The 60,948-nt window shown below is 38.9% G+C and overlaps 1 protein-coding gene across 2 annotated transcripts; it reads left to right on the top strand.

Annotated features, from left to right (window-relative positions):
- Positions 1-15,845: 15,845 nt before the first annotated feature.
- LOC149799181 (uncharacterized) lies at positions 15,846-55,226 on the top strand. Of its 2 annotated transcripts, none has more exons than XM_089958400.1 (5): positions 15,846-15,995; positions 39,692-39,807; positions 42,905-42,965; positions 47,433-47,533; positions 50,955-55,226. In XM_089958400.1, the coding sequence occupies exons 1-5, from the start codon at positions 15,963-15,965 to the stop codon at positions 51,109-51,111; spliced, it is 468 nt and encodes a 155-aa protein (XP_089814526.1). In that variant the 5' UTR covers positions 15,846-15,962; the 3' UTR covers positions 51,112-55,226. The 2 variants fall into 2 exon arrangements, with proteins under 2 accessions (XP_089814526.1, XP_089814527.1); XM_089958401.1 differs by having other exon boundaries at positions 39,692-39,811; positions 42,909-42,965.
- Positions 55,227-60,948: the final 5,722 nt, after the last annotated feature.

Raw genomic sequence — 60,948 nt, 5'->3', positions numbered from 1 at the left:
CTACTATCCACACAAACGTACGCTGACTCATACAAACACAATATCTATTATGCACACACAAGTACGGGAACTCATAAAACCCCCAAATATACTGTCCACACAACAAACGTACGTGAACTCATACAAACACAATATCGACCATCCACACAAACATACGCGAACTACTACTACTACTACACACACACAGAGGCATCAGGAAAGGAGCGAGTGTTTATAATCACAATACTCCTCATACAGACCAACTGGCAATTTGAATAGTCTGTTTTATAGAGAACTGGGTAGCCCTGAGAAAGGCTGTTTTTTTTTTTAAAACTTCAGATGCACCAGCTTAATTCTGTTACATCCCAGGCCGCGCACCACCGTTTGCTTCAATCCTGCTTCCAATTGATGCGTGTTGTTGGGAGAGCAGAGGGAGGTTGATTTGCTTCACTATCCCATTCTTCCGTTTGAGGGATAGTGAAGAAATGTTGTTGTTGTTCCCTTTGTCTTCTGTACCACACTCGGGGATGATCTGGTCTCCTTGCCTCTTGTGGAATCTGTACTGGTTGTTGTGGTTGTGGCTGTGGCTGTGGCTGTGGTTGACGTTTCTGTGGTTGTGCTGCTAATGGTTGTGGAGGCGTCCTGACCTCAGAATGCACCTCACAAAGATCTCAACATGAAGCGAGGCAGGATACATCTCTTATTTTCCTTCTCCTCTTCTTTCCTTTTCTACTCTTCGTCTTCCTCTATCCTGGCACTTCTGCTATGGCCTCCATAGCCAGCTCATATAAAAGGCGCCTGGCATACTCCAGGTGTATCTGAAGTTACAAGAGTTTGGAATCAACTTTGGGTAGCCAGACTGACGAACATTTTCGCTCTATATTGTAAAGCGCGGACGTGAAGGAAAACATCCCCCGTATACCAAAACTTACAAGACTCCTGTCATTATCCATAACATAAAAAAGAAACACTCATTCACTTTTTACCTACAGTTATTAACTACAAACACAAACTCACAGACTATTTGACAAGCTACGGAAAGGAAGTGCAGATAGAGACAATTCTGTTTTTTGGGACATAAAACAAAGAAACGAAGTGCATATAGACACACTTCTATTTTGTTAAAGTACAGACAAATACAAATGCACACATTTTTGGCAATTCAACTAGTATGCCTTTTCTAGAGCATAGGGTTAGCCCTGAACATTTGCTGTTTTTTGTGGACGCGGATTATGGCAATCTTTATCGTCTAAGATTGTATCCCCGCCTGGCGACATACTTTCCCACAGGATAAGGTCTGCTTCATCGGAAAGAGAAGGAGAACTCTTTATTGTCTACACGGCAGTCGACAAAACTTCTGTCTGGTTCCTGCTGTTGTTGCTGCTCTCTCTGCTTATGAAGTATGTCCTTCTTCGTCGATTCTTCTTTCTCCTCCTTTATTTCCTATATGAAGGCTTCTTCTATCAGCTCTTCGGCCACTTTTAGCAACCTGACATTCTCTATCTCTTTATGTTTGGGTATCATGCTTTACCTACCACGATGCAAATGTACGTAGGCTTCGTTTAGTTTAGTTAAATTAAAAGGCATCTTCATAGGTGGACGAGTCAACAATGGATGGTGAGACTGGAGACTGCCTTGCTTTATATGGTTCACGCGCGGACGCAATAGAAAACACCATAAGATTTTTGTTCGGTCGGAACACTACGATTTTTGATTTTAGGGTAAGGGATAGAGAAAAGTCAAAGAACATGTATAATGATAAAAATTGAAAAAACAATATTTTTGGTTCAAACAACTAAAGACAACAATTACCAATGAAACAAACAAATAAACTATTTTCGACAACGTTTGACACCCTTGTGAAGTGAAGTGAGATTTCCACTGATGGAAGTCATTGGGCCATTGATGGACACTACGTTTCCTAGCTAAAGATAAAAGATAGCCGTAATGGTCACAAAACCATCGATCTGCATTGTCATCGTTTCAAGAAGAGTTACGACCAAAATACGTCACTAAATGTTACTGAGATTATCCAAGACTGCGTTGATAAAGAAAATGCCCACAATATTGCCCACACACCATGGAATCTCTACCTTGCAATTTCCTCTCATAAAGCCGATGATGTCGTCTTCCAAAGGTGGTAATCCATACGAATCAATGTACTCCACACAAACCTCTTTAAGGAACTAGACATCTACCTAGTGGGTTCCTGGGAGATGACTGTCGTTGGTGTTCATGACATAAGCTTGATGGCCATGAAGTTTGTGATGAAGCAGTTCGTCTTTTGCACATATCAACGGATTGCAAGAAACTATGTACGAACTATTATTCAAAAGGTAATAAAGTTCTCAGGTATCCATTTTTTGTTTTGTTTTCTTTCTTCTTGCTTTTTCACAGGTATTGATAAATCATCAAATCAATCCTGAGTTTTTGTTTAAAAATCTCTGACAAGTAACCGGTTCTTCGCTTCGTCTCCCCGTTCCGAGCCAAGTGAGCTTCGATGTGATGAAACTCAGGAGCAATCAATGGAGGATAGGAATGACCACGCAAGTCTTTATGCCATTGATGCAACACTGCTTCTTCTGAGATGTGACCCAAGTGTCGTCGAGATACTCGTCCAGTGTTTCTTCTTGACTCACCATCAGACATTTATAGTGTTGAAGTTGACTGGGATGATCTTTTTGACATCAGTATCAATCTTTCTTGATCAATTCCGTATTTTTTCTGCCAGGTGATTGGCAAAACAAGAGACTAAATGTTGTACTTGTTCTGGCCATCTGGGCATGACCACCACACCCTCTTCGTCTTTGTATTTCGGTTCTGTTTCCACGTTATCCTTCCTTTCCATTTTCACAGAATCTTCACCATTCAGAGACGGATCATGATCTTCAATAGTTTGTAATAGTCTAGAATGATTTTTCTTAAACTGGTGATTTATATCCTATTATCGAATTCGGCATACAGGATGACGTTCACCGTCTCAGGTAAAACTTTAGCAAATTGAAGTTCCACACGAATCTGTCACGATTTTATAAGGTGGAAATGACCCTTGTCGCTGCCTTGATCTGGAGTGAAATCAAAAGCCCACAAAGCATTGCCTCCTGCATAATCCTCGTACGTAATGCAGTGATTGGTGTTGGTCCCTTACTGTCCGGTGGCTTCGTACAGGGATAGGTACAACCTCAAGTAATTCATCTTGGCACCACAGTCAGGTTCGAAGGGTATGGTTCACAAGGTTTTGCCAACGCAACTGACTTCCATCTTGGACACGTCGTAGTGCTGAAACTCGAAAGGATTTTGATTGTGGACTCCGTTGCTGCATTGCTAACGATACCAACGATTAATTGTTTGGGTAACTGTCCTTGGAACAGATGATCATCGATCTTGCATTGGTGTCCAGTGGATATGGTGAAAGTTTTCACTTTCACGCGGCGTATCGGATACTTGACGATCGTTCTGCTCAAAGTGTGACTGATGCGGTTTCTCACTTTAGGTAACACTTCCACGCGTCGCGCGTACGGTCTTTTTTCGTCGTATGTAGGTTTTGTAATCGGCAGCACCAGCCATCAAATGGAAAGCGGTACTGTTGAGATTCTGTCTCAGACGGACATCCACGCCTTTCAGCAAATACTTCTCTTGTAACTACATGTCCAGATGCAAGCGGTCCAACAGGTCTAAACTTTTGACACGCGTCAAATCCATTATTGGTGCAATTTTTATCTGCCACGTCATCGAAATTGCACGCTGTATCAAGTTTCCCTACCACGCAACATCCGGTGGGTGTTTTTGGCTTCTTTTCCTTACGTCAAGAGATTTTCTAGGTACGCTTGATAAGGGTAAGTATCTATGCTGCTGCTGACCAGTTTGTTATTCAAGTACAAATCCACTTTGCTGAAAAAGGAATGCATGAAATGTTTGACGACAGCTACTGTCTCATCCGCATTTAGATCTCTACCATCTTTATCGTTCAATTTGTCTTTCAAATACTAGTAACTACTGTTCAGATCCATGTAACCTTCGGGATGTCATTTGATTTCAAATTCGATAGGAGCTGAGGCCGTCAAAGAGGAGACGGTATAAAATTCGACCCATTGGGATGCTTGCATCGTCATCATAGTGGCGGCATGGAAAACAGATCCAGTTTGGACTTGAGACAGGCGCAACACTTTCGGTGCATCATTTCTTTCTGTCTTCCTTTCTTTATCTCTGTGATATTTTTAACAATAAATAAACCTCGAAAACTCGAGCAGTACTTCTTTTCTTAGTCTTTCCAGTTTTATGAGTGTGACGTTCTCTGGACGGGTACCTTCGTCGTCTCTTTCTGACTTGTCCTTCCTGTGGCGTCAGGGAAGCAGGAATGCCTGTCTCAGCAGTTTCCATGGCATTTATAGGAGATTCTCGCCGACCCAAAATTTCTTTACACGCCTTAAACAAGACCTTTTTGCCTGCTCTCAAGAAAGCGTCTTTTATGGTTTTGTTTATCAATGATGACAATTTAGAGAAATTCTTTGCCGTACGTCAACGCGGGAACTTTCAAGGCGTGCAATCCTCGTGTCACCCTCGTTTTAAAACGGGGGCCACCGAACGAAAGACCGATTTAAACATATCTCCTAAACCATGTCATCGTTGTCGAGCGACTCCTCGGTACACTGGATACATGACATACAAACTCGTTAGACAATCGTTTTCGAAAATGGAGTTTCACCCTGACCTTTACTTAAAGAATTAAATATTTTGTCCCAGATCTCCTTTAATAGCAATGTTGACAGTGTCGAAATACGACTTATTGACGGGCAAATAATGAGGATATACAAATTTGTGGTGAACATGATATGTGTCTGCATCTTCCTCGTCAGTGTCCGTGGTAGAATCCACTTTGATCGGACTGACACTCAGGAATGGTACGGAGGTGTGTCCCACCACGTTGTACTCTACCACATCGGACTATACAAACATCAAATTAAGTCCCTTGTTAAGTTCTACAGGGGATCCCAAAGCCATGCAACAATCCATACTGCTGTTGATCTTTTGGCTCAGATCCTGTGCTACCATCTGTGGATGTCCACCCAAATGTTCAAATAAACTACCATAAGACCTGATGGAGAACGTTTTGGTATCCTGAAATCTCATCTTCAGGCGACGAGTCACCTTATGGTACTCAATCTTAACACTTTTTTTGTTCTGTTCAGGGCTTTTTCAAACGCTGCTTCGAACCTGTCAGCAATTGTGTTGGCTAAATGTTCACCGCTAAATAATAGCCTGCCGCAATTTTCACAGTATATATGCTTAATAATGGACTGTTTGCTGAATTTGTGTCGCCTGAAAACCCGATTTTATTCACTTCTTGTTGCACGTGCTCGTTTAGGATTTCGACGTGAAAAGTCGTTTGATTTTCAGTGATGCTTCGGATTTTTTTAGGGTAAATGAAGTCTACCAAAGCCACTTCTCAATGGGCTTCGTGATCCAGCTGGAAAGCCAGAGGTAATTTTACCGTGAAACAGCACAAAGTGTTTTTGAGAAACACCTCCATAGAATTGTCACTAGGTAACGTTAAGTAAAATTGGTTGTTGTTATTCATAATTCTAGAGTTCTGCTGTCCGAGGGGCCACAGGAAGTAAGAGTATTGTCTAAAAGGGGATTATTTTGCTAGTTGTGTTGACTGCTGGGAGGGTGACTGACGTTGGACACAATGCTCCCGTTTTTCCCGTTATAGGAGTATTTTAGGGAAGGATTGGGTAGAAGGAAACCGATGCATATGCTCAGTAAAATGGTCCACAATTGTCTATCTCCTTGTTGCAAACTCAGATTATCAATGACAGCACCGATGACACAAAACACCAAAAATATTTGGCAGAAAAGACGATTTGCGTTTTATGCACACATTCTCGATACCACACCCACAAGGGTTGCTTTTGTAGATCTTGCAGAGAAGAACTGGGTGAAGGAGTGGTCACGGTTGTAGTGGCAGCTGAATTTGAGTTGAAGGGCATGATGGTCACTTCTTTTTTTATAGTCTTTGACTTGCGAAGCGTCGACCCAAGAATCAAAACTGGGATGGAATCATTTCCAACGTACTTCGTCTTCTTTTTTGGTCACGCGGTTGTAACTCCGGCAAGTAGCACGTTCCTTTTAACAATTCCCATTCATGTCTTCCAATTTATAGACGGCGGGATGATGGCCACGCACTCGCACAGTGACACGAAACAATTCAGCGGTCCATTTGGGCAAGTAACCTTTGTCGAAAGTGCGTTTGGTTTTGCCAATGCGCACTCAGTCTCCTGCTACCAACATTCCACCTTTCTTGGGGACAGTAACCGTCGGGGACGTACCGAACACGCTCTTAAAATGGTGACTTCATTGTCGGGAGGCACTTTTTCTTTTTTTGGGCCGGGGGGGGGGGGAGGGCGGCACATCCGATGCTCCGATGGTAAGATTGGTTGTACTCTTGGACCAGGTGCGGTAAGACGTCGATGTACTTGAGAGAGTGTTGATGAGAAATTATTTCGACATGCGTCCTTTCAAGGTGCGTTGAAAACGTTCCATGATGCTGGCTTTGGTTTCAGGATTCTCGGTGGCAATACATGAATGTCACGTTTCTTTAATTCTTTTTGGAAAGCTTGCTTCAGAAATTCGTTGCCATTGTCGGTTTGCCATCGAAGAGGGTGACGACCACTTTGTTCAACACCAGTTTTAAGGCTCGCACTAACTCATTGCTAGAGTTGGAAGTCGATGGCACGACCCAGGTAATTTTGGAAAAGACGTCGATGACATAATACTAATATTTATAGCCAAATGAGAGATATCGGCTAAATCGGCTTTCCATAGATGAACGATGCCCTTCACTCGGGTGCGAGTTAGGAAACCATTCGTGGTTTAGGTTTGTCTAAGGTGTACGTGGCTCGTTCTTGTAACCTTAACCATCGTTACACTTGAGATAAACGGAGACTTTTCAGTCGATACAGCACGATACAATTTCTGAACTCCAATGTCTGACCAATATAACACCGTCATCTGAATCAGTCCTTTTAAAACATTCAGGTATTAGTGGTTTAAACATCGTGACGTAATGGATGCAATTGTTCTTTGAGTTGAACTTGTAGTTTGACCAACTCTAGGTAAATGCGTTATGTAAATTCTACAGGCAATCGACGAATGTTCTCTTTTAAAGTTTCCATGATCATGTCAGTCATTATTTATACCCATGTTGGGGTCACTTCTAATTGTCGTTATTTTATTTTAAATCTTTTCTAGAGCGAATGTAATGAAGATAGTGAGTAATTTCTGGCTACTGCCATTAAGGTTAACGGTCAAGAATGGTAAAAAAATCGTTCTAAAGCGGAATAATCGGTTGAACGAAGATTTGATCAAAAAATATGACGAGTTTCATGTTGTCAGGTTCCTCTTGCGAATTTCTCGATACAAACGTTCCTCAGTCACCAAATGAGATTTTGCTCTGGTATATACTGCAAAACTTCCTTGCAAATATTCTCTTGCAATTCGGTTGGAAATCCTTGAATATTATTTTTTAAATGTGGTATGGTAATAGTGGTAGTAGTAATCATAGCAAAGTTCCCATGATGTCATACTGAATGGCTGAGGTCACAGCGTACGGCATCCCTGCAAGTGCAAGGTAGAGCATCGCACTCCACTTGAGAATCCGCACATTTGAATGATGTCTGTTTAAACGTATTCTTCTTTCTTGCTTGATGTTGGTAGTTACAATGAACTATCGGACTTGGACGTTTTCCCTTTTAAGATGCTGAACTATATCGACGCGACCGTACGGTAAAGTGAAGTGATTGGGAATCCGCACTCGCTTTTGGTACACAAGTTGATAGACTTTTTCTAAAGGCCGACTGACAGTTTAGTGTGTGGCTAAACGTACAATATTGTGCGGTTCGTAGGTGATCACTCTAACATGTCGATCCCGTCCAGAATGCAAAGCTTCTTTCAATACCCCAAAGGTCACAACTCGACTGGTGAGATTATTGAGAGTCAATATTTTCACTTTACACTCGGGTGCACTTCTTGTTTGTCCCGGTATCCGTAGCCGTAATTGTTAGGTCAAACTCTAGCAAAACTTAGGATCGTGTCGTCGGGGTGCTCGTCCGTCCAGGCTCCTAAACGATCTCCTTCGATTTTAGGGTAACAGTGACCCAGCCGATTGATGTAGATGTATCTGTCCGTGTCAACATTAAGCACACTATCTCCTAACAGTTCTAAAACTTCGTACAATGTTAAGCGAGCATGGGCTGTCACGTAGGCCGCAATGATACCATTTGCAAATTCTTCGGCTTTAGAAAGTCCAGTTCTTCTTCGTAATTGACCAGGATCAAGTCTTCACGAAGGATGTCCACGTGATTCATGTACTTGGTTTTGTCGTGAATCATCTGGAAGTAGCTGGAAGGATCGGACAAATACTCTGTCTTGGGTAAACACGGTCGTTGTGCCATTTTGCACCACAGATAATGCAACATCACTTTGGCAAACGATCGCCTTCCTTCGATTTTCTCGATATGTTCTAAAGCGATGCCTTCCTACTTCCAGTATTTCTCGTTTAATTTCATTTCGTCTTGGGCAACCAGGAAATATAGCCGATGGCTTCTTGTTTCAGTTTCAAAAAGGCATCCATGTAGTAAGCGAAAATGCTTTTCTGAGTCTCATTGCCCTTGTGGTATTTTTGTGTCTTGGGAACGTGGTAAATTTCGTACACTTCTAACAATTGCCATCCGAAGTCCAGAGCTTTAAACAATATCACGCTGACCTACGTGCCTGTCAAGGCGCTTTTGTTCCTGGGTGTGGTTACATGGCTGGTCTTGGTGCGCGTTTCGGCACAATTACAGCATAAGGGAATCATCAGTTTTCCAAACCAATTTTGAGGTAAAACTGGATTTTAGAAGTCCGTGGGAGGCAAGACTTTACATTTAATCAATCCTTCGTATTGTCGAATGTTGTGTAGGTCAGTGTGTTCCGTCAGCAATTGCGGGTGCTCAGCGCGAAAGCGACAATATTTGCACAAGTAAGGATACAGCGAACACACTTCCAAGTATTTGATTTCTTCTCCTTTCTCTTCACCGGCGTGGTACAGAAAGCATTCGTCCGCCCTCCGTACAAACTGTCACACGGGTTCACAGGGTCCACCAACTTGTAACTTTCCACGGTGCGTTGAAACATGAGATCTGTAATCAAACTGTGATCGTACTTGTGTTCCCACCACTTGTTATCCTTTCTGTTCTAATTTCGAGTGCCGCTGACAAATGGCCTGGTACAAGTCTTTCATGGTTCGTTGTAAAAACTGATTTTTAGTGCCACGTTGAGGGTAGCAGAAGGGACATCCGTGAAATAATCATCTGTTAAACTCTTACACGATCTTGGGGTTTTCTAAGTCCCAACCATCCATCGAATATGTTTCGATGGTCTTTTGTGCATCCAACGTGGCCAGTATGTAGGATCCATTTGTCTTCTTTGTCGCACAAGTAACGCAGCCAGCATAGGGTTTTGACCGTGTAATGACGTTTGACAAAGTTCGTCGTTTGAGGGTTTATGACAGCCAGAGTGTTTTTGGACACGAATCGTTAGCGGTGCACGGAGGAACACGCTTTGGCAATGGTGCGTGCTTCTTTCAAAGGAGCGATCCGTCCGTGCTCTATGAATAATTCTCGAATTTTCCATATCAAGGCCGTAAAATGTCCACGTGGGAACTTCAATACCTTAACATTTCTTCCTGAAAGTCGAAGGGATCCGAGACGTGAGAGTGGTACCAAGCGTAGAAAGCTTCTCGTTGTTCGGTTCGCATGTTTTCGGGGTCGTATTAGTGAGTCTCAGGCAAATGGGGTGGTACGGCGTGTTGATTGTCATTGGTATTAAAAAGTGCGGTAATAGCCTTAGGTCAATTCTGTCATTCCAATAGTTTTAGGCATTCGACTCAAAGATATGGCCAAGTAACTCACTGAATCTTTAAACTGCACTTGTCCCACTTGCATGGAAACAATTTTGGCTCCATTCAAAGTCACTTTCTGATGTTCGGTTCTTTGTTCCGTATACTATTTGAGAAGAAACTGTTAATCGTATCCCGAGAAATTGTGAGCCATCACCGTTGCACAGCGATGACAATCTCCATAACATTTGATGTCCTCTTGGCTCCATGTCTCGTCGGTGGGGTCTAGGATCCATTCGGCGTAATCAGTCACCGTGTTCGGTCCCCGAAAGATTATTTTTCACGTCCTCAAAGAATCTTGCTACAGTGAGGGAAATACCTCAAAGAATCTTGCTACAGTGAGGGAAATGACTAAATATATGAATTTGAATGCAAGTCTCTTGCTTGCATTCGAAATCGAAAAACATGAAATTGCTTTTCCTCTGGCCATCGTCTTCCTCTTGATGTTTGGAATGGTAATTTTAAATGAACCATTCGTGTTCCAAGTCTATAATTTGGCGACAAATGTGACATCATTTCTTTCCTGAACATACGTGTGCCTTGGCTCTATTGGTACGTATGCCTTGTCCACAAGTAGAGCACAATCCCAGCAGTTGACAAGCACTTTTCTTGTGCGAACCTTGCGTCTTTAGATGTTATTAACAGGCTTGATTATCAAATGTTCGCTGACAAGCAGGACAATGGATTAGTTCTTGTCCTTAGCCCAAACAGGGTTTAGATGCCAAGCATACCTCACATTTCGATCCACAGTGTTTGTGTTGCTTTCGATTGTTATAGCCATAGTTATATTTCTCACAGTAATAACTGTTTTCGATGAATGCCGCGATACTGGTAATGGCATCGAAATGTTCATCGTCATAATAGACGTGAATGTATTTTCTTTCATTGAAATCTTTGCCTCGAAACAACATTGAGGATGCACTATCAAGTTGTGGCGTGGAGCGAAGACGTTTAGCAATATTTGCATTTCAGTAATTCCGCAGGGTGTGTTATTAGATAGGCCCGCTTGCTTTAACAAGAGTTCTACGTCTCTTTGTTGTTTGGCTCGGTTTGATTTTTGAATAGTTCGCCAGGCTCTTTTCCATTCTGAAGTGTCGTTCTTGTCGGAATGCCTTCGTCCCATCAAGAGTGCACGGGCTAAACATGCCCTGTCCTATGGGTTGTTAATTAGGACGAGGCTCTTTTTGGTGCTGCTAAGGTCGTCAAGCAAAAACACCTTTTTTTTTGCGCCCAGTCCCTTGGTGAAGAGACACTTGGGTTATGATCAATGTCGCTTTTCTTCCAGTGATTTTAAACTTGTCGTTGGAGTCTTGCACGTGTTGATTGTTGTCGATGACATTGGAATGTGTCAATTCTGATAGGATGATAAACTCGATCCAAACGGGTGATTTCAAACTGGCGTGATGAATGGAAAGTCTCAAGCGATCGTCTTCTTTGGGTTCACATTGTTGTTTCAGTGTGCTTAACAAAGAATCCCACACCTTGGTGATAAACCCCTCTCCTTTCTCCAACGGTACGTCGGACTTACCGTGTACGTGTAAGCCGTAGTTCTAATTCTTCTAGAGGAGCGCTTTTAAGTCTCTCGAATGTGGTAGTACTTGTGATTGTTTACTGGTGGTGAACTTTGGTTGGGTGTGGAGTCTCTGGGCCTGGATTCTGTCTTACTCATCTCATATTCAAAATCACTGACATGAATTCGAGCCAAGACTTCAGCTACCGTGCGAGGCGATAAATCACGTTTCTGCCTCATACTATTTTCTCCTTTCTCCACGAAATGAGCAGATCGTTTCACCTTGACTGCATAAAGTCAAATTACTACATTTTAGACGTCATGGGACCCAATATCCATGGCAAACCAGTGTATTCCTTATAATGGGTCAGTGTCTTCCCTCCCATTGTTCATTCCACTCTCAAACCGAACATACCGACGGAAGAGCACACACAGATCAAACTTCTGATAAGAGCTTTGCGAGGTATCATAAGAAAATTTTCTTCATACAGGCCGACGAACTAATCACCCTACTTACTTTCGAGATAATAGTCAAGCTACTTGCTATATCAGTAAAAAGAAAGGGCATTGGTCTACATTGTGTCCAGACTGTCAAAAAAGCAAGATAGGTGTCAGAAGAGACAAATGTCAAGATACCTGTTCTGATTATCATGAGAAAGGACATTGGTCTTCAGAATGCCCTAACAAAATACAGGTGCAAGAGGAAGAGAGGGGTTCAGAACAGGAAGAAGAGGTACCCTCCCAAAAGGAAGAATCCATACACGTATAGAAAAGGAAAAAGAGAAGAAAAGAAGACGAGGGGAAGAAGAGGAGGAAAAACCTGTAAAAGTGACGAAATTAAAAAAGTGAGAGAGTGAATATAGACACAGAAGAAGTCTATAAACCTTTTAAAGTGTTGTGTTGTGAATCGGTTTTCTAAATTTGTACCAGAATAGACCAGACAGAAAACGTATGTGCCTCTCGGTTTTGAGTGTTTAGAATATGGACCTAAACTCATGCACTCACACACATACATCATGGGCAGAAAAGGGATTTTGAGTTTTAAGCTTAAGTTTTAATCTTAGGATTAGAAGACAGAATCCGTACTGTGACTGAATTTCGTAACGCATATTGGGATTGGTGAAAAAAACTCAATCCGTTTCGATCCGCTCTTCCACGATAACTAATAGCGGTTCACTTCATTCCCTTCATCTGTTCTCGTCACAAGATGTAGACTAGCGTTGAATCATTTACCGTCGTATTGTCAATGCTGTTCCGTATGGACGTACCGATGTATGTCAGATCATCATGGACAATCATCCGGAGCACCGATATGAGCATTTGGAAAAGTAGAATCTATGTTGAGAGACAAGGCTGTCTGAGGAGAATCCTCATCTACGGTCCAGAAGTCAGAAGAAGTTTGTCGAACAGTAGTCCTATGCGATGCCCTCTATGTTAACGGAATGGTTTTAACAAAACACCAAGGGCCTTTTTCAGGGCCACTCCACTGTCTCAAAAATATATTTATTCACTAGCCTAAAAAAGTTTAGTCGATTTTATATTTTAGGTTTGCCTACAAAATATTTATTCTCTTGACTAAGATTTAATTTAGTCGATTTTATAGTTTAGGTGTGCTCGATTGATGTTCATCAATTTAGGTATGTGTTATATATGTCTATGTCTCTGCCTCTTCCATTCCTATTAAACCAAACCTTCCCTTGTCCTTATACGGTCCTAACCTTCCCTTGTCCTTATACGGTCCCAACCTTCCCTTGTCCTTATACGGTCCCAACCTTCCCTTGTCCTTATACGGTCCCAACCTTCCCTTGTCCTTATACGGTCCCAACCTTCCCTTGTCCTTATACGGTCCCAATCTTCCCTTGTCCTTATACAGTCCTAACCTTCCCTTGTCCTTATACGGTCCCAACCTTCCCTTGTCCTTATACGGTCCTAACCTTCCCTTGTCCTTATACGGTCCCAACCTTCCCTTGTCCTTATACGGTCCCAATCTTCCCTTGTCCTTATACGGTCCCAACCTTCCCTTGTCCTTATACGGTCCCAATCTTCCCTTGTTCTTATACGGTCCCAATCTTCCCTTGTCCTTATACGGTCCCAATCTTCCCTTGTCCTTATACGGTCCCAATCTTCCCTTGTCCTTATACGGTCCCAATCTTCCCTTGTCCTTATACGGTCCCAACCTTCCCTTGTCCTTATACGGTCCCAACCTTCCCTTGTCCTTATACGGTCCCAATATTCCCTTGTCCTTATACGGTCCCAACCTTCCCTTGTCCTTATACGGTCCCAATCTTCCCTTGTCCTTATACGGTCCCAACCTTCCCTTGTCCTTATACGGTCCCAATCTTCCCTTGTCCTTATACGGTCCCAACCTTCCCTTGTCCTTATACGGTCCCAATCTTCCCTTGTCCTTATACGGTCCCAGTCTTTCCTTGTCCTTATACGGTCCCAACCTTCCCTTGTCCTTATACGGTCCCAACCTTCCCTTGTCCTTATACGGTCTCAATCTTCCCTTGTCCTTATACGGTCCCAACCTTCCCTTGTCCTTATACGGTCCCAACCTTCCCTTGTCCTTATACGGTCCCAATCTTCCCTTGTCCTTATACGGTCCCAACCTTCCCTTGTCCTTATACGGTCCCAATCTTCCCTTGTCCTTATACGGTCCCAGTCTTCCCTTGTCCTTATACGGTCCCAACCTTCCCTTGTCCTTATACGGTCCCAACCTTCCCTTGTCCTTATACGGTCCCAATCTTCCCTTGTCCTTATACGGTCCCAACCTTCCCTTGTCCTTATACGGTCCCAACCTTCCCTTGTCCTTATACGGTCCCAATCTTCCCTTGTCCTTATACGGTCCCAATCTTCCCTTGTCCTTATACGGTCCCAATCTTCCCTTGTCCTTATACGGTCCCAATCTTCCCTTGTCCTTATACGGTCCCAATATTTCCCATGTTAAATTCCCAAACGTGCCCAGTAGGTCTGAAAATCTTGAATGTGAACGTGCACAGGGTGTGCTGTAAAGGCTTGTCCGTAAACATTCCCAAGGAGGGTCTGTAATGTGTTTTCCCATTGTCCTTAAACAGCCCCCATTCACTACTTTTATGGGTCAGTTTTCATAATGAGGTAACTTTTGCTCCAAGTTTGGAATAATCTGGAAGCATTGATACAGTGATGCTATTTTGGCCGCACATTCGCTTAATCTTAATCAGGGTAATAAAAGACAATCACTAGTTGCCTCTCATGTAGAGGATAATGAGGTCTTATGTTTGTTTAGGACAGATATTAGGGAAACTGATGAGGAGAAAAAAAAAAGAAACTTGGTACTTCTTGGAGAATGGATTCTTTATGATAAATGGAAGACACCTAGGATACACACTGAGTATGAGTGGTCATTAAGATATCAAGTTGTTGTTCCTAGGTCTTATCGACAGAAAATTCTTAGTATTGGCCATGAAACGCCGTTGTCTTGTAATTTAGGAGTCAATAAAACTTATCACAAGAACTTACATTTTTTTTGGGGGGGGGGGGAGGGGGAGAAACTTCAAAGTGATGCTGAATTTCCTTAATAGGAGCAACGTATGTCTTTTCCATCGAGTCGTTTCTCTGATGCAAATGTTTTAGGGTCATGCCCTGTACAATACACGTGCAATACAGTAATTAAACCGATTAAGTGAAAACAAAATGTATGAAAATTTGTTTTCCAAACGATCCTGAAAGAAAGTAAACTTAATTTTCGGTATGGATTAAATATTTTCATCATGCCCAATATTAGCATTCACTATGAAGTTGACCAGAAGTATAGGGATGGTCAGTCTGCCAAAGTGTACAAGGTTCGATGCAACGAATACATTTTGCATAAAAGTGGCCATTCAGAATCAGTAAGGTACCTACATTGTACATGAGAAAAAGTGTAGAATGTCTTATTTACGGTTGTGTGAGTGACTAAATATACGCAGTTAATATAAAAAAGTAAAATGTCACCATAACCATAGAGTTGTCAGAGTTTGCCGTGCGATAATTAGCTACTTTGCGTTATTCGAGTTGTGAGAGTTTGACGTGCGATAATTAGCTACTTTGCGTTATTTGGATTGTGAGAGTTTGACCTGCGAGAATTAGCTACTTTGCGTTATTTGAAGGAGTGTTACCACTAGTTTCCTCCAGAATCTAATGGCCGTGGTAAATATAAAGACCCAGCCCCAATTATGTACCCGTATTTTTGCTGTACAGTATATCTCCTATAACGACAAATGCCTACTTCATTATTTAGGAGACCTTCATTTTTTTTCTCGAATGTGTGAATAAAAACGGATTATGTAATAAATACAAAACCACATATGTGTTTTTTTCCGAGTTGGGGGAAGGAACTTTTCTGATACTAGGAAATAACGTGTCCCAGATTGACGGGCCTTTATTTGCATTCTTGTGCAATGTTTAACTAGTTATTTCCGCCAGCTCGAACAAAACAGATTCGTATTTCTGTCTTTGTGTATCTCATCTAACAAGTGCAACACTGGAGTAAACTCTCAGAATATTATTGTATTTACAATGGATGGGGTTTTATTTCTGCATATTTTACGGGTAAGTGCCACAGTTAATGGTTTCTCTTTAGACAAATTTGTCAGTCAAAGCAGCAAAAGGAGAGACCCTACAATACAAACTGAATGTTTACGGTCCTAGTGAGAAACAGGCGGATTGTTCCTCACGCTGAACGTAATTAGAGACATTATGATATATTTTTTAAAATATTGCCCGTATATAGGTAACAGTGGGTTTCGGAACCATCCCAATGACCATCTCACAGTTCATTATCTGTGCACGTTACCTAACAGGAAATAATGTTTAACACTAGTACAGAGAGAGAGAGAGAGAGAGAGAGAGAGAGAGAGAGAGAGAGAGAGAGAGTAAAGCCAGAAAGGAAGGTGGGAAGGTGTATTTGTTGTAACCATTTACACACACACATACACACACACGCATATATATATATATATATATATATATATATATATATATATATATATATATATATATATATATATATATATATATATACATACATACATTCATGTGCATGATACCGCTAGATTCAACATTCACTTACTGCAAGTTTTGCACAGTGTTATGTATATTTAATTTGCATTGTATGTTGTTTGTTTTTTTAATTTCATTTTTATTCTATTGCAATGCAATATATAATGTTGGTCTCATCCGTGTCCAAACGGAAATCATTTATTCCTTTTGGGATTTTTTCTGTAAACGACCAATACATAGGTAAGATAGTCTCTATTTAGGATCATTATTAATAGAAATAAATATGTTTATTTGGGTCTGGGTCTAGGTTATTGGGATTTCCCTACAGTTTGCATAGTGAACCTGATATTGTAAAGGTTCCATATTGTAATTTTAGCAATAAGCTGTCTAATAATGACTATCGTTTTATTTTGTAAAGACTAAGAACGTTCTGGAAGGTTAGTTTTCATAAGGTTATGTTTTGTTTTGTACAAAATGTTAGCTGTGACCTGATATCAGACAGCGGACTATATAATCTTGAAATTGGAAATATTATTTATTCGTGCTTAAGATTAAGCAGATTTAAATTCTATTATTGTGATGTTGAGTAGTTCGTTTTTATAGGAATTTATTTCTTCAATTTATATAATTATGTAATTATTTTCTTAGGAAATGCAGAGAACTTATATAACAAATAATATTCTTGGATAGAGACATAAATGCAGTGATTGATTTCTCTGGAAATACAAAGTACTCATAAAAAATATTCTGGACAGAGACACTCACTAGGATATATAGTGAAATCAGAACCTTAATTATATTACTGTATTTCAACAAAAGACTGTTGCTGCAAGAGCTCAATACAGATATGCACATAAACACCTTCAACGTTCACATTAATTTGAATTTTTAATAAAGTTTATTCAGAATTTTAAATTATTAGGACTTGTGTCTGCAATTCGATGATTATTTTGGGATTTGATTTCCAATACCCCCAAATTATTTTGTTTCATTTTCACCTTGTATTCTCGAGAAATAAATTATTTGTTGCAGTTGTCAAAGCTTTTGCTTTTAACTCTTTTCTGTTACTTATTTGATGAGCATAGACTCTTAACAACAGTAAATATTTTCTTAACTCATTGACCAATATTTGCATGATGTTATGCGTTTAAATGATTTTTCCCATTATTATCAATCTTCTAATAAAATAAATTCATAAATTAGGACAAAACTAGTTGCTTAACAATTTACCGCATGAACACCCTTGAAATTACTAAAGTTTATAACGTGTATTTATAAGTTCTGCATTTTCGTTTCTAACATACCCAAACAGCAAAACTAATGAGGTCATATCACTATCAGTTCGCGCATGCTTAATTTCATACATGGATATGTCTGAGGTTAAATAAAATTGTAGTTGTGATTTGCAAACATTTCAGTTGCAACAAAAGTGGATTAGCCACTGTATCTTTTAGCAACTCTAAAATAAAATTGCGCATATGATTACGCTTGTTCCTTATCAACCCAATGAAACTAGGAAGTAATGACTCAGTTTTGGAACAGTTCCAAAATATAACATAAAGTCTCTAAGAAGTCATTAGAAAAATAGCACACGCTTTTAAGGACTTTTCCACATTTCTTTTAAAAAGGCATTATTGTTGTTGTTTTTTTTTTTTACAATTCCAGGCATTATTTAAGTTTGAAGCCATCTCAGTTTAGAACAATTAGTTAATGTAAGAGGCAAGAAATGATGATCTTTCCAGTCACGTTCATTTATGACCTTGATTTCATTTCAATACTGATGTTGGCCTAGAAGTATTAGTAGTAGTTTTTGATGTGCACTTCTACATGTCCTTTTCCTTACTGAGCGAAGTTATAGGTTTATGTTAAACAGGGCCATATATATTTTGACTTAATGTTTATATGAAGTTTGTTACAAAACAAACTGGATGGATCTGAGCATGCCTTGAAACTCTTGGATGTAAAGGTGGTTTTCAAGTTTATTACAAATATCATCTATTTTAATCTATAAACCTTTTTAAATGACTAAATCATTTTTATACAAAATTTAATTCTTCACCCATTCTTGCACATAACACTAGAGATGACAACTTTAATATTAAGACTAATGCATATTGGAATTTACAACAATTCCTACGAGTTCTCTACAGTTAATTTATATTGTAATTCAATATATGCTACAATATGTATCAGTCCAGAATATTCTGGCTGAGGATTACATCACACAGCCTCGCTTAATACACATGGATATTCGGATAATCTGAAGGAATAAATTATGTTATTAAATTTGTCTTAGTCAGATTTAGTCTCCCGTATGCTTGGACACTGCCAATAAAAGAAATAAATCCTTTATACGGAGGGGTGAGCACACCCCAAAGTAAAATGTGTTTCTGTTTATATTCTTTGTGTGCAGGAGGCCTGTGACATATTTTTCTTCAAGGCGGTCAACTTTATATGTTGGTTTTAAGTTACCTGCACGTAATTATTCGTCAGTGGCACAATCGCTGAGTTCACTGTTATGTGGAAAGAGACATTGCAAGTCCGAGCGACGCTCGGGAAAATATTTGTCTGTATTAATTAGGAAGAGAGTCGAGCTTAGATAAGTTTCATATATAAACTGAAGTATACTTTGGTGAATATATCGATTGATGTTAATGATACCGCTGAGAGACACATACTACCCTTGATAAGCGGTGTTTAGGTCTGAGGACGCCTCACAGCCACCAAGCACGTTGTTGGGCCCTTACTGGATTGTTCGTGTTGCTTCACATCGCATACTTAACATTCATCATTACACGTAGGTTGGCCGTAACAAAATAATACATGTAAAGCTTAAGATGGCACGTGTATCTATAATCTCAAGGAACTACCAACGGAAAGAGCTATCTCGGTTTACTATCTGCTTTAGTAACATCGGAAGAAAATGAATCTCATGTAAACATTAACGCTGAAGGATTCGTATGAGATAAAAAGCCTTGAAGATAGTCTGTATTCCGACCTCCAAGCTGAAATATAAGTATGCGAGAGATCAAAGGGCACAAATAAAAACGCCTCTAGAGCGTGGTCGTTATAATTAAGGACCGAATTTAAACGCATCAAAGAGATGCAGAAATACGTAGCCGAGTCCAATGTGGATGTGATAGAATTAGTACCTTAGTAATTCCCGAAAAAGACCTTTTTACCGCATAACATTAGGCACACAGTGCGAGTTTCTTTATTTTACTTTCTTAACGGAAATCCGGCGATATATTATTTTGACGATCGACATAGTTCGCGGTGTTAACATCAACGATAAATCGCTGTGGGTGGTGTACGAATCTTTAGTCGCTTTAATTATTTTGAAGCTGTCCATTTCGGCCATCAACGCGTTGTATTCATCTGCATTAATAGCGGCGTCATAGATGGCTTCCGAATACAATTTAGTTGTTCTTCAAACAATACTTGGCGTGGCTGTCATAATTGTGATATGGCCATTTACTTTCGTTTGAAGTCTCCTTGATAATATTTCGTTACTTGCACTAACCAGTGATATGATAGATATAGAGCCGGACGTCGTGGTAGCTATTACAAAGGCCAAGGCCCACCGCGGCCGCAGGTGCTACATAACAGGCTTACATCGATGACTTCGCTGCCGCGTTTATTGCACTGTAGTATCAGTGAACGTATCGATAATAATGAAGTTTCATTATCATAAAAATGCTAGCCTTCTACAAATACCAGTATTCAAATGAGAGTCCAACCACTCCGAATTCTTCACTATGTAATTATTCAGTACAAAAAACCATAATCTGTTTTTGCTAGATTTTCGTCATCAGGGGATTAATGTAAAGACAGTGCCTAAGGAAACTACTTCCGCATCCGATCTAATCCAAAGTTTATTTCGTGCTTTTCTAACCATCTATTTCACTCAGTGGTGGTGTATCCGACCCAGTAGAGTGCAGCGGGAAAGAGCGTTAGACACTAACGATTAAATGTATGTCACCGTGTAATAAAAATCAATAAATAGTTTTGTGTTCAGGTAAAAACGTAAAATATTCGTCATATATGTTTTCCCCCCACGCCGGCGCTCATGACTCAACTACGCGTGAGAGTCGCTGATCAAAGTATGTTTCCAGTTTAATAGTTGTTTCAGCGAATGGTTGTACTCCGCATCAAGATCCTTACACTGGTCAGCGATTTAATTCGGTCAGTCAATGTTATGCCTCAGGAGTAGTGAAGGGGGACGAATTAGCGTCAATGGGAATTAGCATTACAGACCCCCCTGGGACAGATTAGCGTCAATGGAAATTTAACATGGAGAAAAATCGTGGGACGGTTTAGCGTCAAGGGAAATTAACATGGGAAATAAATTTTGGGACTGTTGAGTGTCAAGGGGAATTGAACATGGGAATATGGGACTGTATAGCGTCAAAGGAATTTAAACAGGGTGGGACTGTATAGCGTCAAGGGAAATTGAACATGGGATTTTTTTTATTTTTTTATTTTTTTAAAAAATAAAAAAATAAAAAATAAAAAATAAAAAAAGGGATAGGCAATCGAAAGTCATTCTCTTTTCGAGACCTATGAGTGGCCCTGAAAAGGGCCTTTGGGGTTCTTCTGCTTCTAATTTTTTCTATTTCTCCACCAACTTCTTATTTTCTCTCCTACACTCTTTCTCTTCTTTTCTTTCTTTTTTTTCTCCTCCTCTTCTTTCTTCTTCTCCTCCTCTTCTTTCTTCCTCTTCTCATTTTCTTCTTCTTTTTCAATTTTTTCATTCCATTCTCTTATCCTTATCCTTTCCTCTTCATCCTCCTTCTCCTCCTTTATTTCTTTCATCACACCACTTATCATGTCCTTTACTTTTCTTAAGTTATTAATCTCCATCTTTACTCGATGGGGACTATACGAATAGTAGTCTTCATTTAGTCTCACTAGCATTTGTTCCATCATGCCCAAATTGTCCAGGACGTCTTGTAATGTTTGCATTTTATCCAGGTGGTTTGAAGCCATCTTCTCTGTAGAATGGTTTGAACGACGAATACTGTGGGTTCTTATACGAAAAGCGCGGACGTGATGGAAAACATCCCCCTAAGACATAAAATTGATATTACCTAGTTCATGACCAAACAACGCGCGGACGTGAAGGAAAACATCCCCCTACTTTCTCATGTCATATAATATACTATCCACATAAGTGAAGCAACATTTAACAAACCCGAAATCTACTATTTACACACCCAAATCATTAAAACAAAATCCATAATCTACTATCCACACAATCGTACGTGAGCGGTTACAAAACCCTAACTATACTCTCCACATACGCTAAGAAACAATAAACTAACCCATAATCTACTATTCACACAAACGTACGTGAGCGCTTACAAACACAAACACACAAACACATACCCTCACACAAAAAAGAGTCAGTGTTTATATTCACACTACTCTACCTACACACATTGGCAAATCGATTGTTATTTCTTTTCTAGAGTATTGGGTAGCCCTGAAAAGGGCTGTTGGTTTTTTTTTAACTCCAGATGCACCTATCTAATGCTGGCACCTTCCTGGCCTGGCGCCACACACACATCTTCTTCCCCAGTCTCCTTTCACCTTTTTTCTTGGGAGAGCAGAAGCGGGATATGTGGCTTCAGAATCCCAATTTTCTGTCTCTGGGATTCTGAAATTTCTTCTCTCCTTTTCCTCCTCTTCTTTTCTTCTTCTTTCCTCCTCCTCTTTCATCCTTCCCTCTTCGACAATGGCCTCCACGGCCAGTTCGTTCAACAGGCGCCTGGCATATTCCAGGTGCATCTGGAGTTCTAGCAGTTTCACAATTCTGGTGTTCATTCTGGTGGTGTTGATCAATCAACAAGGGTAGATAGACTGCCGAACGAGTTTCAATTTAGAGTGAAAGCGCGGACGTGAAGGAAAACATTCCCTAAACATAAAATTGATCTTACCTAGATCATGACCAAAACAACGCGCGGACCTAAAAGAAACACTCACTCACCTTTTTATACTACCCATGCCTATTCTAAAAAATTTTCATTAATCACTTCAATATACTATTCACATACGCAAAGCAATCCAATCAAATCCCCAAATCTACTCTCCCCACACCTCTAACAGCAAAAAAAGACATGATCTTAATCTACTATCCACACCAACGTACGTGAGCACTTACAAACACACAATCTTATACACAAACACATACACTCACACTATTAAAAAGAGTTAGTGTTTATATTCTCACTACTCTACCTACACACATTGGCAAATGGATTGTTATTTCTTTTCTAGAGTATTGGGTAGCCCTGAAAAGGGCTGTTTTTTTGTTTGCTATGGCAATCTTTTAGTTTCTAAGAATGCGACGTACTCTGAGGATAGACTTTCTGACGATAGGTCTGCTTCTTCGGAAAGAGAAGAAGAACTCTTTGGTGTCGATAAAAACAATCGACAAAGCCTCTGTCAGGTTCAGGTTCCTGCTGCTGCTGCTGTTGTTGTTGCTGTTGCTGCTGTCTCTGAAGTCTGTACTTCTCTGCCCATTCTTCTTTCTCCCTGTTCACTTCTTCTCTGACGAGCTCTTCTATCAGGTCTTCAGTGACTTTTAACATTCTCACATTCTCTATCTCTTCAGCTTTCGGTTTCAGACTGTGTCTGACCCTATGCAATTCACGTAGGTTTCGTTTAGCTTAGCTAGTTTGGAGCACATCTTCGTAGGAGGATGAGTCGACAATGGATGGTTAGACTGGAAACAACCCCGGTTCTTAAAGTCAAAGCGCGGACGTGAAGGAAAACATCCCTCCACGGTTTTCGAGCCGCAACGTTCAATGAGTGTCATGAGAGGGATAGAAAGAAGTTAAAGAGCATGAATCAACATTCTTATAGCCAAACAAACGACAAAGGCATTTTTTTCAAAACACAACATTTTTTTATTCAAAAAATCACTTAACACTAACCAACAATTCTAACATTTTTTTAACAATAATTCAACCCTATAACATCAAACATTTTTTTTCAAATCACAAACATTTTTTTCAATTCACACTCTACTTTAAACAGGGCTGACAACGTTGTGAATGAAATTGTGATTTCCACTGTTGGAAGTCATTAGGCCATTGATGGACACTACGTTTCCTAGCTTGAGACAAAAGATAAGCATAATGGTCACAAAACCATCGATCTACTTTCACATCATTTCTAGAAGAAGAACGAGGATCAAAATGAGTCACTAAATGTTCTAAGGAATAGCCCAGGCTGCGATGATGCAGAAAATACACACAATATTGTCCACACACCAAGGAATCTGTGCCTTGTAATTTCACATTATTGAATCGGGTGGTTTGAGCATTTCTTCTCATAAAGTCAATGATATCGTCTTCCAATGGGGGCAATCCGTACGAATCGAAATATTCCACACATCCTTCTTGAGGAAAGTAAACGGCTACCCAGTGGGCTCCTGGGAGATGACTGTCGTCCGTGTTGATCACGTAAGCTAGATGGTATTGAGGTTTGCGATGAGGGAGTTCATCTTTAGCACAGACGACAGGATTCCAAGAAGCCGTATACGAACTGTGGTTCAAAAGGTAATAAAGTTCCCAGGTATCCATGTTTTTTGTGTTTTTTTCTTCTTCACAGGTAATAATAAGTCATCAATTCGATCCTGACTTTTTGCTTGAAAATGTCTGACAAATAACCGTTTCTTCGTTTCGTCTCCTCACTTTGATTCAGGAGAGCTTCGATGCGATCGATCTCTTGAGTGGTTAATGTTGGACAAGAATGTTCACGCAAGTCTTTATACCACTGGTGCAACACGTCTTCGTCCGAGATGAGACTCCAAGCATCGTCCAGATACTCGTCCAATTTTTCTTCTTGACTCAGCATCAGGCATTTATCGTGTTGAATTTGACTGGGATGATCGTTTTGACATCCATAGCAATCTTTCTTGATCAATTCCGTCATTTTTTCGACCAAGTGTTTGGCAAAACAGGAGACTTAATTGGCTTCTTGTTCTGGCCATCTTGACTTCATCATGATAACTTCTTCTTTTTCCATGGTCTCCTCACATTCCATCTCCAAAGTTTCTCCACTAGGTAAAGAGGGATAACAGTCTTCCATAGCTTCTAATAGTCTAGAATGACTTCTCTCAAACTGTTGATTTCTATGGTATTATCGAATTCTGCATACAGGATGACGTTCGCCGTGTCGGGTAGAGCATTAGTAAATTGAAGTTCCACACGAATCTGGCCGGATTTTATAGGGTGGAAATGTCCCTCGTCGCTGCCTTGGTCTGGAGTGAAATCGAAAGCCCACAAAGCATAACCTCCTGCGTAATCTTCGTACGTAATGCCGTGACTGGTGTTGGTCCCTAATTGTCCAGTGGCTTCGTACAGGGACAAGTACGATCTCAAGTAATTCTTATTCTCAAAGTCAGATTCGAAAGGTTGGGTACACAAGGTCTTGCCATCGCGACTGACTTCGATCTTGGACACGTCAAAGTGTCGAAAGTGGAAAGGATTTTCAGCGAAGGCTCCGTTGAAGGCTGAATTCTCCACCATACCAAGGATTAAACGTTTGGGTAACTGTCCTTGAAACAGATGATCTTCGATCATGGATCGCTGTCCCTTGGGAATGGTGAAGGTTTTCACTTCCACGCGACGTATCGGATACCTGGCGGTCGTTCTGCTCAACGTCTGACTGATGTCGTTTCCCACTTTGGGTAACACTTCCACGCGTCGTACGTAGAGTTTGGCCTCCTCGATTTTGCTTTTAGGAGTGCCAGCAGCAGTATCAGCCAACAAATGGAAAGCGGCACTGCTGCGATTCAGTCTCAAGCGGACATTTACCCCGTTCAGCAAATATTTCTCTTGCAATCACATGTCCAAATGCAAACGATCCATCAGTTCTAAACTCTTTCCACCTGTGATTTTGTTTCGTCTTTCCTCAAAGCCGTTATTGTCTTTATCTATTATGTCAAACTTGGTCGCTTCGTCAGGTTCCCATAGCACACAAGCATTGAGATGAGTGTTCTTGGCATCTATTCCGTACGTCAAGAGATTTTCCAGATAGGCACGATAAGGGTAAGTATCCATGCTGCTGCTGACCAGTTTGTTATTCAAGTACAAGTCCACTGAGCTAAACAAGGAATGCATGAAATTGTTGACGGGAGCTATATTCTCAGTGTCTTCTACTGCACTATTATCCTTATCTAGAACTTTGACTTTCAAGTACAAGTAACTGCTATTCAGATCGATGTAATCTTCGGGCTGTCCTTTGATTTCAAACTCGATGGGAGCGGAATCCGTCAAAGAGGAGACGGGGTGAAATTCCACCCATTGGGATCCTTGCATCGTCATCATCGTGGGGGGCATGGCAAACAGGTCCAGTTCCGTCTTGGAACAAGCGCAAGATTCTCGGTGCATCATTTTTTCTCTGTGTCTCAATAATCTAAAACGTCTAAGTCTCGAACGGTTCTTCTTTTCTTTGTCTTTCTCGCTTTAGACGTGTGAAGTCTGGTGAAAGGGTGTTTTCTTCGTCGTCTCTTTCTGCCTTGTCCTTGCTGAATGCCTGACTCGGTAGCGTGCAGGGCATTTATAGGTGTGTCTCGTCGGCCCAAAAGGTCTTTGCCCGTTTGCAGCAAGACATTTTTGCCAGCCCTCATGAAGGCTTCTTTAGGGTTTTGTTTGTCGATGATGACATTTTGGAGAAATTCTTTGCCTTGCGTCTGTGCCGCATCTTTCAAGGCGTGCAATCCGCGTTTCACCATCGGTTTCAACACCGGGGCCACCGAACGAAAGGCCGATTTTAACATGTCTCCTAAACCGTGTCCTCGCTGTCGAGCAACCCCTCGGTACACTGGATACATGACTTACGAATCGTGAGAGAACCGTTTTCGAAAATGGAGTTTCACCGTGACTTTTCCTTTGGTGAATGGAATATTTGTCCCAAATCTCCTTTTATAGTAATGTTGACCGTGTCCAAATACGACTTGCTGACAGGCAAATAGTGAGGACGTACAAATTCGCGGTGGACGTGATAAGTGTTTCCACCTTCCTCGTCAGCGTTCGTGGCAGAATCTACACGAAGTAACGGCACAGAGATGTGTCCCACCACGTTGTACTCTACCACATCGGAATACACGAACATCAAATTCAGTCCTTGGTTCAGTTCTACCGGGGTACGAAATAACTTGATAAAAGACTCGTTGTCGTAAATGATTGGTAATTCGTTTTTCTTCATCATGACCATTCTCAGGTTCATGTCTCCGCCCAACATGTCATACAATTCAGGACAAAATAAAATGGACAGGATTTTACTCCCGTCAAATCTCATCGAGAAGCGACGAGCTGCTTTGTGGTATTCCATGGTGACACTTTTTCTGACACTCTCCAAAGCTTTAAGAAACACGCTATTAAACCTGGTGGCTATGGTGCTAACCAAATGTTGACCACTAAAATAATAGCCTGGGGGAATGAACAAGTGGTAGGTCCACTTTTGATTTTGTGTACGGGTTTTCTTGTCATATTTGACATTCTTATCCAAGTACTCTTGCACTTGCTCGTCATGAACTTCCACATCAAAACAATTTTGATTGGGAAGGACATTGAGGACTTGGGTCGGGTGAATGATTTCCACTAAAGCCACTTCCCAATGGGCTTCGTGATCTAAGGGGATGGCCTGAGGTAATTTGGCCGTGTAAGAGCACAACGTGTTGTGGGGAAACACCTCCATGGAACTGTCACTGGGTAAGGTTAAGTAAAATTGGTTTTGGTGACTCATAACTCCAGAGTTCTGTGGCTGTCCGAGGGGTTTCTGGACGTCTGAGACGTGTCTCCGCCTAAAATGGGGTTCTGGTTGTGGTTGCTATTGGAGTGGTGACTGGCACTGGCACTGGACACAAGGTTCCCGTGGTTCCCGTTCGAGGAGAATTTCAGGGAGGGATTGGGAAGCAGGTAACCGATGCAACTGCTCAGTAAAATGGTCCACAATTGTTTGTCTCCTTGTTGCAAACTCAAATTGGCGATGGCTGCCCCGATGACACAATACACCACGAAGATTTGGCAGAAAAAGACGATTTGCGTTTTAGGCACACGTTCTCCACACCACACCCACAAGGGTTGTTTTTGTAAATCTTGCAGAGAAGAACTGGGTGAAGGGGTGGTCGACGTAGCTGCGTCTGTGTGAAAGGGCATGATGGTCACTTCTTTTTATAGTCAATGACTTGCGAAGCGTCGATCCAAGAATCAAAACTGGGTGGATATCCTTTCCAACGTACTTTGACTTCTTTGACACGTCGTTTGCCCACTTTACGGGTTCTGCGTTCGAGAATGCTTTCGATGTCGTACACGTCGTCTTCTTTTTTGGTGACACGTAACTCGGGCAAATAAAACGTTCCTTTGAGCACTTCTCCGTCCATGTCTTCCAATTTATAGACGGCTGGATGACGACCATGCACTCGTCCAGTGACGCGAAACAATTCGGTCGTCCAGTTAGGTAAGTAACCTTTGTCGAAAGTGCGTTTGGTTTTACCAATGCGCACCCAATCTCCTACGGCCAACTCTCCACTTTTCTTGGGGACAGCCCTCGTCGGGGACGTACCAAACAGGCGCTCAAACACCAACACTTCGTTCTCGGGAGTCACGTCTTGCGGGGCATGTCCGATGCTTCGATGGTAAGATTGGTTGTACGCTTGCACCAGGTGTGGTAAGATGTCGATGTACTTCAGAGTGTGGTGATGCGTAAAAGATTTCCACATGCGTTCTTTCAAAGTGCGTTGAAAACGTTCCACGATGCTGACTTTGGTTTCGGGATTCTCGGTGGTAAAAAAATGAATGTCACGTTTCTTTAATTCTTTTTGGAAAGCTTGGTTCAGAAATTCGGTGCCTTTGTCCGTTTGCCATCAAAGAGGGTGACGACCGCTTTGTTTCAACACCCGTTGCAGGGCTCGCACTAACTCGCTGCTGGATTTGGAAGTCAAGGGTACGACCCAGGCAAATTTGGAAAAGACGTCGATGACACAAAACAAATATTTGTAGCCACGATTGTAGCTGGTCAAATGAGAGACATCGGCTAAATCGGCTTGCCATTGATGATCGATGCCTTCCACTCGGGTGCGACTTCTGGCAAACTTGCGTCGAATGGGTTTGTGTAAAGTGTAGGTAGTTTGTTCTTGTAACCATCGTTGCACTTGAGGTAAACGTAGACTTTTCAGTCGAGTTTTGGCAGCACGATACAATTTTTGAACTCCTGCGTAACCTGCAGGATGCGAAGGATCGTAGTAAATGCTGGCTAAGACTTTTTCCATCTTTTGTGTTCGTATGTTAATAAGGTACCCACTCTTGGAAGATGCTACTCTTTTTCTCTTGGGGTATTTTCTTGGATTGCAATGCTTTGCGTGTGCGACCGGCAATAGGTGTTGAAGAGGAGGATGTCTGAGCGGGGGATATCGGTTCTTGTTTCACTTCTGTCTTCACTTCTGTCTTCACTTTTTTTTCTCTTGTGATGAAGAAGGGGTGGCCATCATCTTTTTAATCCATCCAATTCTGGAGATAGGTGGTGTTGTTAACTTGCGTACTTTTTCTGGTGGAGTTTGAAACCCGTCTTCTTCTTCTTTTCCTTTTTCTGTCTTGGTCACTGGTAGTGGTGGTACTGGTACTGGTACTGGTACTGGTGATGGTGCTGTACTTTTCATCAAGGTCTTAAAATCTTTCAGAGTGGGTAGAACTGTTTCGTCTAAAGCTTTCTAGTGAAAGAGTTGCAGTCGTTGCAAAAGTCGTTGCAAAATTGACCTTACTTTTGCGATTTTTCTGTTTCGGACAAATCTTGGCGATCCATCAAGGACTGCAATTCGTGTTGTAACTGGGACATCTCGCTCAAATTGGGATTGGGAGGTAAATGCGGGGTGCGTTGTTCTTGTTACCGATGGTATTCCATCCATCGTTTGTAAGGCACTAAAGCTAGTTTTCGTCCTTCCATGGGGTTGTTAGGGGTCGATTCTGAGATCTTGGGACTTCCGAAGGCCTTTTTATCTTGCTCCCACCAGTCCTCCCAACATGGTTCCCAAGACTCCTTTCAGTATGGGGCCTAACAAGAGGGGTAAAATGCCTCCACGTTGGACCAACATCTTCTTCTTTTGACGAATGGGAATTTTCTTTCGAACCATTTGGCGAAGAACGTGACGATGTTTGCTTAAGCATTGTTTCTGGTGTTTGGACAAAGGGATCGTGCCTTTCAAGACGTTCAAACAACATTCGCACACGGTATCGATGACCTCTTTGGAGGCCGATTGAATGAGTTTTTTTCGTAGAGGAGGAGAAGCTTTGGACAGGACAGATAACATGTCCCCATGTTTGACTAAACGTGGTGGTAGTCCTTTTCTTTTCTTTCCTTGGGGTTTTCTGGAGGGTGACATCTTTGAGTCTTCAGGAGCACCAAAAAAACACTGATACCCCCGACTTGGTCACAGGTCTTTTTTATACTGGAACGCGTCGCCACTTATTGTCTTTACGTCGTATCAACTTCAGGACAGGCATGACACGTCGTGCAGGGGTACGCAACGGACTAAATCGAGCCAGTTCTTGCTTGGACAAATCCAGTAAACTTTGTAACATGCCCGATCTTTCTTGAACTTTGATTTTGGGAGAAGGTACTTTGTGAGCAGCAGCCACTGCCACTAAATTGGAGGGTCCTGCCACTAGGGAAGTTCTTTTTGGGGTCATCAACGGAGAAGTTCTTGGTGTGATCAACGTCTCCAAGTACTCTTCAGTTCTTGGTGTCATCAACGGAGAAGTGGATGAACGTGAGGCTGCCGGAGACGCAGTCACCGCCGTGGCAGGTCGTGGTTTGTGAGTGTAAGGTTGCGTCCTGGCCGAAGAAGTGCCCCTCTTGCGAGTAGTTTTCTTCTGTGGGCTTTTCTTTTTCTGGGGACTTTTTCTCTGTTTCTTTTTCTGGGGGCTTCTTTTCTTTTTCCGGGGTGGTGTCTGGTAAGAGGAGGGTCCCGCCACTGGAGAAGTTCTTCTTGGGGACCTGGTCTTTTTCTTCTTCTTGGGGCTTCGTTGGACTTTTTTCTTGGGGAGAAGTTTGGGGGCATTAGGATCCCATCTTAAGAGAGAGCAAATGATGACCCCTCCTAGAGTACCGCTCCCTCCAGGTTTCAAAATGATTTGTTTTTTGATTTGAGTGTCGATGCGGGGATCGGCCAGTTGGACCAAAGCGACTTTGTTTCGATCGAAAAAGCGTTTGGTTTGATGAGGAATCTGAATGATCCCTTGGAGTATCTGACGTGCCGTCACCGTGAACCATCGTAAGACTTCTTTGAGGGTAGCTTCTAAGACACGAGCTCGTATATGTGGATTTTTTTCTCGACTGATGCCATACAAGGCACGAATCAATTTGACGGGAAGATGCGACTGAAGGGACGTCATGTTCAAAATGTGTGTGAGACAGACGAAAAGTGTCTGAGGTTTTTATAGATTTTTTTGTGGAGTGAAATTAAGTCGAGGACGTAGACGTGTACAGGACAGGCCCTCCGTCTTGGCACCAGTGGTGAAACAAGTGGGTACGAAATCGCAAATCATCAGGGGTCGTAGGTTTCAAATCGACGAGTAAATAGGCGTGTGGAGTTTGAGTGGCATCGTCGTACGCCTGAGTCAGCCAAGGCGTTCCTAACTGTTTGGCTAAGACTTGCACTTGCGATTTATCTCGAGGGCTTTTAAACAAGACCACGTAATGCGCATTGAGACTGATGGTGTGATGGGCTTTACTTTGTTGAAACAAATTTTGGGTGATATAAACAACATTGGCATTACGGTGATGCCCTTTGCGCGTGAACCACAGTTTAATTTCTTCTTCGTCTTCTCCTAACATGTCGTCGAAAATGATCAAATGGGTTTGACGGGAGTCAGAGACGATGCCGTCGTCTTCTTTAGGAATGCCTTCCACAAACACGATGGAATCGCCTTGACTTTCTCGCAAGAGGCTGTACGCCGATTGCCACTCTTTGTAACACCACACGATCCGTTGAGGTGGCCGATCGATCAAATGATGTTTATGTTCGATCAAACGTTTGACAAATTCGGTTTTGCCTGAACCGCTAGGTCCAGCAATGAGCATGTTAAAGGGATGACGAAGATACAAAGCCTCCCAACTGGCACGATCTAAGTGTTCGTCGATGACTTTGACCGTAGAGGAAGGGGGGGGGGGGGCAGAGACAGCAGATGTATCCATAATGTGAGAAATGTCGCTTGTGACACGAAAACAAACAAGACAAGAGTTTATATACTTTTTTCAGAACATATTTATTGAATGTTTCAAACATGAATACGAAAGACAAAAATATATAAAAGCCAAAGGCTTAAGTACAAGGATAAAAGGCACATGATAACCATTAACGTGGAATAAAAACAAGTGTCTGTACAACATGTTTTGGGTAATGTTCTAACCAGTTCTATAGTAGGGTGTAAGGTCACACAAGTGTCCTCCCGAAAGGGTCTTTCAGGCCTGTCCAGGACAGTCCTGTCCTGGGTGACGGGTTCTTCTGGCACCGTCACTAACACGGGTTGAAAAGTAACTTTTTCCCTTGAACAACTCTCGTGCATACTGGGCCACTTCTTTGGTCCAAGCCTCAAAATCCCATTCTTTCCAGGCACGGACATCTGTCCAATGGGGATGTAAGTCACAAGCTACACACACATCGTCATACACGTCTTGGGTAGCTAAAAGTTGACGAATCTTTTTTTCCCGTAGGGGTCGAGAAGTATCCAGATGAAAACGCAAGGCTTTGAGCAAAAGGAGTTTTTCGTGACCATTTAAGACCATTTGGGTGGTAAGTACTGATCGTAAAGAGTCCACAAGGAATCGGCTGGTAAACGAAATCCCAGAAAACAAGTCACTAAGACACACACCACTTGTCGACCCAGCGGGTCCATGAACTAGTAACTTTCCACGAGGCGTTTAAATTCGGGATCGGTTTTCAAACGGTGATCGTATTCGTGTTCCCACATTTCCAGCACTTGGTATCCTTCCTGTTCTAACTTCAGGCGTCGCTGACAAGTGGCCTGGTACAAGTCTTCCATGGTTCGTTGTAAAAACTGATTTTTAGTGCCACGGTCAGGGTAACAGACGGGACATCCGTGAAATAAGCAACCGTTAAACTCGTACACGATCTTGGGGTTTTCTAAGTCCCAGCCATCGACCGAATGCGTTCCGATGGTCTTTTCGCCCCCTCCGTTGCTGGCATGCTGAATCCACTTGTCTTCCTTGTCGCACAAGTAATGTAAGCAGCGTAGGGCTTTGACCGAGTATTGACGTTTGACATAGTGGGTCGTTTGAGGACTGATGACAGCTACGGTGTTTTCAGGCATGAATCGTTGCCGGTACACTAAGGAACACGCTTTGGCAATGGTGCAAGCTTCTTTCAAAGGATCGACCCCTCCGTGTTCCATGAACAGTTCTCGAAATTTTCCACAGCAACGCCGTAAAATGTCCACGTCGGAACGACAGTACTTTAACATTTCTTCCTGAAAGTCGAAAGGGTAGGAGGCGTGAGCCTGGTACCAAGCGTAGAAAGCTTCTCGTTGTTCGGTACGCATGTTGTCGGGGTCGTAATAGTGAGCCTCAGGTAAATGGGGTAGAACGGCGTGTTGATTGGCTTCCGTATTGAAAAAGTGTGGAAAGTACCCTTTAGCCATTTCTGTCATTCCAAACGTTTTAGGCATTCGGCTCAAAGGCATGGCCAAGTAACTCATCGAATCTTTAAACTGTACTTGTCCCACTTGCATGAAAATGATTTTGGCTCCGTTCAAAGTGACTTTAGGAGGCTCGGTGCCTTGTTCCGTATAGTATCTCAAAAGAAACTGTCCATCGTATCCGGAGAAATTGTGAGCCATCACCGTGGCATGACGATGACAATCTCCGTAACGTTCGATGTCCTCTTGGCTCCATGCCTTGTCGATGGGGTCTAAAACCCATTGGCAAAATCGGCTAACGTGTTCGGTCCCCGAAAGATTTTTTCACGCCCTCCAGGAATCTTGCTGCAGTGAGGGCAATGACTAAAGATAGGTTCTTGAATGCACTTCTCGCACGCTGGATGAGCCACGCAGAAATTAGGAATGTGAATGCCGGTCTCTTGCATGCATTCGAAATCGAAAAAGATGAAATTGCCTTTCTTCTTTTGACCGTCCTCTTTCTCTGGTGGGGGTTGGTATTTTTGCACGTAGTATTGGTGTTCCAAGTCCACGATGTGATGACAAATGTGACATTTTTTCTTTCCTGAACATACGTGTGCCTTGGCATTATTGGTACGTAGGCCTTGTCCACACGTAGGGCACAATCTCAGCAGTTGACAAGCACATTTCTGCTGTGAACCTTGCGTCTTCAAATGTTGTTGGGAACAGGTAGGGCTGACAAACGTGCGCAGACAAGTTGAACAAGGCACTGGTCCTTCGCTCAGACAGGGTGGAGAGGCCAAACATCCTGAGCATTTCCATCCACAATGCTTGTGTTGCTCTCGATTGTCATAACCATGGTCACATTTCTCACAGTAATAACCGTATCCCAGGAATCCGGTGATACTGGTAATGGTATCGAAATGGTCATCGTGATAATAGACATGAATGTATTTTCCGTCCCTAAAGTCTTTTCCTCGAAACAACAGAGACCCGCGCATTTCTTGAGGGTGCACTTTCAAGGTGTATCGTGGAGCTAGGACATCTTGCAATGTTTGCATTTCAGGAATGCCACAGGGTGTGTCTTTGGATAGGCCAGCTTGTTGCAACAGGAGTTCTGCTTCGTTTCGCTGTTTGGCTCGGTCCGATTGTTGAATAGTTTTCCAGGCTCTTTTCCATTCTGCCGTGTCGTTCTTGTTGGCATAGGTTCGTCCCACCACGATGGCTCGGGCTAAACACATCTGGTCTTGAGAATTGTGAATTTGGACGAGACTCTTTTTGGTGCTGAGAAGCTCGTTCACCAGTAACACCTTATTGCGTTGTCCGGTCCCTTGAGGAGGAGAGACGTGGGTCATGTCCAGTGTGGCTTTTCCATCGGTGATGTCAAACTGGTCATTAGATTGTTGCACGTGTTGAATTTTGTCCATGACTTTGGAAGCGGTCAATTCTGCAGGGCTGCTAAACTCGATCCAAACAGGGGATTTCAAACCGTCGTGTTGTATGAAAAGTCTCAAGCGATCGTCTTCTTTAGGTTGACATTGTCGCTTGAGTGTGGTGAGCAAAGAATCCCACACTCCGGTGATAAACACTTCTGCTTTCTCTAACGGTACTTCAGCCTTGAAATCATTTAACTTCACCGTGTATTTGTAAGCCGTGGTTCTAAATTTTCTAGAGGAGCGCTTTTCCGTCTCTCGAATGGAATAGTACTTTTCAGGGTTGACTAAGGGTGGTGAACTTGGTTTAGAGGGTTCGGATTCTGGTTCACTCATGTCCTCTTCAAAATCACTGGAATGAATTTGTGCCAAGACTTCAGCCCTGGTACGAGGCGATAGATCGCGTTTCTGTCTCTTACTTTCTTCTTCTTTCTTCTCGAATGAATAGGATAGTTTCATCTTGAGTAAAAAACGTCAAATGACTCAAGTTTAAACACCATGGACTAATTTATAGTCATGGCAGCCCAGCGTATATAAAAGGGTGTGTGTCTTGTCCTTTCACTATTCATTTTACTCTCTAACCGAGCACAACGATGGAAGAGACTAGCCAAATCGAACGTTTCATTAGAGCTTTACGAGGGGTCATTAGAAAATTCTCTTCAGACCAGCCGACGGACTACTCTCCTTCTTTTCGAGATAAAAGTCAAGATACTTGCTATATCTGTCAAAAGAAAGGGCATTGGTCTTCAGAGTGTCCAGACCGTCAAAAAAGAAAAAAAGGGGCTTAAAAAGACAAAAGTCAAGATACCTGTTATTATTGTCAAGAAAAAGGACATTGGTCTCCAGATTGCCCAAAAAAGAAACAGAAAGAGTCAGAAGAAGAGGGATTCTTCAGAGGAAGAAGAGGAAGAATGAAGACAATTCTATTTACAAGAGGCAAAGAAAAAGGAGAAGAAAAGAAGAAGGGAAGAAAGTGAGGAAGAGGATGAAAAGATTGTGACGGTGAAGAAATTGAAAAAACAGAGAGACTAAAGAGTGAGACAGAAGAAGTCTATGAACTTTTTAAAGTGCTCTGTTGTGAATTGTGAATTGGATTGTAACTATGGATAAAAGAATAAATTAATTATATAAGGTAAGTGTCTTTGAGTTTTGATTTTAAAATAAGAAGCTACACTCACACACTCATATAGACGTACTATAGGGGTAAAATGTTTTTTTTTTTGAGTTATTGGCAATTGAAATTGTATTTCTTTTCGAGAAATGTGGGTGGCCCTGAAAAGGGCCTTTTTTGGTGTAGGGGTGAGTTTAAGCAATCAACTTTAACTGCCTTAAGCCTTTGCCACGGCCAAGGCCTACTTCTGGACTGCGTACTGTTGATGATGATTGGGTTGAAATCACTAAGGGTGGTACGGTAGACTTAGTCACAGGGTTAACGTGTTTAGCTCGGGAAGGTCGTATTCTCTTAGGTCGTAATAAAGAAGTCTGATACATTTGTTTCAGACTTCTTAACTCCGCTAAAATGTCCAACAGTACCGTGACCGTTTGATTTTCACCCTCTTGTTTCTTTGCTGCTACTTCTTCTTGTTGTTGTTTTTTTCTTACCTCTTCTTCTTGCTGCTGTTGCTGTAGGAGAAAAGCCTGTTCCGCTTCCTTTTGTCGTTGTATAAATTTCTCCAGTTCTTCTTTCTGTCTCTGTCTAAAATTCTCCACTTGCGGTAATGAAGAAGGTAACGAAGATTCCGGAACAAATTCTTGCGAGGTAAGAAAATCCACAAAATCCCAATGTACCTCTTCTGAAAGTAAGTCCGGGTTCCCTTGGGCGGTCTCCACTGCTGGTGCATCCCAATGGATCGTTTTCTGAGTTTCCGTCATGTTGAATCACTGTCGCATAGATTGACTGCATACAGGCGCTAGCGAATCTATATAGACCACGTGACGTCACAGACTGCTCTCTTCGGATTGGATGCGGGCTGACTGAATTTTGTAACGCGTGTTCGGATTGGTGAATGAACTCAATCCGTTTCAATCCTTCCTCTACCTATAAATAAGCGCAGTTCACTGCATTGATTCACCTGTTCTCGTCGCCTCAAGATGTGGACCACAGTTGAATCATCCACCCTTGTGTCTTCAATGATGTTTAGGACGGACATGCTCATGTATGTCCGGTCCAAGTGGACTGTTGTTGATAGGACAGATACTAGTCTATGGATGAGAAGAGTTTACATAGAAAGACAAGGATGTCTCAAGAGGGTACTTGCGTATGGACCTGCAGTTAGAAGGAGTTTAAGAAGAAGAAGAAGAAGATGTGACAGATGCCATCTATGTTAATATTAACATAAAACCAAAGGCCCTTTTCAGGGCCACTCATAGGTCTCGAAAAGAGAATGACTTTCGATTGCCTACCCCCTTTTTTATTTTTATTTTTTATTTTTTTATTTTTTAAAAAATAAAAAATAAAAAAATCCCATGTTCAATTTCCCTTGACGCTATACAGTCCCACCCTGTTTAAATTCCTTTTGACGCTATACAGTCCCATATTCCCATGTTCAATTCCCCTTGACACTCAACAGTCCCAAAATTTATTTCCCATGTTAATTTCCCTTGACGCTAAACCGTCCCACGATTTTTCTCCATGTTAAATTTCCATTGACGTTAATCTGTCCCGGGGGGGGGGGTCTGTAATGCTAATTCCCATTGACGCTAATTCGTCCCCCTTCACTACTCTCAGGTCTTATAGCCAACACAGCTTCCTCCATTTGTCGACATACATGTCACCATATACGTTTAATTTCTGGGTTCTGCTGACGTTTGTGCTGCAAGGTTCTCATGATCTATGCGTGGAAATGCACCATCTTCAGTTCCAATAAATCTGATATCAGCATTGGCCGACCTAGTTAGGGCTGAGCCTCTTTAATGGTATCCTTCAGCGGCATCGTTTTCGTCACCACTGTTGGCGCCGCTGTTTCTAACGCGGTTGGTTTCGTGGGCATATCAGCCAGCTGTTCACTGACTGTTATTTCTTTAGGAACGGCCCCATATCTGTATAATATCGTATGTATTCACGCCCTTTCTATATGTAGTTCAGTATGTAACGATTTAATGTTATAATGTTCTGATGTCACCGCCGCAGTTTCGCAGTTAATTACAATATTGGCACGTTTCGTTGTAACATCATTGGGATTTAAAAATAATTCATCGATGCTTCTTGTAGTCTTGCACGTTTCTACGTAGACGGATCAATACCTTTATATTATCATCATAATCTTCTTTAAATTGATTATTACTTTGTCGTCGTCATTTTATTTCTTTATTGCAGCGTCCTGGTCTCCATCCGGGACATTCTCAAAAACTATTTTGCATTGCACATATATTAAATCTCCTGTCTGTGCATTTCGGCTGTTTATTTTATCGCTGATGATCGAGTGCTATGCTCAGATTCTCCCGTGATTTTCTTAAGTGCCGTTTCTTCATCGGTCACAGCAGCACCAATGCGGCGGCCCTTTGAGCCATAGCCTCTGGACAACATCGCCACACCTATCTCGATAATAAACGCGATGCACAGGCGAGCATGACTTTACCACCCTTATCGGGGTAGCCTCGTATTGGTGGTATACGTTTATTCACTTAACCACAGGGACTAATTAGTTAAATTAATATACTCAGCGAGCTTACTCTGAAACGCAAGCGTTCAAGTCGGCGTGTACCAGTGATACAAGTTAACAGTGAATGTTTCTCTATGTAAATCAAGCAAATGTTCGTTTTGATAAATCATTGTAAATCACATTCGGTAAAGAATATTGTTTTGACATTGCAGATTTACTGGCTGCATATGCACGTCAGATATAAGATTGCCCGGAGACACAATCGGGTAAACAGTATACATCCTTGAAGCTCTGTGCCCCCAACTGCAAGCAACAGTATGATAAGTAAGATTTACCTCGATAGTCGATGTAATCTTAACGATGACAGGTGCTATATGACGTCTATCTGCATACTTATTGGTTCCCCAACCTCGCCGGGACCCAATTCAAGCATGATCATGATTGAAGATGCCCAAATGTCGACGCAGTACCGCGCACATGAGCCTGCTACATTGGATCGTTGGCTCGTGAACGGTAATGGCGATATTGACTGCACGTTATCATCATGATCTCGCATACAGGAACTACAACGTTGCGCAGCTACATATCGTCGACTTGGCGCTTATTGACGCGATAGATGCTATCAGTTAACCGACGATGCTAGAGCGACTTCACGATGTTTTATAGCAACTGCTATGTGGGAAAAGTCATTCATCGTACAATGAATTATTCGGGCAATACATTAATTGGAATACTAGCATTGGAGTGTTAACAACTTATAGTGGTTATTGGAAAGACACCGAAACGATCAGCAAATTAGCGAGTCCCGCTGGGGTTCATAAAATGTTGCCAAAGATTGGCTATCGTGACAAGCATCATGGCAGATTTATTTACTGGCGCCAGAAACATTCCATGTGGATGGTTTGTCGTCAAAAACAGCGAACGAATCTTATCAGGCTGATATTTCGTTTCTGCCAGAGGAAGGCGCATAAATACGCGCTGACCGTCGTCGATATAGCCAGTCGATACAAGCATGCTAAATCGGAGACATGGCAATCATTCAACGACGCCGTAAAAGCATCCTGGCGCATATACACGAGTGGGTCATTGAGTTGGCCAAATCCTTTGCATGTTGATCCAGAACGAGAATTTCTTGTAGGAGTAACTGCGTTGATGAAACTTAACGGGTTTTAAATTCACACAGTGTTCATCGCGATCAATCCATCCTTGAACCATTTAACCGTAAACTCTCTGAGCACTTTTGAGACACGTTGATGGGAGAACGCAGGGGTTTCAGTGCATGATCACGAGAATGGGTAGCAAGACTTTATGCAGTCGTTGTCGTGTTAAACAATGAAACTAACTAAGGCAATTGAAACAAATAGTAAAACCATTGCTTTTCTCACCATGTCTGCTGTCATTCACAAAGACAAATATAATTATTTATTATTGAGAGTTGTATATATTTAGTTCAGCCATTAATTCGATTGCTTAAAAAATCTTTGACACAGCCATCTTTGTTATGCTTGTGATAAATATACTTCAAATGCACATCAACGTTGTGTGATGGTTTCTACATCTTTGATCAGGTTACCCAAAAGACAGATGCTGCCACAGATCAGAAAACTGCTTCATCAGCTCGTCCTATCGAGGAATGGGCCACCGAAGAACTCACTGCTTGGCGTAAAGAAAATAATCTTTTAGGGCAAGTTTACATACATACATACATACATACCTGCCTGCCTATCTACCTACCTACCTACATATATACATACATACCTGCATACCTACCTATCTATCTACCTACCTATCTACCTACCTACCTACCTACCTACCTACATACATACATACATACATACAGTCGTCATAAAGCTTTATCAAATTGTGTTAATCATTTATGAGTTGTTACTTAAGTCGTTTAAACTGACTGAGTACTAAAACCTAACATTCGTAATGTGTTAAGCTGTATAAGTTATTTGCGTAAGATCTATGCTGATTGCTTTAGCATTTTTCAGAATTAATACCTTTAACGTTCGAAACCTATAATTAACGCACACGAACTCCCACCCACGAAGAATAATGCGTAACAGTAAAATTAGAAACTCATGGGGTGTTTGTCTTACATTAAAAACATAACCGTCGTAACAATTTTATGAAACCTACAACCAGTAATTAATTTAACAGACGTACGAACCATAACCCAAGTAAATAATCCGTATCACTGTATTATTATTATTATTATTGCACTTGTCCATTATCCGACTATACTATAATATTGCCATTTTCTTAGTAGCTCCATGCATAACATCGTATTGTACATTTTGTAGATGACTTTTATTATTCAACACTCATGCTCTCCGACCATTTCTTCCCAGTCTGCCTGATAAGCATGCTAATCCCTTCTTCAACTACAACTGTACTGTGTTGATCTCGGCATATATGTATATATATTTGGTTTCCTGATTTTATTCTCGAAAATGGGTAGTTTCCTTTTCTGTTTCGAAAGTATAAATGTATATCATTCCGTTAGCTTTTTCGACTTAATATCAACCTGTAGGATATCTATCTGACTGTATTTATTTAGAGCATCGGCCCTTATAGTAGACCCATGTTTGCAAAACGATGCCTGATGGACCAGCATTGGATGCAGTGTACTTTCGATGTTTATTTTGCATCTTTAATTTATTTGATTAGGCACTGTCAAGTTCCCCATGAGTGTGTAAGAAGCTGACGTAGGTGCACACATACTTTGCAAGCTACATGTATGTTACTGTCCTTTTCGCGCTAGGAAAGAAACACAAGCATTAACATTAACGAGAACTTACAGAATTGTTTTTATCTCATTTACTTTCCCAGCATTCCAGGTTCTAGTCTAGCACACATGATACCAACATTCTCATGGGGGTTTTTTTGGTATTGAATGGATTCAATTGAAAGGTACATTTATGTCAGAAATTGCGTAAGTTGTGAATAAGAAGTAAAAATATTTAATATTTTTATATCCAATGTAAAAAAAAAATGAAAAACTGATTTAGATTGTAAAATGTCATGTTGGAATTAGTTGTTTGTGAAACTGTTGTGATTCAAGGAGACTGGTTGTTACCATTGTTTATTTTACCTGTTTATCAATGACTTTGAATGACTTTGAATAAGAATTTATTAACAGTTTTCTTTTATATGATAATATACAAATCATGATTGAACATTCTCACCAGGCACATTTCTTGGTACCTATCAGCATGATTGATTACAGTCACGGTGCTTATAAAATCACATATTTTGTTTCATCATGCATTTTTGTTACATCTACAAAATTCGTCTCTTCGTGATCAGTCTTCAATACGTAAAGCTTGTAACCCAATCTGATATTGCTTTTGATCTTCTTTAACTCTTCTAGCAACTCTTGTGCTCATTTATAATAATAATAATAATAATAATAATAATAATAATAATGAGGACTTTGTATAGCGCATAATCTTTTGAAGCTCTAAGCGCTTTACAACATTAGACAACACCTATAAGATAAAAAAACATATGATGATATGATTACAAAAACAAACACCATGAAATTAGAAAACATTAAAAAACATGCTGAGAATATTTAAGGTAGGAAACATTATTAGGTCTTTAAGTTTGTTCTTGCAGTCGAAATAAGTGAGTTTTGAGAGCCCTCTTGAATGTGATCTTTGTGTCTAAGTTCAGTGGGCAATTCATTCCACGTTGCTGGGCCCTGGTATGCAAAAGAACGCTGTCCATATGACTTTGTGTAATATAGTGTAATACATCTTTTCATGGGTACATTCACTTAAATTGATGAAATTGATCTTACTTTTCCTTTCAGTATACAACGGTTAATGTTTTGAATATCGTCTTCTTTAAAAATGTGCTAGTGATTAATTTGCAGAGATTTGCCAATATTTACCGATTACTTTATAGTGTCGTTTCCGTTCAAACCCCCGCTGTCATTTCAGTTTAATACTGTGATTGCCATTATATCACTTTCACTAAAGAGTTTTGAATGGTGATCATATACAAGTCTGGAACTGTTGTTTACATGATGGGTGGGGGTGTTGGTATGGAGGGAATCAGCTATGTGGAAAATTTACTTGCATTACATGTCTGTATACAAACATATTTGCTGAACAATTGCTCTGAACTGCCATGGTTTTTCCATGGAAGCAACGTGACTATAAGGTGAATGACCATCCCAGTTTAAGATGAATTTTCCAAGAAAAAATTATTTCAACTGACGGGTTCAACGATGACCATCACTACGAAATCCATAAGGACTCTTGTATAATGAAACTTGTATAAGTTGAATTCGGTGCAGATTGCCCATATAGTGGTCGATGCAGATTTATATGTTAAGTTCCGCTGTACATCATAACAATAACTAAACAAAAGCTTTCTAATGTATTTCTGGATGTCATTCTAATCACCATTTTCCACTTTTAATCATATTACACATATTATGGGATGAGTGGCAAAAACAGCAACAAATATATAAAAATTAAATTCAAATTTGTTACCTTTTGCTTAACATGTTACGAAATGTGTCTCAGACAGAAAATAATTAATATAGCCTGGGCTGTCATAGTAAATATCAACACACTCATAACGAAGAACTGCATTGTATAAAAGTATTTTGTCAACTTTTTCATTGTAGGATACCTGATCACCATAACCCTCTTTCGTTTTTTGCTTTTATATATATATATATATATATATATATATATATATATATATATATATATATATATATATATATATATATATAATTTAGATCAATTTTTCAATCGCAGGGAGAAGTTTAACAACATGACCCAGCAGCAGTTTGCTTATTACATTAACATGAGCAAAAGGGTAAGATATGAGTGATGAAGCACATGGATAATAACTGTCTTTTTAATTGGATTGGTTCATGCAGATCGTGTTGGTCAACAATCCACGTGCTTTTCGCTATTGGTAAGTTCCTTGATCCAGGTCAAGCGGCTACATTATCAGATTACCTTATTAAGGTATGCAGCAGCAGCAAACATTTGCAGCAACACGACGATGTATTTACTAAAAATGAATTTGGTAGCTTAACAAGGCTCTCTGTGAATTCATTGAAGATATCAAGTCACAGCTATTTGTACGAGGTAATACCGAGGTCGTAAAAAATAGCATAAGGAAATGAAAGCAACAAAAATTTGATATTAAATTTTGACGGACGCAGGAGCTTCTCAGTCGTTTAGTATCAGGTACCTTGCCTTTATCTGAGAAGTCTTCTTCTAGTGAGAGTGTTCTTATTCAGGGAGTTTGTACGGCTTTGTTAATGTTCCTCTTCGTTGTTTAATCTGTCATCATAATCTGTCCCAGGACCCCCTGACAAGGGCAACATCCAAAGTATTTGTTAATTACTTGGCACTGACCTATGTGGAGATAATTCTGTGATTGATCCATTTGTAGCTGACAAGCCTAATTAGTTGAGAAATTCGATTCTATTGAAAAGCAATCCCGGATTTATATATTGTTCGTGCAGTTACTATAGCTATGGTAAAGAAAACTCTTGCGAATGATATTTATCAGGAGATTACTTCTTTAGCTGACAAGTATATATGACAGTCTTTTTCTAAGGTCACGTTTGCTCCTGGTATAGATCCCAAAAAATATTGATCACAGTGCTCCTCTTTATATGAATCCTTCTCTTTATTCTAATCCGGGTAACAAAGGATAATCATTGTCGAACATGAACAAGATCCTGCGATCTCCTGTTTTTTCATATGGTTGTTAGCACATCTCATGCCGCAAAAGTACGTATTTGTTATTTGAGTAAACATTAGGTCCTGCTGAGAAAATGGAGACTGTCAAAATGTTGCCCCTAAGTCGTATGGACCGGAACTTCTTAGTCTAACCTATGACACTCCCGACTTTTCACAAGATCTTGAAAAGTTGCTATTTGCCGAAACATGAATGTCATGTTTATTAATACTGTTGACCGTGTAACGTTTCAAATGTTATGAAATCTGAATCAGAAAATACCTATGGCTCTTGTTCAACCTATTCCTGCATTTGACCAACCATTTAGAAGAATAATTGGAAGGCAGGGTCAGTCCTTTATTTAAGACCAAATCTGGTAACCTATACTTGATGACCATAATGTTCGCATCAACAATAGTTTACGAGGCATATAATTTATGGATTATTAGAACTAAACCATTGTTAAAGCTTTGATACAATTATTTTTATGGCCTTCCCAAACGTATCCTAGATTAATCTTCTTGATTATGTCTCTCATTTCAAATATAAGTTGTCACAGGCTTGTGAAGTAGTAAGAACTAAGCTTCACTCTACTCAGTTTAATATGAGATTACGGTTCAACAGAAATACAAAGAAAAGACGTTTATGGTCTGGTGATAAGAGCCTGGCGCTCTTAACTCAAAGTCATCTTGAGGCTTCGCATTAATATTTAATAGTATGCTACTTAAATTCTATTTACAGTCTATGGTAGATGAAAGAAAGCAAACCATTGTCAGGTAACTATGTTTAAGAATTATTTTGGATCTACCTGTCCACCTTGAAGGGGGTCTTAACGGTGTAATGGAATGAGACTCTAATGCCTTTCGATATAGCCAGTCTTTGGAATTCAGAAGCATTACACGATCTGGACAAGAAACTTTCACTTCTTCAGCCGCAAAATTTTGAGTACGAGCACTTGTTTCAAGATAATTTAGCGCGAACAAATAAAATCTACCTTGACCTTGAAATTGTAGACGATACCCATGTGAAAAATCATCCTAACAGAAAGAATCATCTCAAGCAGGAATGTTGAAAATAGATATGCAATATTTGCTAGAGTATGATTTAATAGAACCTAGCAGAAGTAACTGGAGCTCGCCATATATTTTTGTGACTAAACCAGATGGTATTACTGACTATAAAAGTCAACAGTGTGTCGAAAACAGATTCGTTTCCAGTGCTAAGAATAGATGGCTACAGTAGCCAAGCAGGAAATGCAACATATGTCACCAAGTGTGACTGCCAAATTTCATTATTTACAAGGGAGCGTGATTTTATCAAAATAAAGTGAAAACATTTGGTACGAAAATTTCTCCATCAAAGTCTGATGTTTTTAAAGAAACTGTGAACATTTGGTCTTGATAATTGTGACGCCTAAAACGATCAGAACTTAATTTAAAACGATATCAGGACAGATCACTTGGAAACCGTTCGGTAATTCTTTGATCGTCTCAGTGATGCAAATCTGAGAATTAATTTAGATAAATAGAAGATTTGACGTGCTTGTGTTAGCTTATACTAAAAAAAAAATGTTTACTTGGATTTGACTTCGGGACATTCCTTTGGATAATCTATATTCTACGTGCTTTCTGACAAGTTGATAAGTTATAAATCAGTTATTCACTTATATCTGGGTTTAAGGTGTAGCCTTAGATCTTTTGACCCAAATACTGATCGTTTTTATATAAAGTTCTTAAATGAACAAAATTGTTAATTCCTATTTAAATATCAGTCTTTGTGCAATCACTTTGATTTGTGTTCAGATATAATTTGAGGTGAATATTTTTAATTTAAATTATTTATTTAAATTATAAAGTGCTTTTCGATATTTGGGACAAAAACCCAATTTTGAGATTATGGTAAATTCAATTAAACACATTTTGATTATAGTATTGTGATACATCAAATCTGTTGCCATATCAACCAATTCAGTCATATTGGTATATTGGCACATCCAAAGTTCTTCAGTTTATTTGGAATATTCTATACTTTTTTACTTTCGATAGAGCATGTATGATTATACGGGAATATTATTCACGATAGTGAAAGCTCCTCTTGCTTAACTTAGAGAAATAATTTTTGTTGTTGATTTTACCAAAGATACTTTTGCATGTTTCCGTTACTTAGTTTAGTACCATTGATTTTCCTCTCTCTCTCTCTTAAAATATATATATATATATATATATATATATATATATATATATATATATATATATATATATATATATATATATGACGATTACTCAAACGGGACATTAACAATAATCCATGGGTAACTCATCACATATTGACGTACATTTAACCGAACTATACGGCTGACTAGTCAACCTATTTTCATTATTTTACTATGGAACATATATAACACAATTAGATGCAATTCCAGCATCAAGTTATGAAATAGATCAAAGTGATTTCGTTCAATTAATATATGTATACCTTTCACTTTTCTCAGGTTAATTTTCTAGTTTCATCATCTACTTGCACCACGGAGTAATAGTTTCCATTGAAAGATTGGTTTGTAAATGGATGCTTGTACAAATGGGGGAGTTTTATTTATGAGTCGACGCCATATTTTAAACTTGTAAATAGAGTTCATGAACTTTCGATTTATCTCGGTATTTAGTTTTGTGGCACTGAGTATTTGAGAAGTAAAAAACTGCTGCGTATAACAACAATTCTAATTCTGCTCAGGGCGATTAGAGAATGTACGTGACTTTGTTTTATTCTAAAACCGTGGACGTCATCATTCATGCACAATTAGAGAATATGTACTATTTAAATTTGTATAAAGTGCATGAGTGGAAAAGAATTATTATTAAGTGGAAAGTGGAAGAATCATATATAAGCTGTAAAGGAACTATCATTATTGTTCTTCTTTTTCATAACTGAATGGATACGTAAAATTGTTGTTTATGTGGTTTTAAAATAGAATATATTATTTACTGTATTATATCATGAACTAATCCTTTAGTATACCAAAAATTGAACGTTTTATTGTAGCCAACAATGAATTACACTAAAATCTGAGGAACGAAACCAACTCATGAGTTCATGTGCTGTTTTACACCTATCAAAAGACTTTTTCCTGCGTGATGCTGAAAGTTCCCACTAAATTTAGAATACTTCATTATTATTGCATATCCTATTTGTGTCTGCAGGTGACAATGTTCTAGATTACAGTTCGACTCTTTCTAATTTCTGCAGGAAATACATTCAAATGCAAAATATACAATACCAGTCGTAAAAGTGCGCAGAATATGATGCAGATTAAGATATTATGAACACGTTTGGACATTTACGGAATAACTCAAGACAATTGCAAGTAAGATGAGAATTATTAGTTCTCGCAGAACGATTTCGGAATTTCACTTTCTCACACCTGCACACACAGTTATATATATATATATATAGTGTTTATCAGTATGAGTCCGTGTGCTATGATTGTGAGGCTACGATACCGTGATTTAAAACTCGCATTTTATACATAATGCAAATTTTTGAGAGGAATATCAATAATTAGTGTACCTATGTTATGGTTTAAAATTATAGGCTCCTGCATTCTTCTACCGGAGCCTGGAGAAGGATCTTGAAATTACAGATCGCGAAATAAAGGCCAACTATACAGCGTCTGTCTATAATGTATTGACAAGGTAAATCAACTATTCGACAGAGTAAATATTCTATCAATAGACGGATATATCATTATTGTTTCATAAAAATGTAAGCGTAACAGAGTAATGTTCTGGTTCTTATGTATTCTTCGTATGAAACTCATAGAAACATATAATAAAAAGAAAAAACATTCATGGATTTGATTAGTTCGTATGGAATAAACGTGACAATCTGAAACTGATACACATATACTCTGCAGAGATATGCGTTGCAGATGTTTTAGGTTAGAAAGCGAATAAATAAAAATTGACTTTTTTCAAATGTTTTGTGTGAGAATCACAATATATCACACGCAGAGTGCAAATCCACGAGCTTTAATCAGTTCATGTTCACATGTGTATGCGTGAAGACGTTCGTGTTTGTTCCATGTGCTATGCATGAAGAATATATTTATTTTCGTATCTATATTGCAAAGCACGTCATGGGCTAAATTTCTAAGTATTAAATTGAAGTCTGGTGACTTTATTGTGAACCCTGTGAAAACATTGCGACTTAGTCGAAACTTGACAGCGATAGACAAAGAGAAGCTATATCAGTGTAATGATTTCGGGTACTAGGCTGGAATACTTGGCCTTATGGAACGGAGTTTGGATGCGCATTTCTATATATTATCCAAATTCTGTTGCTGAGATGTTATGACTCGAAACACGTAATATGAGGACCTACTTCATTAACGCGTGTTGATTATCTTTATAACTATGTCGTTACTTTTTGTCATTGTGTTTGTAGTCAGTATATGGATACGTTTATTCGCTTTAATTGCATTTTTTGAATGCTAAGGAAATCAGTATTAACCATGTTGGGACATTTTTTTTACATTGACGCTTATGATTTCCAGATGGAAATTTATCGCTTGTGTCAAGGAATAATGCGTAAAAACCAAGATGCAGTACATGAACGAAATTACGAACGCTGTGTTTTGCCAAACGCAGCTTTACGCGAGGCTTGTTTAATTGTTAACATTTGCTTGTTCAAAATATTGAATTCGGTTCACGGGCCGTTACATGCATAAAGTGCCTGCAGGAAGAAACTAGATTACAGATTGATTAATTACTCTTCGAACTCGCATTTTTTGTAACAATGGCTGGACGGTAAAAGTATATTTAATTTGATTTTAATGAACATTTGTTTATTTACTTCACATATAATTTTAATTTGAGTTCTTGTCGCGCGAGTCTGTTGTAGGACTCGTGTGAAATATTTACGTCATTGTTTTATTTCAATTCATGTTTTTGTTAGAGTACATTCTGATCATTAACGTCAGTGTGTTATTGATCTACTGCTTAGGACAGCTTTGAATACAAGGACTATGATTTTTTATTAGTTTCTTGGTGTCACAACTGCCTTGCTCAATTCAGTATAATGGACACCTTTTCGTCAGTCAAAATTGCATAGAGTTTATTAGAAAGGTAAAACTCCCTTTCTTAATCAAATCATATTTTATTTTATGCAAAATTGTTTTCTCTTTCAATGTAGATTTACTAAGCCCAAACATAAAATTAAAAGTATCTGTTTTAAACGAACACGTGAAAGTCAAAATGTGATTTGCAATGATAGGTCTCAGAGTTGACGTGTCATGACTCTGTCCAGGTTAGCAAAGACGTATATTATGTTGATATCGGAAGCTTTACATTCAAATTTTAACTTGTAATTATGTCGTCCGAAAAATAGACAGTAGAGTGGAGCGAAAAGTTTCAAGGTTTCAAGTTGTATGTTATTTCGGCCGAGTAAGTACTATATATCAATTATTTACGCGTTAATATGATTTTCATTTAACGTACATTTCCTAGATATACCCAGAATTTCTTTATCATCTTGTGTCTTTCTCCTAAAATTAACACCGCTTTCGCTTTGCGTATACAAAATTTGATGCATTCACAAATATAAAGACAGATTTATTTATGTTCTCTATTATGTTTGGTATAAACGTTGCTTACAATGGATAGGTAATGACTTGTCTTCTTACGGATTTCAGATGGGGATTGCGATACTCCTGACAATAAATATGATGATGATCATCATCATCATCCTCATTACAACACTATAGTTCGCTTTGCTCACAAAGATAGTCGAATCTCTATCAAATTGTTTATGGTTTACGATCAAATGTATTACCAGTTAAGAGTGAGGAATACGACCAAGAAAGGGGTTCATCTATTTAAAAATCTTTGTAAAGATAATACGTACAAATATGTCTATAAGTTACATTCAAGTTAAACAGTCATTTCAACAGAATATCGCTTTTGTTATTTTAGTATTGAAGAAGATTTGAACATAATATTGACGTCAACAGAATAAACAATGTCTCCTCCTAAGCCAGGGTTTAACATAGTCCTCGGGTTTCTGAAAGTTATCAAAATGCCCCTACGATTTCCTTCTTTTCTGTAGACGAGGAACCACTCAAAGGGGAAGTTGGTTTTGCTATAAGGTCTCAGTCCCTGAGCCATCTCAGTGGCTCGAGGGGACTGCATGCTATAAGGTCTCAGTCTCTGAGCCATCTCAGTGGCTCGAGGGGACTGCATGCTATAAGGTATCAGTTTCTGAGCTATCTCAGTGGCAAAGTTGCTCTCAGCATGTAGTGTTTCACTGAATTTTCGCACAGTCCCAATATATCACTGTTATTGTTTTCTATCCACACAAACATTAACTATTATCCGTTCTTGTGTAAGTTTCAAGTGTTCGTAATCTAGGTTCCAAGCAGCTAAGATTCCCGATCATGCCCTTGCTCTCAAATGTCCGCGTTTAATTCTGTTATTTTAATTCCTCAAAATCGTATTCACTCTGAACAAACAAACAGTGAAGTATTCAAGAAGAATCTGATGTTGGATTAAGATCTGGCTTAAGCGAATGAATGAGAAAACCGGACTTCATTATTATAATTAAACTAAGGACATTTAGATTTTGGCAAAATATATAGGTTTCGTCATTTTCAGTAATACAAAAATGAATGATTAATTTTAGACCTATATAACTCTCTAGATATACGGATTTTCAATTATTCGTTCAGAATAATAGCCATCACATACTGTGTCTTTTTCGAAGATTTATAGTTTACATTATTACGCAAGTGCTTTAATTTAATTAATTATCACTTTATAGTTTACATTATTACGCAAATGCTTTAATTTAATTAGTTATCACTTTATAGTTTACATTACTGCATAAATGATTAACTTAAATAATTATCACTTTGTAGTTTACATTATTACATAAATGCAATTAATTTGATTATCACGTTATAGTTTACATTATTAAGTAAATACATTAAGATAGTTAATTATCACTTTATATTTTACATTACTACATAAATAAATTAATTTACTTAATTATCACTTTATAGTTTACATTATTACGTAAATGCATTAATTTAATTAATTATCACTTTCTCTCTTTTGGCAGAGATATTCTGTACCAACAAGAGGATGAGACAGTCAAAACTCTACAGAAGACGAAATCGACATATGATTCAATAAACCGGATTTTCACTATCGCTGCAAACTTAATGACCATTGTATATTTGAAACCCAAGATAGCGTCATTATGGAGAAGAAAATAAGACCACTGCAATGTTAATATCACATTTTCTATGTGCGTTGTTTGACTGACTGATTGATGCGCATTTTACGACTTAAGAATCAATTATGACACTAAATATAACATTGAATAAGATATATATATATATATATATATATATATATATATATATATATATATATATATATATATATATATATCGACAGAATGATACTGATTTGTTATTATGAATTTAATACTATCAGATAAATATTGTACCAATTGCTGACATGGTTAGATAATTTTCACTATATGTACATTCCCAAAATATACCAGACAGCTTTTCTCAGTCTTGCATTTTTTTCGTTAATGTGATACTGCTTTGCTGTGATTAGAAGCTTAAAGACAAATTTTCATTCAAAATTATTTTTGTCACATAATGAACTGCCAGTGGACAAGCAATAGTTCATCTTTTTGCGAAGGTGGATAATGATTATGGTAGTCCTGACAATGAAGATGATGACGATCATAGCCATCACAATAATGTGCTCGTGTTGGCTGAAAAGAGGTAGTGGAATCGTCAGGAAATTAGACGAAGTAGTCGAATCAAAACGAAACTGTTTTTGTTGTGAATACCCGGCAAAATATATTAAAAGCTGTTTTTGACGAATACGAACATAAAAACTGTTGAGTTATTTAGGAAGATCGTTAAAAACAGTTATGGAGATAGGTAATGTTGACAGTATCGAAATGGAAATCCAAATACCGGGATTATAAAAATATTTCCACTGATGATGTTTTATCACTACAGATACTAGAAATAGGCTGGAATTGAAGTACTTAACGATTCAGTTGATGATAACCCCAATTTAATACCGTTTGTAATTATAAAACTAAAAACCTGATGCGACGAAGTTTTGAAAAACTATTCCTTAAATGACAAAGTTCCAACATCATGGAATGATGCAATCAGTGACCATTTGGCTCATAACAAATTTATAAGCAGGAGTATAAAATGATGAGCATGCTAAAACAAAACTCACTGAAATTTCTTTACAACGACGTTTTAAGGGAGGAAACGGGGCAACACACAACTATCCATCAAACGTGGATAATATTATTAAATAAAAGTATACGTAGTGAGGATTCGTCTGAGATTAATAGCCAAACGTTGTACTAATGATAGATAATTTATCTCTTTTAATTATAAATTAATTCATTGAAAAATGTTCACTGATAATCAAAAATTAACATATTAGACAACAAAATATTCACTTTTTGCAAGAATGAGACCGAAACGTTTGATCATTTGTTCTACGATTGCAATATTACTTAAAATTTTGTACCGTTTTACTGAACATTTGCACGTTGTTGTCCAAATATTGTACATCTGTCCAAAACTAAATATCTTAAAGGAAGGTTAAGAAATGGACAGTGTGTGCAATTTTCTATAACGTTTGGCTTTAATAATATACTGAAAATTGCAAATTCAATTTATAAATCCTTCCATTTGTACTTTCAAGCAAATAGTTGAAACGCATTCGAACAACAAACAAAGAATATGCGTCTAAGTTACATAAAACGTTTACCAATTTATTAAATAATGGTCCTAGGTCATCAACATATAACTCGTGCAATTTACTAAACAGGGCCAAATCCTATACTGTAACATATAACTCGTGCAATTTAGTAAACAGGGCCAAATCCTATACTGTAACATATAACTCGTGCAATTTACTAAACAGGGCCAAATCCTATACTGTAACATATAACTCGTGCAATTTAGTAAACAGGGCCAAATCCTATACTGTAACATATAACTCGTGCAATTTACTAAACAGGGCCAAATCCTATACTGTAACATGTAACTCGTGCAATTTAGTAAACAGGGCCAAATCCTATACTGTAACATCGCATCGCCACCTACACGCTCTATATTTCATCATTCCGCTTGGATTATGTTACTAAAGGTATCTTATACCGGTAGGGACGGAAAAGTCGGTACATTTCCAAATTTTACTGGTTCTAATGCTAATCAACCAGTTTCACCAATGCATTGTTTCCCATTTGCATAGTGTGTAGAAATATTATGTTGTAAAAATAAAATGAACGATTTTCTGATATGTATCATAGCTTCATTCTTGATGGTTCAAAGTTCATTTATAAGTAAATAGTTGAAGTGTTAAGATGCACAACAAAAGTGTATCATTTGTATGACTTGGTTATGAGTAAGTCATTTGCATGGCTTGGTTATGAGTAAGTCATTTGTATGGCTTGGTTATGAGTAAGTCATTTGTATGGCTTGGTTATGAGTAAGTCTTCAATATTTGCATGGCTAGAAAACATTACTTACGTTCGTCTAAAAATAGAAACCGGCAAAATCCAAATCATGCCAATCCCGCAGCAAACAAAGAGAAAGTTATTAATTTGTTTGAACAAAATACACAAAAGAGCAAATGGTAAACAAAGATGGAGAAAAACCTCCACAACAAAGAAATATCTCGATATTCAAGCACTTATTTCATAACTCAGAGAAGATTAGTGATGGTTATTAGGTCCCAGTGTCGACGCTGACTCATGGAACTAAGATATGTAGTTGCCCGTTGAAATGGAAACTGAAAAATATCAGACGTTTATGTTGCTAATAACACCAGTCTTCTCACTCTATCTTCCTTCAAACAACTTTTTCCTGTATTTTCCATCATTTCTGATTGTTGCTCTGAACTGGCTTAATGACAGACCAAGATGTTACTGCTATACTGTCCAGTTCAAAGACTGATGAACTATTGGTTTTATGATATTCAAAACGACCAACGTCTTTTGATATCTATATCCAGTCTGTTTAAGACTACCAGAATGTCAGATAGCATGTTGGTGATCGCGATAAAGGAAAACATTTATACTTTTCGCACGAGTCCTTCGACAATGGCATTGTTTCAGTCACTGAGCTTCTTCGTCAAGATTGAGAACATCTGCTGGGCATGTTTCTTTCAGAGATTCAACAACTCGTCCAAGAGACAGCCGTCTGACATAATAATATTTAGTAATTGTGAAAATACCATTCCATAATGCAGCTCAGATATGTTTCATTCACGTAGAAATATAATCCAATTTAACAAGGCGATTAATGTGGTGACAAAACAAAATATACCGATATAATCAATTTCATCAATGTCGATTTGTGGGTCAAAAGGTCGAGGTCACTATTACTAAAAGACGAAAAATCGTTTCCGCTCAACATATTCAGTTCTCGGTGATCACCATCGACAAAGCTTTATTGTACGACTTACATGATTGTTACAAAGGAAGCCAAATGCATTTTTGGGTCAAAAGGCCAAAGGTCAAGAAAATCAAGACTGGAAGAAACAAAATGGTTTCTGCATACTACCATTATTAGACCACGTATCTTGACCAATTATGTGGCTCGATGACACGCAAGGTAGGAAAGATAAATGATGATCTTAGAGTCAAAAGTTTGAAAGAAAAAGTCAGTTTTGCTCGAGGAAAAATTGATTTTGCAGAATTGCTTTTTATTCTAGAGTAGGTTCCTTAACCAAACCGATTTTTGTTTGCTTTTATATTGTTGTTTTGAAGGTCGGAGGTCGCACTCATGGTGACTTAATAAGGAAGCAATGGTTCATGTACAGTAACTTTAGTATCACGCCGCATATCTTGACCAAACGTCCTGTTCATAGGATTGTTGTTGGCTATGGTAGCAATGGTTTTGAAACGTTGAGCAGCAGCTCCGTCAGATTTAGATTTATTTCATAATGATAAATCTTTATGAAGATATTCGGACGGGCTGAAAATTATGTGACCTTTCCAATATTTATCCTAGCTAAATCCTACATGTAGCAATGCTTGTTCATAACAATGTATGCTTCTACTGAATTAGCCTTGGCTCGACATTTTAATGGAATCATAATAAACTAATACAGGCTAATTTTGTCAACTTTGGAGTGAATGCAACTAGATCGTGATTACTGCAATGTTTATTTCTTTGAACGGATCTGTTCAGCAAATATGCAATCGGAACGACCTCGGTCTTTTTCGTCAAGTCGTCTTAAATTTCCATCTTCTCAAGAAATATGATATTTGTGATATCTATGTTTCATGCATTTCTTTAACGGTTATGACACTTACACTACAGCAAATGAACAGATTATGTAAAAAAAAACATACGAACTTTATTTCCAAATGATCTTGAAAGAAAATGAACTTAACTTTAATTTTAATTTTGATTGTTTTTGATTTTGGGATTTCGCTGCTTATATACATAATGCCCGATAGTTGCATTTTTTCTGAAGTAGACCGAAATCGTAGTGGTGGACAGTCTGTGACAGTGTGCAAATATGAATTTTGCAATTCAAAATAGTACTTAAATGGTACGTGTGGGAATTATTAGTATCTTCTTTGCGGTGATGTAAATTATGGGTGACTAATGGGGAGATAATAACCGAAATTTAGAATGGAGCCATATTGCAACTTGCGAGATTTACTAATACTGTGTTAACTTGGACGGTGTTATCCTTAGTTTCCTCTCAGAATTAAGTGTCTCTGCTATTATCATTGGCAATTTTTCGATTCATTCTATTATCGAACTCAGTTTTGCAGTGATTCAGTGCATCTTCAGATATTTACGGGTCTTGCCCAATTGTGATTTGTATTAGCATGATCGATTTTTATTTAGAAAGATTTATTGTGCACTTATTCTGGTGTGTGCAATTATTTAATTTCATATAAAGTTACTTAATTCTTAATTCGCTTAAATATCATTTACAGTAAGTTCAAAAATAGAAATAAGGGATTAGATTGGTAGTTATTAGCTTATGTAGTTTTTCTTCGTTAAAGTGTTATGTATTGTGTGTTTAATTTGTTCATGATTGAAATTTGTACAGGTCATTTTATAATCATCGTAGTTACATGAGTGTAGTTTGCACTTTAAGAGTTTTGAGAAAGATATTTAAGTGGCCCTAGCAAGTTTCTGGAAGTGAGTGTTCACGAATTTTTATCGAGAATGACTCTCAGCTTGGTTCCCTTATTGTGGCTTGGTTGTTCCAATATAAAGGTAGTTATAAACAATAATTATTCCTATATTAACATCTATAGTGGAATCAGCCCTTTCGTTGTCTTAAAATATGATATCAATTATTCAATGGAAATGCAACGAGCTCATCGACTCTAGGATTCCTGACGCATTATTATAGCCAATGCTACTGGACCTTCTTCACATTCAAGACAGGACTTCCTTTGGAATACCACAGCAATGTTTTTGGAATACCCAATAATTTTGGATTTGTGATAGACGTTTTAGGAATATTTGGGATTTAATTCATAGTACTGTACGTTCCTTTTAAATGTTGACTTTGTTTAATAATAATATAATATTAATAATAATTATTTGTTGAACGTTACAAAACTTACTGTTTTCGTTCTTTTATGTTACTTAGTTTAAGACAAAGATACGCCACAAAAGATACAAACAAATGTGACTTTGAAAAAAGAATCAAAGCTATGCCCGACATGGAAGTATGATAATACCTAATTCTGTCGTCTAGCAGTGTCACACGTATGAAATAAAAATTATGGTGACATTGTTTAGATTTCTCTTTCTTGTTTTAAATTGTGTTGATTTTATGAACTTTTGCAGTTTCACTCAGGAATAATCAGTCTCTATGGCATGAGGATCGGCCCTTACGCAAATGCTAGAGTTTGATAAACCCTATATATTACATGGACATCATAGTACTATATATAAAACCGTTAGAGTACTTATCTGACTTGATATAAGTCTTAAACCTAACACTTAACATCTAGATCTATACACTAGCTATGAGAGAAAACTGATACCACAGGAATTGTGATGTAACCATTTCTAAAACTTACAAAACAATAATACCCCAAAGTGAATCCACATTTATAAGATATAGTGTCTATTAATTGATTATTAATTGCTACAAACTTCTACAGAAATTTCAAGCGTTTAATATAATATACTAACCACATCCTCGTTTTCAAAACACATATGAAATCGTGCCAGTATTTTAGTAGTTTATAACACCAACAGCTCGAGATAATGCATGCAGTCTTGCTCGGTTGTTTATGATATACATTTCAAGCATTTCTGTTTTCCTGCATTCGTTCTTGTTCTAAAAAGGTATGTTCATATTATGGAAATTTACAAACACTTCCAAAGGTCTCACCTATATCTCTGTTTGTGTTTAAAGCAGCCTGTTTGGGTCGTCTTCTTTCATGTTCTCTTGTGTCTCATATGTTGATGTAAGAGTTATATACGATCAAGAAAATGAATACATTTCTTGTAAAAAGTGTTGAAATTAAGAATGCCATAATAATGTCAGAGCTAAGGTGAAGATGGATATGACAGTTGTTTATGGCCGAAAGTTTACCAGTAGATGATACATTAGCAGGAGTAGGAAACAGATCATGAATTCCGAAATCTGAAATATACATAAAATAGAGAATGACAGTTAAAATAACATAATCTACATTTCCTTCGACCTATATGAAGCATATATTTCATGTAAAAAGATTAATATTTTGACAAACCTCGATTAATCTCCTTTTGGAAAGAATGCTAAAACTTCTGTCGATAGCCATCTTTACTTATTTTTTTTTATTAAACTATTACAATATGTTTCCTAAATTATCAAGTCGTGGAAGTAAGAGTGAGTGAACATTTTATTTCTTATTTGTATTTTCTTTGAAACAGATAGCAAACTGGTAGCTCAGGTGGAAGTACATCAGACTCGTATTCCAAGGGTCGCGCCTATGGCAGCCGAGCTGGGTTGTCTTGGTGTGTCCTTTGGGAAATCCACTTAATTGATATTTCCCCATACACATTATACTCAGTAATGTGTTAAATGTGCAATCTAAAACCCACAGAAACAAACAAACATTGTATGATATTTTTTATGATTCATTAGAATGGTCGGTATGGATATCTTTTTCTGGTAATTTTCATATGAAATAGTGATAACGTTTTGGAATGTGTTTTGGTATAATGATATTAGAAAGTTCTTCAAGCAGTAGGTGAGCATGCAGGTGTCTACGTAGGTAACTAGGCGTTAATGTAAGTAGAAAAGTACAAAAAGAAAACTGTATAGATAAATTGCCAAACAATTCATTACGGCGCTTAAAGGCCACTGGGTTTCACAGTTCCCCATATCTGGATGAAACTGTTCATGGTTGTGACGATTATCTGCGCCATGTCAAATTTTACAGGTTAGTAAAACTGGGCTGGTGAAACTGCAACAACACCGAACCGATATTGAATCTGTCATTTTTAACACGTCATACGAAATACCTTGCTCAGAATACTGCAAACGCCTCTATTTGCTGCTAATGCAGCTGATAGAGTTATTATTACTTAAAATTTCTACTTCTCTCAGTACTACCGTTATGGAGCTGCTAGTAATATCAGCACCACTAGTACTACTTGCAACGTTACTGCTACTACAACTAACACTACACCTACTGTTACTAACAGTCGCATGTACTCAGTGGGGGTCTATTACATTTTTCCTTGTTGTATTTTTATCCAAATGTATCATTCCTCTTTAAAATAATTTGTATCAACCCTGATTTCTAGTTTCGTTCAATATAATGCAATTAATAGAGAATGTATCCATAATTAATATAAGTCCATTTTTGAAATGACTAAGGATGAACAAAGAGTTTCCATGGATTCCGACACAAAAATAACTGTCAGTTGTGTGAGTTGCAGGGGTTGAATCATTAGTTGCCGAGACAAAGAACAAGTGATAGTGCGAGCTGTGAAAACGGAAACCCTTTGTAGTGTAATATAGGTGCAGTCTGACATCATTATTTAACAATTCGTACTCTTGTCTTAACACCATTGTTTTTTCCCAAAGTTACTTCCGAATAGACTGAATAGCTGATATTTTTAAGATAGTTGTGCTTATAACTCACAAGAGTTAACATACATAATTATCACGGAGAAATATCACCTTATTTACCTCCATTTATATCAGCCTACTATTAGCTCTTTACTTCATGATGATGCCACAAACGTATCATGCAAAGAATGTACACCTTGTATATGCCTTATTCTTTTTTAAACGGCATTGACTGAGTGCTTATGTCATTCGTAAATGTTGTTTTGGTTTACAATTGCATGTATTAGTCTATAAACGCGTCCTTGTGTTGTGTATGCATGCCTTCGAACATAAACACTGCTAAAACTTGAATTTTGTCACAAGAGACATTCGAATGAACTTACAAAAGTATGGTATCATGTATTGATACATGTTAGTTTTAAAATCTGCCTTACTTGTCTTCTTTGGATTCATGTATAACTATCGATATGAAAAGAGGTTATTTATTTAAAGCTTAAGTAAAAAAACAACACAAGCAGATATAATATATCAGGGCAAGATATAATATCCACATTGCATCATATTTAAGTACCTACTTGCAGGCATATCGGCACAGCAGATTGCCAATACAAACAAAATGAAAGTGGATACAGCTTACGCTGGAAGAATAGTAGTATAATAATAGAGCTTTGGGATTTGATTTGATCACTGATATTTGTCGAGGCCAAAACCATTTACCGCAACTATAATGTTTTCCAAATTAAGGATTTTGCGAGTGCATGATAACATAAATGATTGTGCCGCATGCGCCTTATGGTAATACACGGATAGGTTTACGGGTTATCGTGTGATATGAGGACAAAGTCATATGTGGTAGAAGACAGTAACCTAGATCAGTAAACAAACAAACTACTATTATCATATTGCTCAAAGTAAATAATCCACGAGTTGATGTGACAAGTACATACACGAGTGAATGCGTGAGTAAATGAGAGGGTGAATAAGAGGACTGATGCACAAGTAGACGTACTCAGCAACTTATATGTACTCGTCTAAGTCAATGCCCAGGATTTATGTCAACGCCAGCATGATAAACAAATATACCATTATTACTGGAATTGTAGAATGGCGCACGTGAGTTTAGCCCTCACTGGTGACAGACAGATTGATATTAATGTACAGATCCATCATATAACTCTGTGTTACGTGAGCAGTCTGAAGCTTGTTTGAAGGTGTGTTAGGTCAAAATAGCTTATTTCTCCGTACCTTTCAGTGCTCAAAAATAAATAGGGATTTATTGACTTATCCAAGAAATGTAGCATTCTGAATTGACTCATTTGATATTGCATATTTAATGCGCCGTAATGGTCACTGACTACACGTACAAGTGAACGCTGTAAGACATTATTGTATAACCCTATTAAAATCAACAGCGTTCTTAGAAAACTGAAAACAATACTGACTGACTAGCACAATCCGAGCGAATATTGCTTCATTTTATATAGAGTAATTGCAAAATGTTCACAGTTTAACGCGTATTGTATTTTGAAAAAATTTAATAGTATGCCTAATGCAATAATGAAATTAGCCACATCTAATGGCTTGTTTATAAAGTTACAACAAAGATTGAATAGCTGTTTGTCTTAAATGCGTCATACATGTTTGTCAAAGAGCCATCTGCAAAATATGATTTTTCAAATAGATATCCGGAGAACCGTAATAAATTAATCGACCACGGGTTTATGTTGGAAGCACAACGATGTAGGCTTTTATCGAAGAATACAACCAAAAGCGTGAAAAGTTATTACTTGATATTTTGCAAGACATGATAAGGTCATTGACTACAAAAGACTCGTCAGTGACTAAATCTAGTAAAAAAAACAGCGTATACAGTGATAATTACAGTGAAATTAATAATTTAAAAAAATACTTTGACAATAATATAACAATGGCATCCACACTTACTAAACAATGGTAGAGACTGTATGAGCCACTTTCTATGGAAAAACCATATCCGAGTTATA

The sequence above is a fragment of the Sinohyriopsis cumingii genome, chromosome 5 (assembly GCF_028554795.1).
Source record: "Sinohyriopsis cumingii isolate HCF-2022 chromosome 5, ASM2855479v2, whole genome shotgun sequence".
NCBI classification, from domain to species: Eukaryota; Metazoa; Mollusca; class Bivalvia; order Unionida; family Unionidae; genus Sinohyriopsis; species Sinohyriopsis cumingii.
The sequence above is the reverse complement of the archived record's forward strand: the minus strand, read 5'-3'. Positions and strand labels throughout refer to the sequence as shown.

Coding starts and splice junctions, on each gene's coding strand:
- LOC149799181 (XM_089958400.1), top strand. CDS start 15,963: ATGGATGGGGTTTTATTTCTGCATATTTTACGG. Junction 15,996..39,691: donor TATTTCTGCATATTTTACGG/GTAAGTGCCACA, acceptor ATCTTTGATCAG/GTTACCCAAAAGACAGATGC. Junction 39,808..42,904: donor AAAGAAAATAATCTTTTAGG/GCAAGTTTACAT, acceptor TTTCAATCGCAG/GGAGAAGTTTAACAACATGA.